General features: G+C 35.2%; 3 protein-coding genes and 1 long non-coding RNA gene across 4 annotated transcripts; 2 read left to right on the top strand and 2 right to left on the bottom strand.

Moving 5' to 3' along the window:
• Nucleotides 1-12,156: 12,156 nt before the first annotated feature.
• On the bottom strand, nucleotides 12,157-13,128 carry LOC121265718. The gene has a single exon (XM_041169405.1). It carries the CDS (start codon nucleotides 13,126-13,128, stop codon nucleotides 12,157-12,159), a length of 972 nt encoding a protein of 323 aa, XP_041025339.1.
• A 10,087-nt stretch (nucleotides 13,129-23,215) lies between these two features.
• On the top strand, nucleotides 23,216-25,123 carry LOC121264981 (berberine bridge enzyme-like 18). The gene has a single exon (XM_041168404.1). The coding sequence runs from the start codon at nucleotides 23,224-23,226 to the stop codon at nucleotides 24,838-24,840; it is 1,617 nt and encodes a 538-aa protein (XP_041024338.1). The 5' UTR covers nucleotides 23,216-23,223; the 3' UTR covers nucleotides 24,841-25,123.
• A 16,962-nt stretch (nucleotides 25,124-42,085) lies between these two features.
• LOC121264172 lies at nucleotides 42,086-63,831 on the bottom strand. Its single transcript, XR_005940466.1, has 5 exons — nucleotides 63,363-63,831; nucleotides 62,568-62,629; nucleotides 50,402-50,406; nucleotides 43,706-43,710; nucleotides 42,086-42,095 (listed from the first exon to the last, which is right to left on the bottom strand). It is a non-coding gene; the product is annotated as an uncharacterized LOC121264172 (long non-coding RNA).
• Nucleotides 63,832-69,912: 6,081 nt separating this feature from the next.
• LOC121266620 (berberine bridge enzyme-like 8) lies at nucleotides 69,913-71,814 on the top strand. Its single transcript, XM_041170501.1, has one exon. It carries the CDS (start codon nucleotides 69,959-69,961, stop codon nucleotides 71,588-71,590), a length of 1,632 nt encoding a protein of 543 aa, XP_041026435.1. The 5' UTR covers nucleotides 69,913-69,958; the 3' UTR covers nucleotides 71,591-71,814.
• The last annotated feature ends 275 nt before the right edge of the window (nucleotides 71,815-72,089 follow it).

The raw sequence follows: 72,089 nt of genomic DNA, 5'->3' as shown, positions 1-72,089 counted from the left end.
TTAGGATTAAGCTATTCTAGAATAAGAACAATTTTAGATACTTGAGTTGGCAAAAAGGCTGTATACTTTGGGTTTAGAAGAACTTTTAGAAAATTCTAGTGCAATATTGATTTTTGAGGAAAAATGAAATTTGTAGAGCTTGATTGGTTAGTAATATTATTTTGGAGAAGTTTTAGTGCTTTATTAATTTTGAAAATAAGAAGCTAAGAGGTCCATAAGGGAATGACACATGGCATATTGGATGGTTGCCACATTAATGGGCTAAGCAATTTGTATAAGTATTTGATGGAATTGGAGAAGACCCAAAGAGTGGTTTACTAAGTGTCCAAGCTTTTTGGATATAAAGGCTTAAGAGAGGCAATAAGACTTTAGGCCCTACTTAATGGTCAAAAGACTTTATGCATCTAATGCACTAATGATGTGATGGGCTAAGGATAAGATGTTAAAAAGTTTTAGGCCCAACTTGGGAGATATAAAGTTTTAAGCCTTACTTGGAGGGCACTAGAAAACAGACCCAATGAAAAGGACATATGGTCATTCGGTCTAACTTAGTAAGAGTGAAGTTATTAGGACCTACTTATTAAGCATGAAGGATTAGAGAAGCAAGACCATAAGTAATTCATCCACGGGACACCTTTCGTAGTGAGGGACCTAAGGCCTTTAGAACCTTAGTACATTTATGGGCCAATCATTAGAAGCCCTAAAATAAGCCTCATAAGAGTGCAAGACTTGGCAGGATAGCCTTGGCAAATATGAGGAAGGCATAAAGCCTTTGCGCCAAGCTTGGTATAGATTTGACCCAAGGCCCAATTATGTCAATGTAAGCCTTTCAAGCCCCATCTTTGTGGATCTTGAGGTCTCTTTTAATCTTTCAAAATCTAGAAACAAGGTTCCCATTCATTTAAACCCAAAAGCCCATGAGCCTTTGACCCACACTCATGGTCCTTTTAAGCCCACAAGGCCCAAAGCCTTGTTTTGTTCCATTTCACTTTTCAATTTCAAAGTCCAATACACCATACCATGGGTTTCCTTAAGCCCTTGTCATACTGTAAGTACCTAAATTAAGTTTTAAAATTTGGTTAAGACCATTAATCCACTTACTCATTGTTAGTGATCTTTAAACCATGTTTTAGAGCTAAATTTTCTTTCTTAATCTTTTTTTACCTTTTGATTTGAAATTTTTCTTATTTTATTACTCAATTACATCACTCTTAGATCATACTAAGACCCTAGATAAACCTCCATACATGTCATTAGAAGAAATGACATATAAAAACTACACCAATTAGCACACATGTGTGCCCTTTGAGTGCATGGACTGTTTGCCCTTAGGTTCAATATTTTTCGGCCTTTTTCTCAAGGGTAATATGGTACTTTTACACCTCATATGATCCCTTATAACCTTGATCAAACCTTGGATGAAATTTGGTTTCAAAAACCAAACCAATAACCAAAACCGATTGCACCTAAATGACTAATTCAGTGGGAACCAAATTGGTTGAGTTTCAACCACCCCACCCCACGACACCACCATCACCACCCAATCCCCAAGAGTCTTTCATGGCCATCATGAGTCTTTGACCAGGTTTTCCACCCAAAGAAGGCACCAAAACTGAATGGCCTTTGTGCACAACTCCATTTCAGCAACCACCCTATATTGCATCATCTTCTTGGAGTTGCACCTTCATGACCACTTGGTAGCCAACCCTCCACCTTCTACCACCTGAAAAAGTCTTTAAGAAGTGACCTTAAACATGCACAAATTAGTCATGATGATGAGTCAAGAAGATGAGTCAAGATAATGAACAAATCTGTCCAAGGAAAACCACTTTGAACCCGTCAGCCCCATGGTTGGTTTTGTTGGTTTTTCTTCTATTTTCTCTACACCAAGACTTGACTACCATCCACAGGAGTAGTATAGCAACTGTGGGAAAGAAATCATGGTGGTTTCAGGCCACTATTCTCCCTGCACAAGGTGACACAAGCTGACGAAGACAATCTGAAAATTTCAGCTTCTTACACCACCTCCCACCTCAACCAATCCCCTTGGACCACGCCTCCACCTTCTTGGCCATCTATAAAAGGCCCATTCATGCCCTCATCTCCTCCAAACTTCATATCCAGCCCCCCTTGAGCATAGAGAGCCATATTCTCCCTTACTTTTTAGAGAAACCGAAAGTGAGTGAGTTTGATTCTTCTTAAAAGTTCTTGAGAGTTCTTGTGCTAGGAGCTTGAGTGGGCTACGAAATTTGTAAGTTTTCTTGACCTTGATCTTAGTTTGCAAGTCAAGCCTTGTTTTCAAGTGTTGGAGCGAATTTTGGTTGAGTTCAGAAAAGGTTACCACTTACCATGCTTAATTCAAAACTAGATTCATTAAGGATGGTTTAAGTGTTTAAATTGTTTTAAGTGGAAATTTAGATATGGCATGTCTTAAATATGTTTCGATATGATTTATTAATGTCTTATAATGATCATTAAAGGTTTAATTTTGAGATTAGAAGCATGCCATGATATGTTTTAATTCTACCTTGTGTTGATCATCAAGCATGCACGATTTTGATTAAATCATGCTTATTTTATAAAGTTTTGATTTATTTCACCTAGGCTTGATCAATGAGCATTTAGAAGATCTTGTGATTGGGATAAGAATGAAAATACATGTTTTGGATGAATTTTGAAAGCATGCGTTGGTTATTTAGGCTAAGAGTATCATGCTTCATTAATGAAGGATTAATGAAGATTAAGGTTTTTAGCCATGATTAAGTGTTGGGATGAACTTGCTCACCTAAGATTTAGCCTTTATCATGTCATTAACGACTATAGTGATTATTTGTGACTAAAGAGAGTTTCATATGCATGCATTCATAGGGATCAATAGTTGAAATCACACTTAGGCATCAACTAGAGTGCATGCCACAGGTTGTGTAAGTTTGAGTTAGTTCCACTTTGAAATTTTACAATTTTAAGGGTATAGATAGTTTTAGAATACGAAAAATATGAGGTCCATAAAGTTTGATTAAGTTTGAGATTTGTTTACAAATAGTAAAATATTACGGCCTTAGTGGAAATTTTTGAGAGTTTAGGGGCATTTTTGTAAATATCTATTTTTGAAATCATTTGATTAACGTCTTTCGTAGTACTACAAATCCTAACTTAGTATGAATTTAATTTCAGATTCTATGAAATTTCCAAACGCGGGAAGTTTGTAAGTTAGCTTCTAACTTACTCTTAGATAATTTATTTATGATTATTGTATAAGCGCCACATTCTTATTATAAATTTCATTTTGAGCATGAAACATCATATGATACATCATTGAACATTTGATTACTTGTTTACATGACATGTGAAATTCTCACCATTTTAGCACATTGCATCTATAAATGTCATTTTTATATGAAATGTTCATATCATGAAATATATTTTTCAAGTATAGCATGAAATTAATTTTTGTCATGACTCCAAAGGCTGGGATGGGGATTTATCCTAGTGGAATTTCTCTATCCACTTTGGAGTGAGTAAAAATGGAATGATAGCCCTTGTTTGACGAAGAGCAGTCAATGGGTTTCGAATAGGTTCTTTTTAAAAGAACGCCGGAGCGAAGTCAAATGTTATGACACCTAATGCTGATAGATGTATATGTTATGATGTTATGATGCTATTATGTTATATTACCAATGCATTGTGAATGATGTTTGCAGACAAAGACGTAGTGTCAACATGAGTTGTGCTACGGTCACCAGTAGGTGCACGCAGTGCATATGGAGATCGTGTTGCTATCATACGTATGTTAATGATAGATTTAATAACGATGGAATGTTATGATTTTTGAAAGCAATGAGGTATGTAATGTTCTCTTTCGAAATGTCATGTTTTTGAAATGAGAAAGTGAAAATGTTCTCTAAAAGAGAAAGTGCATCAAAGTTTTTTTTTTTTTCCTGAAAATGTTGAGGAACTTAGATGGGAGGCAAATACGGATTTTTTTTCCTGCATTTCATTGCATGCATCTCATGTCTATAATTAATTATGCATATCTTATCTCTATGAAATATGGTTGTTTAACTTACTGAGATTTCAACTAAATCTCACAATTGTGGACCCACTATCATTCGCTCCGGAATGATAGAAGTTGTGTCAGGACCAGTAGAGGAAGAACAAGAAGGACCGCTGGATATAGATGTTGAAAAGGAGCTGGACCATGAGTGAAAACTAGATATAATTTTGATCATCATAAACATTGTCTCTTCATACTTCAAAGCATATGAAACAGTTGATCTAATCATAGAACTTGGATTAAGTATTTTGTATCAAGGAAATTCTATCCTTAAGTTTGAACTTATGATGGATATTAATGCTTTCTGACATGAGTTATAACTAATCACCCTTATTCCGCTGCAATTATTGTATACTGCTAGTTGCATACTAGGATGCATTACATATTAATTGTCATGAACGGGGGTATGTAACCTTGTGTTGCATGTCCTGACGCTCCAAGTCTCCGTTACATCCTAAGCGGGGATTTGGGGGCGTCACATATTCTATATATACTTATGGTTTGAGTAGACCATTTAAAGAGTCCAAACCCTAATGAAAAAGTTAATTTTGAAATTTTCGCTTGAGCAAAGTGTTGAGTGAACTTTCTATCTAACTTTTTATTTGTGACATTGTCGAGTTCTTTTGACCCTGTAAACATTGGAATTTGAAGACCCTTGTGAAACATGAATTTGTAGATAATTAAGTTATGTGACGCCCCCAGACCTCGCTTGGAATTTGACAGAGATTGACTCGGTTTGGATTGAGAGAGGCTTTCAACCCATCCTATCTTATCTCATCATTGTAACTTTCATAAATTCTCACATAAAATATAATAAACAATTCAACTTTTTCAAATTTCAAAACAATAATAATATTAAAAAAATAATATTGTCACAATATTTTATTCAACTTTCATTTCAACTCCTCATCCAAACCTAAAGCGTCAGGACATGTAACACATAGTCACACACCCCTCATTTATATAGTTAACATGCAATGCACCTAGTATGTTTCTAGTAGCATGACATAATCACAGTAGAAAACTTTCAAACATCCAAAATACATTGTTCTTGACATATACCCAAAAGACATCTTAATGACCCTTATCCGTCTCCAAGATCTTCTGGAGGTCCTAAAAAATGTTTAATCCTTCGCAAATGAAATTTTCCGCGAACCCTAAACCCGGACTCTAACCACTCCGCTAATGATGGCTCCGCAGAGTGCTCAGGGCTCTTTCGGGCTTCCTTAACTTTTGAGGGACCCTCGTGCTTGCGCTTCCTCATCCATGTTTTGTAGTTCTGTCACAACTTCTACCATTCTAGTAATGCCCATACACCATTAATTCTTGTCAATTAAAAGTCATAATTCACAGTGCATATATAAACTCTAAATTCTCAATGACCATAAAACTCGTTCTTTGAAATCAACCACTCCAATATAATTAATTTATGACTCCACAAAGCCACAAAATAAACGCAAACCTTCCAAAATACCAACTTAATGGAATGAAGTAAATTGACTGAATATCGCTATCCACACTACAACATAATTGCTTTTTCGTGACAATTAAAAATTTGTGACAGTCCCCAAACCGTCATTAAAAAATATTTTTTTGTGACGGTTTTTGGAAACCGTTACTAAAGACAGATGAGATTTTTTTGACGTTCGAACGTCACATATACGTTCAAACATTGTGGCTACTTACGTGCGAACGTGAAATGTTTTGGCGCCAATGTTCGAATCTTAGTAATTAATGTTCGAATTTTAATTGTAAATTTAAATTAAATATGACACTAATTTAGAAATTAAGTGGTTTTTATAGTACATAATTTGTGAATAAGTTTAAAAAATTGTAATATATATTTATATATACACAATTTGTAAAATATAATTATATAATTATATATAAATATATATTTATGTTTATATATATTTGAAGTGCAGTGATTTAGTATTAAAGTTGAAAAATTTAACATTAAAGAAGATTGAGAATTGAAATTAAAAATAATAGATATATTAAATAATATTGTTCCGTACATATATTAAAAGCAAAACACAAAATATGATAGAATTTCCTAAACAACACTCAAACGAACGCGTTGTTCACGAAATTTGTATTTTGCATCTCCTCAGTCAAACTATCAACCTTCTCTTTGAGGATACCTACATGATGGGCTATCTTAGTGACAGACTCCACTACAGCCATGTTCCATCGATCGATATGCACAGTCAGCTGTGAGATCATCGCATCAATCCAAGCAGGTCGAGCATACCCTCTCGTTGCGGTAGAGGAACTAGATCCGCTACAGGGGGTGGCTGACGTCGAGCATACCCCCTCGCCTGTCCAATGCTATGTCAATACGTGCTCATGTCGAGGGGCTCATCTGATCTGTGACCCATTCCTTTGGCTGGAGTGGCACTCTCCAAGCAAGTAATAGCCGGCTTATGATGACACCGTATGGGAGGTTGTCCGTAGAGATGATACTCGCCTAGTAACAGATCCTCCCAAAGATGCGTAGTGGCAAATCGATGGGATCTCCACGCGCCACTCGTATGAAAAACTGTGCCAAAATCTAACTAAATGTGGTCTTATGTGCCATAGGATCCAGGTTTACTGCAACAATAAGCTACAGCATGCGAAAGAAAGGTAGCAGATGTATTTGGTTAAATGCATTCTTCCTCTCGATCTGCGTGCAGTCTCCCTCGGTGAGGATGTAGAAATCCTAATCTTGGCCATCATCTTGAGCCTCACTATCAGTACCTTTGGCCTCTGACCAGTGTACATCTCTGGCATCAGCTACTAGCTCAACTAGGCCAGTAGAAGATGCAGAAGTGTCTGCATCTCCATCTAGTGTGCCGTGTGCAGATATTGATGTGTGAACCACATTTGTGTCTCCAGTCTGAGAGTCAGCTGTAGTCGATTTCTCAACTACTCGAAGAATCCCCAGGAGCTCGGCGATGGCCTGATGAAATCTCAAACGAAACACCTCATACAGTCACGAGGTGAGAGAATGTGTCCTAAGACATGGAGTACATCCCATATAGAACTTCTGAACCATTGAGGGGTATACCTATCCTCTCAATGTGTAGATATTTCTCAATCTCTACTGATGAAAACATCTCTGAGGCTCGTCTATTCCCATCTGAACTCGTCGAACTCATTAATCAGGACCTCTCGCTCCACCATAACAGTACGAGCCCTGATCCGAGCAGTGTCCTCAGTGGCTCATTCCCTCCCCCATTTCCTAGTATGCAAAGGATGAGCCATATCCTGAAAATAGAAAAGGAAAAAAAATTATTAGTTCTATTGATGCAATTTTTGTAGAAATTTTAAATTGCTCTGCATTAACAATCAAACATAATATAACATATGTTCGAATGTTCAGATAAAACGTTCGCACATATGTGTTTAACGTTGAAACATAACAATTAACATTCAAACGTATGATATACATTTTCGAACATCAAGGGCATAACGGCTTAAGAATTTTAAAATATGGTACGTTCGAACGTTATGCCTTCCACGTTAAAAAGATTTATGTTCGAATGTAAAATATTGTCGTTCAAATGCGGAAGGCAAAACAGTGGATAAATTGAAAAGTAGTACGTTCGAACGTTAACATTCAACGTTCGAACGTAAATACTATGAAAAGTAATGTTCAAATGTACAAAATATACGTTCGAATGTGGAAGGCATAATGGCTATGTAATTGAAACGTCATACGTTCGAACGTTCTGTCAAAACGTTTAAACGTTACGATACAGAATAGTTGCTCAACCATTCTAAAAAATCATGTACCATGGTTCTAAGTGACCAAATGCCACCATAGAAATGAAGTATACACTTCAAGAAACTTTTCTACGATGACCATTTGGCCAATGGCAACCAGTGGTAGTCGAAAAATGGAGTTAAAAATCTGGTCACCACTAACTTTCAGTTTACACAAAATCCTACTAAATCTTAAAAAAAAAAAAAAAACATGTAAGAGGACAAAATAGGGTTGTCTACCTTTTGGCGATGGTTGTTGCGGGATTTGACGATCGACGGTTTAGTGGCGGTGTGCAATGGTGGAGAGATAACGGTAAGGGTCTGAAAATGACGTTTCCCGTTTCGGTCTTGGACTTATATACATGAAACGTTCGAACATCATTCCGAGTCACGTTCGAGCGTTTCACGATTGAATTTCCAAAAATATATTAATAATAGATTAAATTATATTATTAATATATGTTATATATTATAATGTATACTATAACATATAGCATACTATATCTAATATTATATTATAATATATATATATTATAGTATAGTATATATATATATAGTATATAGTATATATATAGTGTATTATATATTTATATAATGTATTATATAGTATATTATATATAATATAAAATATTATATTTTATAGTATATATTATCATATATACTATATATATAGAATATAGTGTATTATATATTATATATATAAACTTTTTTTTTTTATAATAAACCTGATCTCATTAATCATCATCAAACACTTACAAGATACTCGATAGTACAAAGTAAAGGAAAAAAGATTAACTCATATCCTTAGTAACCAAGGAAAGAATACAGGTTGGACAAATCTCAATATCATAAGCATCTTCAGTGCAGTCGAGTGTAGCCTTTGCTAACGTGTGAGCTGCCATATTAGCCTCACGATATAAATGTGAAATTGACCAAGCAGCAGCCGAATTTAGAATAGTTTGAGCATTTGTTATGAGACATCCACCCATGCTCCAATTGGAACTATCTTGGTTCAGTTGGTCCACTACCTGTTTTTAGTCCCCCTTCAGGCAGAACTCTCTTAATCCAAGATCCTCGCAAAAAACAGTTGCCATAAGTAGCCCATAGGCTTCCGCATCAAAGGCATTGCCTCTTAAGATTCTGTTAGCACGAAGGGCTTGGTTTTCCAAGCTCAATTTGAAATTATTTGATATGGGTTTCCATGCATTTATTTCTGATTCATCATTGTTCATAAACACTTCAAATTTTGTGTCTACCTATGTGCTTGTTTATGTAGATGATATCATAGTTACTGCTTCTAAGTTATCTCTCATTTCTGATTTCATCACTACTTTATGTTCTACATTTCCTGTAAAAGACCTTGGAATGTTACATTACTTCTTAGGAATCCAAGTGTCGAGAACCTCTGTTGGTTTATTTTTGTCACAATCCTGTTATATTTATGTCTTACTCTCATGGACTAATATGCAAAATTCTAAACCCGTATCTATGCCCATGTACACCTCCACCAAACTTAGTGCTCTTGATGGGTCTACATTTGAGGACCCACAACTCTACCGCAGTGTTGTAGGAAATACAAGTTATCACAAGACCTTGATGGTCTCTGATGAGGACACCTATGCCAACTCTCCCTTCCCTCGATTGCACAGTTGCATCCCAATTGACTTTTAGAATCCCTACTGCAGGTTTTGTCCATCTATGAACCCTTGCCAAAGGCTTTGAATTAAGACTAGTTTCCTGTTTGAAGGCCTCCTTATAAGATAAAAGTTCTGTCCTGACCTGATCTGTGACTTCCTGTGGGTGTTTAAAAGCTTTCCCATGCAAACAGTCATTTCTTCTAGACCATATCACCCTCATTGTGACTGCAACCTCATCTAGCTCCACTGGATCAAGAGTGCCAACCAGGCCTGCCCAAACATTGAAAATCAAATCACTTTGGAGAGATAGTTTCTGCACTTTCTTTGGACCTTGACACCACACGTCTTTAGCACTAATACATCCCCATAAAGCATGGCCAGAAGTCTCAGGTTCTTGGTTGCATATTAGACAGAGGCTGTCCTCTACGACCTTTCTCCTTTCCAGATTAGCCAGAGTGGGGAGAGCCTCACAGCATGCTCTACATAGAAACACCTTGGTGGCAGGAGGTACTTTTAGTTTCCAAATTATCCTCCACACTTGGCAGTCCCTTTTTCTGCCTGATGATTCCCCTTCTTGCTCTCTTTCCATTTCTTTGCTGAGGTGGTATCCACTTTTGACTATGTATATGTTATTAGGAGTAAACTGCCATATTAATTTGTCTTCTCTCCCCCCTAAACTGATGGGAATGGCTTTGATGCTCTCTATTTCTTGATGAGTAAAAATTTCGAAGAGGAGAGATTCCTGCCATAGCTTCAGTTGAGGATCAATGATATCACTAACTTTCTCACACCAGCAGTCTGCTTCTCAAGAAGTGAAGATCTTTTGGGTAGGTAGTGAAGGTATCCATCTGTCTTGCCAAATGTTTATCTTTTTGCCATTTCCAACCCTCCATATGAGACCTTTCTTTAACAGTGTTAATCCAGCATGTATGCCTCTCCATGCAAAGGAAGGCCATGTCCCCAATTTTGCTTCAAGCAAATCACCTTTGCTAAAATACTTTTGCTTTAATATTTGTGCCACTAGGAATGTTGGATTTTGAAGGATCCTCCATCCCTGCTTTGAGAGTAAAGCAGAATTAAAGCATCTTAGATCTCTAAACCCAAGTCCTCCTATTTTCTTGCTTCCACTGAGTTTCTTCCAATTGACCCACTGAATTTTGGATGAGTCTCAACTGAATCCCCACAAAAACTTCCTAAGAATCTAATTCAACTTCCTGGTAATAGATGCTGGTAGCAGAAACATTTCCATTGCATAGGCGGGGATGGCTTGGAAGACTGCCTTGAGCAAAATCTCCTTTCCTGCTGCAGAGAGAAACTTAGTCCTCCAATTAGTAACTCGAGTCCAGGTTTTATCAATTAGGGAATGGAATGAGGCAATCTTTTTTCTACCCACCAAAGCACGTAAGCCCAAATATCTTTCAAAACTAGAAGTGGATTGGACACCTGCTAGCTGCAGGATCTGTTGTTGAGTTACATGGGCAGTGTTCTTACTAAAGAAAATGGCAGATTTGTCCTTGTTTAGTACCTGTCCTGATCCTTTCTCGTATAGCTAAAGGATATTAAGCACACACTTGATTTCCTCATGCTTTGCTTGACAGAATAAGAGGCTGTCATCAACAAAGAAAAGGTGATTCACTGTGATTGGGGCTCTACCAATTGAAACAGGAGTTAAGTTGCCACATGCCTCAGCTTGATTTAGAAGAGAAGTGAGGGCTTCTGCACATAAGATAAATAAATAAGGGGACAAGGGGTCCCCTTGTCTTAGGCCCCTAGAAGGCAAAAATCGTTGTTGAGGTTCTCCATTAACAAGAATAGAGTAAGATACAGAATTGAGGCAAGCCTGGATGATATGGATCCAGTGTACAGGAAAGTCCATCTTGATCATGATGGCTTCAATGAATTTCCACTCTACCCTATCATATGCCTTGCTCATGTCCAATTTAAGGGCCATAAAGCCTTTTTTGCCTTTCCTTCTAGAGTTCATAGAGTGTAGAATCTCATAGGCTACCAGGGTGTTATCATATATGCACCTTCCAGGTACAAATGCACTCTAGTTAGGGGCAATGATCTGGGGCAGTATATTTTTCAGTCTATTTGCAATGGTTTTAGACACAATCTTGTATAATACATTACAGAGACTGATAGGCCTATAATCAGCTACTTTTTTGGGGCTTTGAACTTTGGTGATAAGTGAAATAAATGTATCATTAACATCATTGAGTGAGCCACCATGATTAAGAAAGTTAAGAGCATAACTGCACACTTGTTCACCAATTACCTCCCAGTGTTTTTGATAGAACTGAGCAGGGAACCCATCAGGACCTGGCGACCCTAAAGGGTTCATTTGAAATATAGCTGTTATGATGTCTTCCTTAGTGAAAGGATTTAAAAGCCAAGTCTTCATGTCCATATCTAGTTTAGTGTCCATTGCATGCAAACAGTGCTCAACAGATGAAGGGTGGGAAGTGGTAAATAAAGAGGAGAAAAAACCTGTGAAGACCTCTCCAATTTCTGACTGTCTAGTGACACATTTTTCTTGAGAATCCTCTATGCTTTTGATTGCATTGATCTTCCTTCTCTGGCTCGCCTGTATGTGAAAATATTGAGTGTTCCTGTCCCCATGCTTGAGCCAGTGTTGCTTCGTTCTTTGCTTCCACTTGATATCATTTGTTGTTATGGAGTACACCACTTCCTCTTGAATATGTTTCATAGTTGCTAAGTGCTCACTCGTACCAGTGTTTTGAAGGTGCCCAATACTTTGTTTCTCCTTTTTGTAACCATATCTTCTTGTTGCTTAAGTGTCTGCCTCCAGGTCAAAAGATCCTTTTGGCATAGCTCAAGCTTGGTCCTTAGTAATTTGGCCTTACAGTCTGTTGTACAAGTTTTCTGCCATGCCTCACTCACCACCTGCTGGCATTCTTCCTTCAGTTCCCAGGCCATCTTATATCTAAAGCACCATCTTCGATTCTTCCTTCCATGATTAGTGTTATGTAAACTAATTGACAAGGGAGAATGATCAGACTTAATGGCAGGGAGAACATTGCATACACCATAGATATAGAGATCATTCCATTCCTTGTTTCCAAGAGCTCTATCAATTTTTTCTTTGGTAAATTCCCTGCCATTTCTATTATTCGACCAAGTAAACTCCTGCCCATATGATTGTATGTCATTGAGACCACAACATTCCACAGCTTGTCTAAACTCCTCAATCTGTTTGTATGGTCTACTGGCTCCACATATCTTGTCACTTTGTTGGAGGATCTTATTAAAGTCCCCAGCGCATAACCAAGCTATAGAACTAGTTGGTTTGAGCATCTTTAGCAATTGCCAACTACTGCTTCTCTTTCCTGTGTCAGGATGTCCATAGAAACCTGTGAATTGCCATGTTGGTCCACTTCCTTCCTCCTGGATCAAAGCACTAATGTGCCATCTTGTATAATTGATGACTTTAACACTCCAATCCTCTTTCCAAATGAGAGCAGTACCCCCACTAAACCCCACACAATCCACTGAAAAACACCCATCCATCTGCAAACATCTCCTTACTACCTCCATTCTATTCCTTCTGCATTTAGTTTCCACTAGGAAAACTAAGTTGGGGTACTTTTCCTTAGTTAAGTTCCTAAGGACATTAACTGTCAGAGGGTTCCCAAGCTCTCGGCAGTTCCACACCAAGATGCTCATTGATGATGGCAGGGCTGGGAACTAGCCTCTGCCTTAGCCATGGGAATTCCTTTGGTGTCATAGCATCTCTTTTTCTTCTTTGCGACAGATTCCTGCATAGGTAAACTCCTTTTACAACCCCTCGCATATTTGTTCCTCGCAGTACAGTTTGAGATGTCAGCCAAGACCAAGTTACCCTTGCCTTCTGTGTTAGTTACACACTCACAAGCTTTCCTTTTCCATTTCCTCAATGTACTCATACCATTAACTTTAACCGATGCCATGGTAACATCTTTGCCATGTAAATTATCCAAAACCACCCTATTTTTTTTTTATCATTTTTTTTAAAACCACGTACCTCAACAGTAGGTGCCACCACACTACCTTTAGTGATTTTTCGCATTCCCATTTCAAAAAATATTTCCCTCGTAGGTCCATGAGGGCTATAAGTCCCTGATATTAGGTTTGCTGCAGTATCCATCCCCACGTGAGGACCATGGTTATCTTGGAGGAGAGAGGGTTCTAAACACCTATCACCCTCCTGTACGAAGGTAACATGTGCATGGTCAGAGGGTTGACTTACCTCCTGGCTTCTAAACATGTTCCCGAGGCATGGATCATTAGAAGTTCCTACTCCTGCTTTGCCCTCTGTTGATGGCTGAAGTGGGCTTGCATGAAATCCTCCATCCTTATTTTCCGCTGTCACCTTCTCCTTTTTCTCTACCACCTTTTCCGAATAGGCCTCTGGTACATTGTGCAGTGAAACTTCTTGGACCAAAGTGCCCTCTCCACCTTGCTAGCCCCTCTGTTGGTTGTTTCCGCCCTTAGAACCACCGTATCTACGGGTATCAAAGATGTTTGTATTTCTGGGTTGTCCTCGAAGCCATGGACCAAATTGAGTTGAGGACTGTGTATTTCCTTGTTGAGCAGTACGTGATCTCAAACACCCTTTTCCTTTGTGATTAAGAACACTACAATGAAAACAAAAATTTTGCAGTCTCTCGTATTTAAGAGAAACCCAGTGCTGCTTGTCATCTAGCTTTAACCATTTCCCTCGCAGCAATGGTTTGTCGATGTCCACAGCCACCCTTACTCTAAGACACCTCCCCCATGCACGACCATCTGCCTCTGCATCAACTCTAATGACAGAGCCTATGGACTCTACAAACTGCTCTTCAAAACCTTCTGTCATGACTGATAGTGGAAGGTTGTGAAGTTGTATCCAGAAGGGTTCAAAACGAAACTGCAATGCATCTATGGATTCCTTCTCATCCACCTCCATCATGGTGAGAAGGTGTCTGTCAAAGAACCATGGACGTCCACTCAGGACCCTTTCTTTGTCTTCTATCCTCTGAAACTCGATAAAAAAACATTGTTCACCAAGCTCCTTAAAGGTCACCCACCCTTCCAACCTCCATATTTGAGACATTGTAATCCTAAAACCTTCGCTATTAACTCCCGTCTCGGTCAGAGCCTTCCCCACTATACAGTATTTGCCCCGTTTTTCCTCTCCATTTGTGTTCTCCTGCTTGAAATGGAAACAAGTGCTCTCTTCTTTGGAAAGGTGTAACCTCTCCCATCGTGATGCCAAATCCTCAGCCTCCATTACGTCTCACCACCCAAATACCAATAACAGAAAAGAGAAAACGTTACACAAGCTCATAGAAGGTGAGACTTTAACCTTTGGTAGAACAAAGGCACTGGAACCTCACGCTTTCTCCCAGAGAATGGGAAGGCACTCTCATATATATAAACTATACTATATATATAGTATTATATATATTATATATACACTATATATAATGCTATATACTATATATAGTATGTTATTGTTGCTAGTTTTATTAATTATAGCCAAATGTCTATGTTATATATTAATTTGTTCCTCGTTAATTAAATATATAATGTTTTATTTCTAAATGTGTACATCATATTAGTAATTTTAAATAAAGCAATTTATTAAGAATTTTAAAACTTCTGAAATAGTGTTAATAATGTTGGATAGATTATTAAAGTAAAAAGTAATGGAATTAAATATTGATGAAACTATTTTTTTTTTTTTAACTATTAAGTAACAACATTAACATTTTTAGTAACTTAAAATTTGTTAAAAATGTAAAAAATTAATTCCCATTAATTGATATTAGATTTTAAGAATATATTATATTCTTAATAAGTTGTTGAAAGCAACATTACATCAAACACATCAACTGATTTAGCATAAATATATGATATTATTATTATGTTCATAAAATTATTACCGTTGTTTTTATTAATTATGCCATTTTGGCCATTAACAAACCTTAATTCTCGGCTAGCTGTGTAATATTTATATTAATATTACTACGTAGTATATAATACTAATATTAATATAGTAATTAAAATCTTAAGGGTAGCTCAGCTGGTCCAGTCTTGAATTTGCTCTCCAATGGTCACCATTTTGAGTCCCCTTAGGGTCACTGGATGTTTACCTTGTCATTAACTTCAGGGCTCTGTGGGATTAGTTAAAGTGCGCGCAAGCTGGCCCGGACACTCTCGATTATAAACAAAAAAATTGCGGACCCTACGAACTTCTTATTTTGTTATACTATTATACTTGGAAAGAATTGCGGACCACGCAAGGACTAGGCATGCATACGTGTCAGATGCTTCTACAATGGGCAGGAATTTTTCCATTTATATGAAAATTGAAATTTTCAAACCTCTGACGCGTTGAGTAGAATAAATGACCTTTTCCTAATTCTTCAGAGCTAGCTTAATTTGTAAAGTTAGCTCAAGCGGCTAATTATAATTAAAGAAAAAGTCAAAGAACTTTGAAAAGTCCTTGTGGAGATTAATGATCCGTGCATTATGCAAAATTATGCAAACTTCAAATCCTTGGGCAAAATTCAAATCGTGTATATATATATAATATATATATCTATATCATAAATTCTATATAGAAGCTTTATACCACATGACACATTCACTTAATTAATATGTTATTTGTCATTTTTGCTGATCTTCTATACTAATGCTTAAATATACGTATGTTTAAATATATTTAAATGACAAAAATGGCAAATTACATGTTGATCAATTAGAGTTATATGGTGTAAAACTTCATTGTACCATTTCTCAAATATATATATAATTTGTAAAAATGCTTTGAGATGACTTACTCCTATTTATTTTTTTAAGCATTCTAGAAGCGATAAAACTCATCATGATTTCAGTAACAATAAACACAATCATTTTTATAAGAAAAATCAACTCATCATCCATTTTCTCATCATCTCATAATATTATATTAAATGATAGGTTCACAAATGAAATATAATAGGTAGTCTTCAATTATCTAATGCTAGTACATTATGGGATAAAGAGAGGATGAAGAGTGAATTTCACATCCAAAATGAAATATAATAAATATGTCTTAAACACCTTTTCATCCAAAATTATTGAAATTCAAACCGATTAGGGAGGTGAATTTCGCCCCCTTCCAAAAATATTTCAAAATTTTAGAATCTCTCATCGCATCACATGTCCATATTCTCATTCTCAAAATGGTAGTATTGAACGACGTCATCATCATATTGTAGAAACCAGACTGTCTTTATTATCTCAGTCTTTGGCTCCTATCAAATATTGGGTTGATGCTTTTCAAACTGATATGTTTCTTATCAATCGCATGCCAACTCCCATTTTACAACGTCACTCTCATTTTCAAACTCTTTTTCATAAAGTCCCTGATTATTCATCTTTACGTATTTTTGGCTCCGCTTGCTGGCCTAATTTACGTCCCTTTAATCATCATAAAATGGACATGCGCTCTAAACTTTGTGTTTTTCTTGGCTACACAGCTGATTAGAAAGGGTATAACTGTCTTCATCCACCCACTGGTCGCATTTACATTTCACGGGATGTTTGCTTTGATGAAAATACATTTCCCTTTGCTACTAGCGCAGATCTCCCATCATTTACTTCTTCTGCTCCACCATTGCCTAATTCTGGCCCTTTACGTAATCTCCATGTTCCCATAATCTCTGAGCTTTCCTCAAACCCATGGCCCGTGGGCCCAACTTTAGTCTCTTCCTCTCCATTAAACACTTCTCCCCTTCATATCTCTCAGACCTAACTTATTCTCTCAGCATGCTCTCGAAACTTCTCTCCTACATCCTGAGTTAGTATCTCCTTCCTCAAACCCTAATGTTTCTTCTTTGTTACCAGTGTCGCCGCCATCATCCACTGACCTTACCTCACATTCTCATCCACGTCAAAACCCAACTCACAGAAACCTCATATCCCAACCTAATACTTCTTCCCACAGCCCGATTCCACAATCTCCCTCTGCATCGTCAACTGGCAATACCCATCCCATGATCACTCGAGCAAAAACAAACACTCGCTGCCCCTTGTTGCACTCCAATGGTACTATACCGTGACTCTTTCCAAAACCCTCCTCTCATCTTACGGAATCTACATCAATTCCTGAACAACCCCACACTTACACCGAAGCCTCTAAATTTGCTGACTGGCATGCTGCCATGGCCAGTGAATTTGAGGCTCTCCTACACAACCACACATGGACTCTTGTTCAACCTCACCCCACTCAGAATATTCTTAGCTCGAAATGGGTTCTCAAGACTAAGCGACATGCTGATGGCAACCTACAGCGACGTAAAGCTCGTCTTGTTGCTAAAGGGTTTCATCAGCAGGCTGGTCTTGATTACTCTGAGACCTTTAGCCCCGTTGTCAAACCCGTCACGATTCGGTTGCTGCTCTCCATTGTTGTTTCATGTCACTAGCCTTTGCATCAACTGGATGTTCAGGACACTTTTCTTCACGGTGATCTAGAGGAGGACGTCTTTATGCAGCAGCCAGTAGGGTTTGTAAATCTTGACTTTCTTCAGCATGTTTGTAAACTAAAAAAATCCAATTATAGGCTTAAACTAGCCCCAAGGGCTTGGTTTTCCAAGCTCAATTTGAAATTATTTGATATGGGTTTCCATGCATTTATTTCTGATTCATCATTGTTCATAAACACTTCAAATTTTGTGTCTACCTATGTGCTTGTTTACGTAGATGATATCATAGTTACTGCTTCTAAGTTATCTCTCATTTCTGATTTCATCACTACTTTATGTTCTACATTTCCTGTAAAAGACCTTGGAATGTTACATTACTTCTTAGGAATCCAAGTGTCGAGAACCTCTGTTGGTTTATTTTTGTCACAATCCTGTTATATTTAGGTCTTACTCTCATGGACTAATATGCAAAATTCTAAACCCGTATCTATGCCCATGTACACCTCCACCAAACTTAGTGCTCTTGATGGGTCTACATTTGAGGACCCACAACTCTACCGTAGTGTTGTAGGAAATACAAGTTATGAAATGAATTCAATTCAATCCAAATTCCTCTCTATGGCATTTTATCAAATAGATATAATGCAACTATGTTTTCATATTTCTATCACAATGGAATTAATTATGCCAATTTATAACTTTTGAAAAGAAAGACCCGAAACTTATTGACTTAGGTTTTTTTTTTTTTTTTTTCCTTTCTTCTGAATTTCCTTATACTTGGAAAGAATTGCGGACCATGAAAGGATTAGGCATGCATAAGTCAGATGCTTCTACATTGGGCAGGACTTTTTCCATTTATATGAAAATGAAAATTTCAGAACCTCTGACCTTTGAAAAGTCCTTATAGAGATTAATGATCAGTGCATTATGCAAACTTCAAATCCTTATGCAAACTTCAAATCGATATATATATAGAAATTCTATATAGAAGCTTTATACTACATAACACATTCACTTAATCAATATGTGATTTGTCATTTTTGCTCTTCTATCCTGATGCTTAAATATGTATATGTTTAAATATATTAGAATGACAAATTACATGTCGGTTAATTAGAGGTGTGTAGTGTAAGACTTCATTGTAGCATTTGTATCTTATATATATCTCTTTATATATATAAAGAGCCTATCAAACGAATTTTTCTTGTTTTAATGGAATTTTCGTGTTTCCATTAACTTTCCATTAAGCCTCCGTTTGTATCCATTTCTGTTATTTGTGTCCATTTGTATTCCATTATAATAACTTTAAATCAACAATGAAAATAGTGCACAGGAATACAATTGTATTTTCCTATACATTCCGTTTGTGGCTATTTTTGTTGTTTCTATCGGTTTGTATTCCATTATTAATGTCTAAATCTGCTAATAAAACAGATTTATTATAATAATAAATCATGGATGCAATTGTATTTCTTATTCATTATAATAGAAAAACATTATAATAATTTACAATTTGAAAAAATACAGCAACTGAATTTAAATAGCGATTTTCCATTATTGTCCGTGTCCAAGCAACTGAATTTGTGAATATATGCATTGGAATGGTAGCTACAAACAAAGAGAAAATATTTTAGAAATTAGATAACATATTAAATTTCATGCAGTATTAAATCTGTGGAGGCAGATTTTAATCACATGTAAGTTATAATATGCAGTATAACTTATCATTTTTAATAATTTACTTTTTATGTTTGTTTGTCTAGGCAGTGATAAATTTGAAATTTATAATCACATGAGGCAGCTAAATGGCTAGGTAGTGCAGTAGTCAGGTTCAATGTTTGAACACCAAGAGACATATTTCGTAGCAACACTAGAGGTATTGAACTGTGTTTAAGAAAACCCTTCTATTACTTTCAATGCATTGGTGCTAAGGTTTGAAAAGTTACTTGATACCTTCTATTACCTTCTTTCTCAAATAACCCTTCTATTACAAGCAGTGCAGTGGTGCTACGGTTTCAAGGAAGATTGAAAGTGAGTATAACTATCTTCTGTGTTTATAGTATAAACTTATCTATGCATTATATATGTTTGTTCATATTTTTAAGAAATGAAAGAAACTGATACTATAAAACCTAAAAATTCATAAAACTTATTAAAATACCTATAAGAAAACTCAACTCAATTTAGAAAACTTATTCGTGCAACTGCATATTCAGTTTATCTTTTATTTCTTTCAGTTTCTTCTACGCTCTGTTTCTCTCAAATCAGATGTGTGGAAGCAGTGCAATGGTCCGAAGGTTTGAAGAAACATTGAAAATGTCAGTCTATCTACCTTTTGCGTTTTATAGTATATATATATATATATATAGGTTATCTATGTTTTGTGTGTTTATAGTGTATATATATATAGTCTACCTATGCATACCACATGTTTGTTCATATTTGTAAGAAAAATTTAGCAGAAATAATTAGAAAATCAAGTATAAAAACTGAGGAAAAAAAAAGTCTGAAACTTGGAGAAGAGGGCCATTCTATAGTGATAGACTGCACCCAAACACACCATAGAAGGAAAAACAATAAAATGAAACAGCAGAAAGCGAAAGCAAAAAAGAAATTTGTAGATCAATGAAAAAAGTAAAATATAAATAAAAAATAAAACCACTCAAATCTGGACATCATGTCTTCAAATATATGAAGACTTGTTCATATCTATAGAGAAAAAGAAACCAGAAATAAACCAACTTTAAAAAACAAAATACAACGACTCGGATGTGTACGAAGAAAAACAATTAAGAGAGAAAAAAATGAACATTAACTCACTTCTAAAGATCTACAGATCTGTAGGAAAATGAAAAAAAAAAAAAATAGTCAGATCTAAACATGACCTCTTTGAATATATGAAGATCTGAATGTTAACAAACCTAATAGGAATAATAATAAAAAAAAAAGGCAACAGAAAAATAGACAACAAACAAAATAAATAAAAGACAATGAATATTGGAGTGAAAGTAAAAAAAAAAAAATTTAGACAAAATCACAAAAAAAAAATCCACCTATTTCTTCATGATTATCCAAACACACCATAGAAGGAAAAAAAAAATGAAACAACAAAAAACAAAATCAAAAAAGAAATTTGCAGATCAACCAAAAAGTAAAAAAAAAATAAAAAATAAAACCACTCAGATCTGGACACCATGTTCGTTTTAAGGACAAGTCTCTCAAAAAGAAACAATATTAACATCTCACACGTGAAGTACTTGATTTACATCTCAGAAAAAAAATGGAGAAAATGGAAAAAAAATTGTAACTCTGAGAAAGAAACAATATTAACATCTTACACAATAACATCACAGATTCACATTACCAAAAAAAATTAAAACCACTCAGATCTTTAGAGAAGCACTATTCACACGGAGAGGGAGAGAGCAGAATAAGAGCAGGGAGGGAGAGAGAAAGAACATAGTTAGAGGTAATAGAGGTGTGAGTGGGACTTTGTTGGTGACAGGCTGTCACCAGCTGTGTATCTCAGATGAGCATAATGACGATCTGCAATCTAGATTTTAGAAGATCACTAGAAGCTGGCCGGCTTATCAAGTCATAAATTTGTATAAGCTAGATATGTGCTCCTGACATTCACGTTTCAATGATTATAAAATATATTATAATATTATTATAAGTAATGGGTAATTATAACAAAGCTCATATGTGTGTATATATATATATATATATAATATATATAGTTCGATCCATTGAGCATGCAATTAATTTCTTTGATCTGATAGTTTCAAAACTAATGCAATTAACAAACCTAATAGGATTTAAACATAATTTGTAAACAGATTTTTTTTTTCTTTACATCTAAACGGAAAGGAAAAATGGTCAAGAAGCTACTCTTAATGCAATTGAGGGGTAAAAAGGTAAAATCACGAATAGAAAAAAAACAAAAAAAGAGGGCTGAAACTGTAAAAGCACAAGCATAATATAAAAAAAAAACAGGGATAAAACAAAAAAATACCAAAAAAAGAAGGGCAACATTGGAAAAATGTGAGACGAAAAATACTGTTGCTTTTTGCATTGCCACTTTTATATATAAGAAGATATATATTTTTGATAAGTAAAAATTTAAAAATATGTCTTCCTAAGGTCACATGCAAGAAATTAAGTGTGGAAGTAAACTCACACATTGATCTTTCTACAAATAATTTCTGTTCTAATTATTTGTCCATTAGAAACACTATTTCAATTTTGTTTAGAGAAAGTATCAAAATGTTTTCCCTCCCTAGTTTAATTTCAAAATAAAGCACATTTTGTCTTATCTGTTGCAACACATTTTTTCCTGTTTTTTCCTGCACATTCCAGAAATGCTGTAGGGATAGATATTTAGGTATGCAATGATCTATTTTGCTTGTGATGTTTATTTATAGGACCTTGTTAAAGCTTCTATTAATGCTCTTCTTTTATAATATATCACAACATGTAATTATTTATAAATTACATAAATATTGCATTGTTATTTAATGAACCAAAACATTACATCCTTATTAATAAAAAATTAGTTCTTAACAAAAAAAAAAAATTATAAACTAAGCCAACGTGCATTGCATGTTGCTTTCACCTAGTGTGTGTGTATATATATATATATATATATATATATATATATATATATATATAATTTGTAAAAATGCTTTGAGATGACTTTCTCCTATTAATTTTGTAAGCATTCTAGAAGCCATATAAAACTCATCATGATTTCAGTAACAATAACCACAATCATTTTCATAAGGAAAACTCTACTCATTTTTATTTTCTTATCATCCTATTATATTGTATTAAATTATATATTTACAAATAAAATATAATAAATAGTCCAATCATCTAATGCCAATATATCATGAAATGAAGAGAACATGAATGATAAGTAATATTACTCTTTTCATAATTACCATTTAAAACAAAGGTATTCTTGCAAGACCATAATATTTTTATAATTATTTTATAAAAATTTCATTTATTTAAAATAAACGTTGGTCAAAGTTCTATGTTGTCAAATCGCCATGCAATTTGGACTGCACGAAATTTCTCTTTTTCTATGTATTTCTTGTGGGAATTCGTGACCTTTCCCTGGCCAAATCAGCTGGATGCCTGATCGAATGGTTTCCTGCAAAGTTAAAAAATATGTACGTTATATGCAACAGCTGTTACAACCACCATTGTACGTACAGTTTTCACATTAATTTCCTAAGTATTCAACAAATTACGTATATATCTCCTCATAACACTATAAATAAGGAAGCTCGCATCCTGTTTTTAGCACAAAAACACAAACAAAATGAAGCCCGTTAGCTCTTCAGTGCTTATTCCATTTGTTATTACACTTCTTTTCTCATTTTTATGGGCAACTTCGGCTCACACTCTTGACGACTTCCTTCAATGCCTGACCCTTCATGCTGAAAACTCCACCTCCTCAATTTCTCAAGTCATTTACACCCCCGCCAATTCCTCATATTCATCTATATTGGAATTCTCCATACAAAATCCTAGATTCTCAACACCTCCCACCCCAAAACCTCTAGTCATTATTACGCCATTGCATGTCTTCCAAATTCAGGCAACCATTAAGTGTTCCCAAAAACATGGCATGCAAATAAGAGTTAGAAGCGGTGGTCATGATTTTGAGGGCCTTTCTTATGTTTCTTATGTTCCATTTGTCATAATCGATCTGATAAATCTTCGTTCAATCAATGTTGATGTAGAAAATGGCACTGCATGGGTTGAAGCTGGTGCCACTATCGGTGAAGTATACTATAGGATTGCTGAGAAAAGTAGAAACTTTGGCTTTCCAGCAGGAGTTTGCCCGACTGTGGGTGTTGGTGGACATTTCAGTGGGGGAGGGTACGGCACCATGTTGCGCAAATATGGCCTTGCTGCAGATAATATTGTTGACGCCCAAATGATTGATGTTAAGGGCAGAATCCTTGACAGAGAATCCATGGGAGAAGATCTATTTTGGGCCATTCGAGGAGGTGGAGGGGCCAGCTTTGGAGTCATTGTTGCGTGGAAAATCAAGTTGGTTCATGTTCCATCAATTGTGACTGTATTCGCAGTTAATAGGAACTTGGAACAAAATGCAACCAAGCTTGTTCATCGGTGGCAATATGTTGCAGACAAGCTTGATGAAGACCTATTCATTCTCGTCAACTCAAGTGCTGCCAATTCTAGCCAAGAAGGGAGGAGAACAATACAAGCCTCATTTGTGTCCTTGTATCTCGGAGGGATAGATAATCTCCTTTCATTGATGCAAGAAAGCTTTCCTGAACTAGGTTTGGTAAGAGAAGATTGCACTGAAATGAGCTGGATTGAATCTACCCTCTACTTCGCCGGGTATCCAAGTGGGGAATCCTTGGATGTATTGCTAAGCAGGACTCCTCGAACAAGACCAACTTCTTTCAAAGCAAAATCTGACTACGTGATGGAACCTATTCCAGAAGTTGGCTTGGAAGGGATTTGGGAGAGATTTTACCAAAAAGAGGCCGAGAAAGCAATTTTCGTGATGATTCCGTATGGGGGAAGAATGAGTGAAATCCCGGAATCTGCACTTCCTTTCCCACATAGAGTTGGTAACATCTACAAAATCCTAGACGGGGTGTATTGGGAAGAAGATGGAATTGCGGCATCCGAGAGGCATATAAGTTGGATCAGAAGGCTTTACAGTTACACGGCTGCCTATGTTTCAAAATCTCCAAGAGCTGCATACATCAACTATAGGGACCTTGACATAGGAACAAATAGTAAGGAAGGCAACACAAGCTATAGACGGGCAAGTACATGGGGTACTAAATATTTCAAGAGCAACTTTAACAGGTTGGTTCATGTGAAGACCATGGTCGATCCCACTAATTTCTTCAGGAATGAACAAAGCATCCCAGCTCTTTCTGCATCCTGGTGAGAGGTGATGTTAAAGATGCTTAATTACAGAAGATATTGTACTCAACAATAAATCCTCTCTCTATGGTGTTTTACCTATTATTCCATGTAATAAGCACATATCACAAAGGCCATATATATCGATATTTTATGTGCATTGTAAAATAAAAGGGTTTCCACAAATTGAGGCATATATTCATGTCTGTTGATGCATATATATATATATATATATATATATATATATATATATATATATTGTATTTTGTGACATGTTTATGTTCCATTAATAATATAGCTTTCATTTATGTCAATTATATATTTTGATCGGTTGGTTTGGTCATTGGTGGTTATGAATTAATGATACTCAATTACATCACCAACCAGCTCTTAGCCTCGATTATATATAAAATTCAGAACTATAAAGAAAGTCTCAGACAATTGCCGGTCACAGGAAGCGCGCCGCTATTAAATGCTTTCCATTTCAACAAAAATTTGACATATGGGCTGCAGAAGGTGGAAAAAGTCCACGATCATTGTCTAATATATTTCTATGGATAAATTAATTGCGATTAAAATAAATGATTAGGTGGCTTATCTGATGTATACAAAAATAATTTTAGATAAAAATCCGAGCTCTATATATCTATAATTGAGGGTATTTTACCATCTAGAATTCTAAGAGCATTGTCAATTAAAATATATTAATTAAGCAGCTTCTACTTTGGCCTCGTTCGTTTTCACAACTCCTATCAACTCATCTCTTCTAATAATTACAACTTTCTCAAATTTCTACACAATAAAATATACAATTCAACTTTTTCAAATCTTAAAAAAAATAATATTATTAAAAAAATATATTCTAACAATATTTTATTCAATTTTTAACTTTAATCTCAAGTTATCTCATCTGCAAAAACAAATGAGGCCTTAAAGAAAAGGCCGTACAAGAACTACTTTATAATTAATAAAGTCCTTAAGTAGAATCAAAACTTGCATTTGTACCAGATTATTTGCAACGAGAATAACTATTTGATATGAAAACAAACTCATTTTAGTAGGAAATATTTACTTTCATAAGAAATAGCTGACCATAAATAAACAATTTTCCTGTAATGAATATTATTGATATTATATCTACACGAATATATATGCGTGTTTGTGTGCCTATCCATATCATGTATATATGTATGCATATATATCTCCTTATACTTAAAAGCGTCTATCACCCAATAAACTGTATGAACAGTACTCTTATTTTACCACTACAAGAAAAAGGCCATTTAACTGTGGTCAAAAGAGTATTTGTGACCAAAACAGACTCATTTTAGCTGTAAATAGTCATTTCGCTGGAATTAACTGGCCACAAATAAACAGTTTTCTTGTAGTGTACGCTTTTCTTCCTTATCCCTCTTTACATCCTCACAGTAATATTCTTCTCAAAATACTACAAAATCACCCCATTAACGGATCACAATTACCACAACAGATCACAAAATCACCACATAAAATCATCACAAAATCGCAGTAAGCACAGACCAAACTCACCGTAGATCATCTCAAAATCACCGTAAATGTTTCTGATTAATTTTCATAGAGATTTATATATTAATGAGACATGCATGTTCATGGAGACCATACAAAAAACAATATTTATTTTCTGACATGATCATGATTATCATGTTCAAATCTTTCTCATTATTTATATCAATTATATTTTGGATCCGTAGGTTTCATATAATTTGGTTATGAATACTTGATCGAGACTCAATCGCCAATTAATTAATTATGAGATTTTAAGAAGGAAGTCTTTGAAAAATATTTCCGGTCATAAGCTAGCGCTATTAATAATGCTTTCGTTTTCAGCAGTTTTGACATTGCATGCAGGAAAAACAATTAGAAAGGAGGAGAATAAGAAGATGATCAGCACCGATTTAATTAAAGTTTAGGTGGGTTAATATTTTATATAAAAAATCTGATTTTTAAAATCCTCTATAATTCTTAGGGTATTTTATTATCTAGAATTTTTTAAACTTAAACCAGCTAGCAAATTCAAATTAAATTATTAGAAGAAGTGCTGCTCCATTTGCTGTTGAATACCATGTGCCAATAGTGATAAATATTTGGACATGGTTGAGTATCATCTAGGAGAACGGTTACTATGATTAGTACTTATGTTGAGCGAGGCTTAGACTTCGTTTGCTTATGCTATATAGTAAAAAGGTATCCCATGTAACGCCCCGTACCTAGAAAAGTCATTATTGATGGTCCAAGACCATACATATTAATAGATATAACTGTTATTTATTTGCTGAATAGGCAGATTGGCTGAAAATAACATAACTATACTTAACAATAAAACACTAGGAAAAGCCCTCATGCAGCGAAGATTTTTTGTTGCCTTTGGAAAAAGGAGAAGTCCCACCCCTATTAGCATAGGAATTATAACTAGAATGAAAGGTATGATCCATGAATGGTATGTATATTCCACAAAAATAAATAAAAATATTTTATTCTTAGTTAATTGTTTCTCATTCATCAGCTCTTATTTTTATTAAAGGAGTCAATTAAAAAAAAACTAAAATAAATATTTTATATTCTTAATTATTCTAAATCTTTTTTCCAAATACTTCAAACAAAAAAATATTTCAAATCAAGAAGTTAGAATTGGTCAAATGAGATGAACAGATAGTATGCAATATGTGTATAATAGTATGCAATAATTGCAGCAAAAAATTTCTTCAATTATGGATTGTTCTAGAATAAACTAAAATCCAAAATTACTTTTCATAACATTAACATCTATGCTAGTTCAATATCCTTCGAAAAACATAACCTTAAACCAAAAGAAGTATTGTACCAAGTGAGGATTTGAAGGGGACTCAAGTACTACCATTGAAGCAATATCCAACTCATCCATAGCACAGTACTGGACCATGAGCCCTATCATCAGCGATATCAAACACCATCTAGTCTTTTTCAAAGAATGGAAGGCCAGAAAAATTCATCATTCAAAAAATCGATGCGCGCAATGGGCAACGGCGACGCAAGCCTTTGGAAATATTCCTCAAATCCTATTACGACCTTCTTTGTTGAGGGAAAGACCCACCTTCTCTATCTGTATAGTTAAATCACTATTTTTTATTTACTTTTGGTGTACTTTGGTTTTTAATATATAATAGCAGTCAACTTGTTCAAAAAAAAAAAAAAAAGAAAAAGTTGAGGACTTGAATCTAAATTTCTACCTTTGGCCTCGGAATTTCTAAATTTCTAACCAGAAAAGCATACGTAACCTTGAAATTTATAACTGGAACACTTGACTAAGTGAGGATTTGAACCTAAATTATGCTTGAATGCCTATCCCCGAAACTTCTCATGATTAGCACTCTAAAACATGTTCAGTTGCTAATCTCACTTTAAAATATCCAAATTTGAATAGGACCATAATTAGAACAATCTTTATAAAAAATCATCAAAACCATGACTCATTCTTTGTTTCCCTTTGTTCATTACAGCCTAGCACTACATGGCAAGCAAAGTTTTTGGTATACTCATGACCAAAATTAATCCAACAAGTGTTAAAATCAAGCATTTAGCTAGAGCTAAAATATACATGGAAAGGGAAACCATTTAATAAAAAAAAAAAAAATCTAACCTTTGCCAAAAATTGAGTATTGTAAAACTTTGCAAACTATCTTCTATATATTTTCATGATCCTCTGATACAAATTTATAATCATGCAATATACTCTTGTTACAAGCATTGGAGTTGTTAACATCATTCAAGACATAAAAGTCTACTTTAGTAAAACTTGAACTCATGAACATCATTCCAAGATCCATGTGTAGTATGCTTTGTTTGTAATGTTCACTAGGTTCTAAAATCTTCAAGGTGATCCAAGATTGTAACATGTTGTCAAACAACATTTCTTGAAAGTTAAAAGATACTAATCTTCATACAATCCAAAATTACACATGTGACAACGTCATATACATAGGCCAAAGTTCAACCGAGATAGGCATAAATGAATATGCTATTTAATAGCTTCCAACACCCAAAATCTCTCATATTTGAACAAAACCCTCAATTCACAAGCCCAAAACTGAAACTACGTTCACCATACAAATGACAAAACTCATCATTAGAACTAAGAATTCAAGTCAACAATATTTGTAGCAAAGTGGCTAACCGAGATGCTTTTGGTATCCATTTCGTTTCATGTAACTTCTAATATGGAAAGCTTAGGTAAGGATCATAAATCTTAATACCAAAAGCAAGTTCTAAGCTTATCAAAACTGAATTTACCAAGCAAGTCCTAGGGCTACGTGGCACTTCAAATGTGCAAATCAACAAAAGACTCATGCTAACCGAATTGAGCCTATACCAACTTCACCAAAATCAACCATTTCACTTAAAGAAAATCCTTTCAACACACATACTAACATGTTCTTCCCTTGAGTATCAAAAATAGAAGAGAAAAATGAGGACAGAGGGCTTACTGAAATTAGCACTAAGAGAAAAAGATTGCTCCTTTCTATCCTCTCTCTCACACTTGGTTTCTCTTTTGTGCAAAGTCTGAAGTGCGTAGCTTGTGTAAGTGAGGATGACTGAGAGTGGATGTGGGAATAAAAGAAACTTGAGATGAGAGAGGGGGGGGAGGGGTGGCTTGAGTGAAAGGGGATTTTGTTGGCTGGAAAAGCTGGCCACTTGGGGTAGGGTTGGGCTATCTAGGTAGGCCAAGCATGGCTAGTTTGGGTTGCTTGTGAGGAGTGCAATAGTGTGTGATTGGGCATGCATCCGATTGAGTGTGTTGGGTAGTTTTGGAGGATTGAATTCAAAATAGATGGAGGGTTGTGCAGAATTGGTGCAAGGCTACAGAGGGGCAAGGTATGGTGCTTGAAAAAAAATTGTAAGACTTTGTATGCTTGAAAAAATATTGTAAGACTTTGTATGAAAGCATTGTTTTACCTTATTTTATACTCAACCTTCTTACACATATGTACTAAGCTTGACCTGTGTAAGTGAAACCCAAATAGATTAAACAAATGGACGGTATGCACAGATGGAGGGCATCTTTACCTTAAATAAAGATTTTGTCCTGAAAATCGATGGGTATGCACAAAACAAATGGATTAAACAATTATGTAATATACTCACCATGAGCTAACATCATTCATTCCCCGTAGAGTCGTTAGGCGATGTAGGTGGCGGCTTCCTTATCCGTCTGAGGTGGAATCTTGAGGAAGGTAGTACAACTCGTCGTCCTTGTAGTCATAATATGTATTGACGATTAACGCAGGGTCAATCTCGAGTCTAAGTTCATCATCTTCACTAGAAGACAGTCCATCCTCAAGATGGCGATATCGACGACTGGAAGACATCGACACCTTTGAAGTCTCAAGCATTGGGATAGTGGCACATGCTTTCGCAATATGGCTCGACTCCACTTCCCCGTGAGGTCTCAATGCCCATAGTCGGGTCCTATCCTTCCAAGTAGAACTCCATATTTCGTGTACATTGGTTGGTCTCTACCAATTCATCACTGCTTCTACCTTACTAGGGTCAAAAGTTACTCCTTCACTGGATATCACATGTCTCAATAATTTTACCTATCTAAGCCAAAACTCACATTACTAAGTTTGGTGTAGAATTCCTATTCCTTAAGTCTGGCTAGAGCTAGACTAACCAAACCATCTCATTTCATCTCATCTCATATAACTATTATAACTTTCTCAAACTCTCACACAAAATATAATAAACGATTCAATTTTTTTAAATCTCAAAATAAAAATAATATTAAAAATCATATTCTAACAATATTTTATTTAACTTTCAACTTTTATCTCATCTGAATAACCAAACGAGAAGTCCAAATCGTTGATCTATCTCCCTATTTGGTGGTAATCATGGCAAATCTTCTAAACGAACTTCAGAAAAGTCCTTTACCATAGGTATTCCCTGAACCCCTATGTTCTAGATAGACTCCTTAACTACCAACGCTAGATATGTCGATGCACCCTCAACAATGCATCTCCTAACTTGTAAAGTTGAAATTATATGTTTGGTGGCTCTGACTCTCCCGCATAACCTACTTTATTAACCTTGGGCGGCTCAAACACGACTTCCCTTTTTCGATAGTCTATCTTAGCATAGTGTCTGAACAACTAGTTCATCCTCAAAATCAAATCAATTCCCATTAGACAGAACACCATCGTATCAACCTTCAATATTTTTCCTTCTACTTCTATAGGGCACTCTGTAACTACTCAAGTACAAGTAATAATGCTCCCATCGGGAATCGTTACCACTATTACTTTTGGAGAAACATTTCAGTTTGCAAACTACATATTTGTACAAACGTTGTAGACATAAAAGACCGTGGTGTGCCCTAATCAAATAGTGCACAAGCTGTAGACATTAATAGCTTGACATTATCTCACATTGACAATACTGAAACACTACAATTAACCATAGTTAAACTAATCTTAACTAAGCTCAAAGCTCAAAGATATAAACATCTAGAGAAATACCAGTGATAACTCCAACTTCTTCTGTCTCTAAAGTGTAGGTTTCTACATCTCTCGGAGTGACCGCATACAATCAAGCTAGTACTTAGGGTCTTGGATTTGGTTTGCTATCAATGTTGGGGTAGTTCCACTTCCTTGAACATTATTGGGCTAGTCTCTAATCATTTGGCTTGGCTGACCATACTTGAAACAGACCCTTATAGCGAGTATGCATTCGCCCCATGTTTTCGACCACACTTCCCATATACGAGTAGTATAGTTGGCATTTGTTCCCCAATCACGATGCCCTTTTCTTTTATTAGCTCCGGTTATCATCCCTTTTTTTTAAACTTACACTTGCAACATATGGGAAAGCTCTATTTCTCTTCGAATTAATTTGGGTAGTTACGCCCATCTGCTCGCTTCAGCAATTGCTATCAAATTAACTAGCTCTTTGTAATTTTCAATTTGGAAACAGGCCACCTGGTTGCGGATCCTCGGCTGCAAGCCCCCTTGAAATTTTTGTTCCTGCATATTCTTTGTGCCAATCAAATGAGGTGCGAATCTTTCAAGCTCCATAAATTTGGCAATATACTACTCGATTGACATGTTCCCTTGTATTAATGACATGAATTATTGCGCCTTCTATTGTTTAAGAATATTACGAATTGTTAAATAACTTGAATGAATAACAATGTTAGAACAATTGAATTACATTTAAAAAAATAAAAGTAAAAACAGAAGAGATCATTTGAGAACTCCCTCCAACTCCAAGTGGCATCATAAAACTTGAAAACAAAAGGTAAAAAAATGAGGATACGAATGATATAATATCTCAAAAAGAAAAGAATGTCAATTAAGAAAAGAAAATAACATGAGTACAAGCTATAAATAATTAATTAAAAGACTAATGGTTTATAAAAGTCAAACTACCAATACTGCGGCCATTGTAGATTGAGATGCAGTCTCTTTTCCTGAAGTTTTCCATACAACATTGAAACCACAATCTAGTTTAGGGTTTCAATTGTGAAACCTCCAAATAGATTATGTTAGAGGTTTCAAATTGAACCCCTAACCTAATTTATGGTTTCAATCCGAAACTCTAAATTAGGTTAGGGGTTCGGATTGAATCACTAGATTATTTAGGATCTTGAATTTGACACTCTAAGAGCCGGTTTGGATTCGAAAAGCATCTCATCATTTCTCATCTCATTATTATAACTTTTCCAAATTTTCATATAACATATAATAAATAATTCAACTTTTTCAAATACCAAAACAATAATAATATTAAAAATAATATTCTAACAATATTTTATTCTACTATTCATGAACCACCTCAACTCATCTCTGAATCCATCAACTCATCTCTGAATCCAAAAAGGACCTAAAATAGTGTAGGGATTAAATCCGAACCCCTAAACTAATTTAGGTTTTCGGATTGAAACTCTAAAATTTTTCCTAAAAATAAAACACCAAAAGTCTAACCTAATCACACAATCCAACTTCACAGTATCCAAAACATAATCCCATCATCCATCGAAAATATAAAACAATTCATATTTCAGAATCTCAAACATAGGGCCTCGAGATACTTACAAGGTGAGATTGAGAGAAAATGAAATCTATGACAACGACGATATGAGCTACATTGACGCCGTGACTGAGTGAAAGAGTTAAGAGAGAGTTTGAGAGAGAGAGTCTAAGGGGTTGTTTGGAAATAATTTACATCTCATCTCATCTCATCTTCTTTTCAAACATCACTCAAAGACAAACTTTCAAACTAATCATTATAACTTTTTCAAATTAATCATTTCACATTTTCCAAACTTCCAAACAAAACACAAAAAATAATTCAACATTTTCAAATCTAAAAACAAAAATAATATTAAAAAATAATATTCTTACAATATTTAACTTTATAATATTTTTCATTAAACTTTTTCTATCTCATTTTTCAACACCTAGTAAATACTTAATTCAAATTATCTCACTATTATTCACAAACATCTTAATATTATTCACAAAATTCTCATCTCATCTCACTTCTCATGCGTTCCTTAAGAGAGGCATGAAAAAGAGACATATAGATGCAGAGCAGGGGATGATTAAACCTAAAATGAAATGACGCCGTATAAACTCTTCAAAACGACATTGTTTCGTTACAAAACTTCTTTCTTTTTAATATATATATATATATATATAATATTTATATATATGGGCCAGGCGATCAAGTGAAATCTGAGCAAGGCAGAAGCCTAGCCTAGCACTCGTCCCAGCCTTTCACAATGGGCGGTTGCCTGCTTGTTCACCCGCCCATCTACTTGCATGATGTGGGAGGAAAACCTTGCCCACCCCAGGCAGGGGTCAAGTGGGTGGGAAAAGCAGTACTCGGCCCCCATGCCTAAGCTGTACCACTACCACGAATATATCCCCACCATCGTATTCTTTGCTCGCTAATCCACCAACTACCATCCACTGCTTATTTCCGGCCAATGTGCAGGTGAGGTTCATGTGCCAGCTTTATTCATTAACAATTTGGTTCTTTTCGTCCCATTTTTGAGGAGCAAAACACGTACGCCACTATCTTCAATTAACGTGGGATTATCTATGCTTTTCTTTTATCTAGAGTTGGTATCTGCTCATGCTTTCCTATCTTTCGATGTAGCAATATATGGGAAGTGATAATCTCTATTTGTCAACTGATCACTACAATCAATCTCAACGATTTTATTAATATAAAAATAAGCATAACCTGAGTGCAAAAGTTGTCTGTATGAGAATGCATTTAGGGCTCGGTTGGATACAGAAACTCTTTCATCTCATCTTATCTCATTATTATAATTTTTTGAAATTTTCACATAAAATATAATAAAAAATTTAATTCTTTCAAATATCAAAATAATAATAATATTAAAAAATAATATTCTAACAATATCTCATCTCATCTCAACTTACTATCCAAATGAGCCCTTAGTTACGAACTAAAGATAAATATAATGAATTCATAAAAATCAAGATCATAGAAATATATGGCCGGCATGTAATATAAATACGGCACGTAAAGTAGTCCGTATGAGAATGCATTTTATTCCACGAAGATTTTGCAATGTAATAAAGCAAATAGTGACTCAGCATCAAAGGAATCTTCTTCAACAAACTCTCAACAAACTCGTACAGAGGACATGCTGGAATAAGTCTAGAAAATTCTATTGTACAGAAATCGTTTTCTTTCCATCTGAAATATGGACTAAATGAAGTCTGTAAATACAGCACTGTGTTGGTCATATTGTATCAAGGAAATACAAGTTATGAAATGAATTCCATTTGGTCCAAATTCCTCTTTGTGGCATTTTATCAAATAGATATAATGCAACTCTGTTTTTATATTTCTATCATGGTATCAGTCAGCCATTAGGACGTCCGTCCTCTCTGTCTCGTTTCCTCATGGCTCTTCAAGCTCTTCCCAAACCTAACCCCAAGATCACCTCTTCCGCTGCCCATACCATCGCAGTCAAACTTACCTCTACCAACTATCTTCTTTGGCAAGCCCAGGTCATTCTGTTTCTCAAAGGCAATCAGCTCTATACCTTTGTGGTTGGATCGTACCGCAAACCTCCTCCCACTATTGATGATGCTCCTAACCCCAACTATGAAAAATGGGTTCTTCAGGATCAATTATTAATTTATGCTCTTACTTCAACTCTCACCGATAGTGTTCTTGCACATGTCTTAAGTCGGTCCACTTCTCATGAGGTATGGATGACTCTCCATGGCCTCTATTCTGCTCAAACCCATGCTCATCTCATGCAAACCCATCTCCAGTCACTACAACAAATTTGTCCATTTCCCACTAGATTTTTTTTCCAAGACATAAGTTGGTGGAAAATACTAGTCTAATGCTACAGACACCTTCCGTGGGGGAAAAAAATAACATTTTACCACGAAATCACATTTACGACAGTAAATTCATGGGAAAAAGTCACTTTTTGCAGCCATTTGGTGTCGCCGCAAAAATTCCGCCGTATCAAAGACCAGAATTGGAAATAAACTAGTTTTTACGGCGACTACATGTCGCCGCATATATATAAAATATATACTATACTATATATTATGCATATAGACTAAATTTTCGTCCCAAAGGCCAAACGACGTCGTTTAATGGGGCTATATATATATATATATATATATTTTGGTTACAATCCCCCCCTCCCCACAACACGCTCGACCATCTCTGCTCTACTTCCCGAGTCCCCGCAACCGTCGCTTAGCCCCTCTCTCACGCTATCAACAGCCCCTCGCCGTCGACACTGTTGGTCTGTTCTATTCTCCTCCACTTCCAGTTGTTCCCGAGGCTACAGAATCACAGATATTGTTTGCCCCCCTCTCGGCGAGCTCATCGATATGTAAACCTATATATGCTTTTTAATTTTCAAAATCTTACATTTACTTCATGAATCATTACAATGTTTCAATTCATTGCTAATTTATTCATTTCATTTAGGGTTTTTATCGAATTTACAGATTTGAGATTTAGGATTTTTTACAGATTTCAAAATTTGATTAGGGTTTATATTTTATAGTTTTTTTTGTATAGCTCCCCATCAAGCTGAATCTGTATTTTATAATTGTGGAAGGTATAATTTTATATTTTATATTTTAGGATTTAGGGTTTATATATGTTGTATAACTCCCCATCGAGGATGAACATGTATAGTTCCCCATCCAGCTGAAAATAGCTTGATTTCTTTCATTTTTGTTTTTGTTAGTAATTTTATTTGTTTGTTCATGTATATCTGTTAGTAGATTTGAACCTGATAAATTTTTTTGGGTTGCATGGATGTCAATCAGTGATTCTACTGGTTTGGTTTTCTTGTATGTTCTTGAATCATTACAATGTTTTCTTGCATTGTGTGTATTCTCTATTTTAATTTCTTTATGTGTGTATTCTGATTGTATTCTTTTTGTGTGTATTCTTTATGATCTTTCTTGCATTGTGTGTATTTTCTATTTGAATTTTCTGTTATTGCATTGATGATTTTTCTTTCTCTATTAATCTTTATTCTGTGTGTATTGATATAAAGAACCCAAAAGCTTTTTCTCTTATGCTATGTAACTAGAGGCAAGGTACTTTGCCCTTTTGGCTTGTCGTTGCAATTCATGTACTTGAGATTCCTTTATATCAATTTATTTGGTGTCCATTGAACACTTATAAAAAAAAGTCAGTTTTGGTTGGTCCTTTTTTTTTTTGTGTATTTTTGTGAACTGGTATCAATATGTGCATAACTGCATATTGTAAAAACTTTAATGAGCTCCTGATTTAGGGTATAGATTTTTTGTTAGAGTTTTTTTTTATTTTTATTTTTTTTTAATATCAGATTTTATATTTTTATAGCAGATTTTTCTATAGCAGTTTTTTTGGGCTTATTCGGGATTGAGAGCCTCAAGCTTGAAGGGCCATTGTATGGTTGTATAGTGGCTGCACAGATTTTGTACATTGAATGTATTGTGTGAACTCTTGCTTGAATAATGAATGTGTTTGAGTGGATAAGTAGAGGAATATAATGGATTGAACTTATGCAATCATGAGTATGCTTGTCAAGGGGATTGAACTTATGAGTATGTATGGCCTCTTTCTATTCTTTTTTGTTTTTACCTTTAAAAAGACTATACTTTGTTTTCTTGTCTACTTGAAGGTCTTATCCATCTGACTTGAACTGGCTGGCTTGAACTGGGTCTTGTGGATTAAAGGAAGATCTCCAGTTATTTAGCAAACTAGTCTTGTGATATATGAATTTGGTTTATTATTATATAGTTATGTTATTTATTGTGTCGAACTCAAGTGTTAGATGGATAAAATATCCACATTTGTGTTGGATTGGATTACATGGATAGCAAGATTGTTGATATGCCTTACAATTTGACTCTTTGAGTTATATATATGGGATTGTGAAGTGGAATGATGGGAATTGGTACTAAATATTAAAGTGATATGTTGATTAGGATTGTTGTTGGTGTGTATGAAGCTTGAAAGAATATTTGTAGATTGATATTAACAGTTGGACAGACTATTACATTTCATTTCATGGTTGTGTATAACTTTTTAGTATATAACTTTTTTGCTTATTGCATTTCATGGTTGTGTTGGTTAGTATATAACTTTTTTGCTTATATTAGACATTTTTTTACTATCATTTTTGGCTCATTTTTTTTTTTTTTTTGCCGCGACGACTACTCGCGGCAAATAATCTTTTTTTGCCAAAACAAGTTTTTTCCACCAAAACCTCTCGCAGTAATTGCTCCTATTCTCACGAGCATAAACGGAAATGGACGTGCTTTTGCGATGAGCTTCATTAGCTCTTGCCGCGAGATGTGTCGTGGAAAAACATAGGTATTGGCCACGAATTAAACCTTTCGTGGGTTATAATACATTTTGTGGCGAATTATACGCCACGAGCTTCCCACAACAACATTTTGTGGGAATTGAGTTTTTTCCACAAAAAAGCCACTTTTGGCCATGAAATTCCTCCCTGGGAAAACACAATATTTCTTGTAGTGAGTTGGCCACTCTCAAAAAGGGACATGAATCTATTACCGAGTACTTCAATAAAGCTACAACATTCTCTTCTTCCCTCACTGCCGCTGGTTTTCCTATCTCTTATACTAAGTTTAATGTCTATCTTCTGGCTGGCCTTAGATTTGACTATGAATCATTGGTCATGACTATCTCCACTAGACCTGACCCACTCACCTCCTCTCAAATCTTCAGCTACCTTCTCAGTCATGAATCGCGCATTACTCATCAAACAAACTCTCTTCTCTCTAGCAGTCCACTAGCTGCGAACTCCACATCTGTTTGGCCTCCCTTTTCTCCATTCCACCAAACCGAAGCTGTGGTCGTGGCTTTCGGCGTGGACAGGGTGGAGGACGTGCATCTTCCTCTCCTAATTTCTTCCATTCACCATCTTCAAATTGCATTATGTGTCAGGTTTGCCATAATATGGGTCGCACGGCCTTAGATTGTCACCATCAATTTAATCATTCCTGTCAATCTTCTCTTTCATAGTCCCTCTCGACAAACAACACCACTTATTCTCCCTTGTCCAGTAACCCGAACAATTGGTTCCCTGATACTGTGGCCACCAATCATTTTACAGTTGATTTTCCTAACTTAAGTTTAGATTCTTCTCCGTATCAAGGCACTGACCAAGTATGCATTGGAGATGGTCCTTCACTTCCCATATAGCACTATGGCAATGACATCCTCCCCACCCCACATGGCAACTTTCTTATTTGTCATTTACATCACATTCCTTCCATTTCACACAATTTATTATCCGTTTGTCAATTTTGTTTAGATAACAATGTATTCTTTGAATTTAATTCTTCTGGTTTTCTTGTGAAGGATTTGTGCACTCAGGTGGTCCTCCTCCATGGTCCCGTTAAAGAAGGCTTATATGTGCTTCCCGATGATGCTCAGCTTGTGTCTAACCCATCCAAACACGCCCTCATTGGTGAACGCACTTCCTCTCAAATTTGGCAGGTGGAGTTTTTATGAGGCCTAGGCCATGGAGTACATGCTTGGGCGAAGAGGCCCAAGCCGAAAGTTCGCTCAACGCTTGCGCGATAGGTCACTCAAGCAAAACTCATCCAGAGAGTTCGCTCGACACTCACTTGAGCGAACATTAGGAGAGAGTTTGGTCGAGGCTCGCTCTACACTCCGCTCAAGCGAATAACACAATGATTGAAAAATTACGACTTTCGAGTAATGTTAGATACAGTTGTGGAGTGCATAAATGCCGCACAATCCTTTTGAAAAAGAGTGAGGACAATTTTTAAAAAATGAGTTTTTTTTTTTCAATGTAAGTCCTGTATTTACTTAATTTTTTCAAAGAGATTGCACGATTTTTGCACACTCTATGACTATAAATATCATTTCTCGTTTGCCCCACAATGTACTTTGACATTTCTCAAGAAAATAAAATCATATGCAGCTCTGTGAACATAAGTACGCCGGCGAACTATATAAATTTTTATGTTGTGTGTTTGATTTATTATTTTACTTTATTCTCTTGCATCTTTTTCAGAACACTCACAATCAAAGTAACCATAAAAAACGACTAACTATGCATTCCTAGATAATAACAATAATATTGACAGCAAATATTAAATGAAGCCTCTTCCCAATAAATGGGCAAATTAAGATCAATTATATTATATAAAATAAAAGTCCTATAAAAAAGCCGCGCGCATGTGATCCTTGATCTCTATAAGATCATTTGGGGGAAAATTACATAGTTAGAACACTTACATGCATGTGCCATCATGTGAATATTCTATATAAGTGCATGTGCGGCCATGGTGTGAATGTGCGCATCCAATCGATCTGCATTCAACCTAGCTTGGTTTTAATGTGTTTAAACTCTCAAGATTAAAAATGGCTATACTATAAGTACTCACTACAAGGGAAGTAACTTTTCTCAGCGATTATTTTTGTCGGGAAAAGTCTTATAAATCGCTGCCAATGACTTTTCCTAGCGATTTCAAAATCGCTATATATTCACCGGTATTATCCCTCCGCTTTTGATCTATGCCAGTGGAAGCAAAAAATCGCTGGTAAAAAGGTTATCTTTCCGGGTGATTTTTTTCTCCGCAAATCCTAAATAAAACGTTGCAAATACCTGTTTTGTTTGTCTATTAAATTGCTGGAAAAACCTTTTGGAGCGAATTATAGTCATCCCTAAAAGTTAATTAATCTCTGCTAATAATGAGCTCTATTCCAACGACCAACTTAAATCGTTGAAAAAACTATTTGCGGCGACTATTATTCGTGGCAAATACAAAAAAAAGCGTCATTAAAAGTATATCTGGTGATATCATTTTGCCAGAAATAAGTTTAATTAAAAAAGTTATTGCCGGCGAATTTTACTCGCCGGAAAAGATATTTCACAAAATAAAATAAAAAATCTACAAAAGTAACCTTGATGAACTATACCCAAGCTATAGTTCATATTAGAGGCCCTTATATATAATATATATGTATGTTATAATAAGCCATATGATGAGAATATTCTTCTTCTACTCAATAAAATTACAAAAGACTTGGAAAATCCAAGAAATGCCAAAAAGAGCATGACAGCCACAACAATGGTAAGAGCCAGTCTTCTGCATAACAGAATAGCAATAGCAGAGACAGATAATGGAGAAGGCCGTTAAACCAAAAAGCACAAACCAAACAGAAGGGTTCCTCAGTCATTTGTTAAAATAAATAAAAAATTATACAACTATGAGCAGCAACCCAAAACTGGTTATGAGCATTCAACAATTCTAAGCATGTTGCTGACATTTTCACATCACCTCTCTAATTTGAAGAAAATAAATAAAGCTTACCTAAGCCGATGTTATGACATTAGAACTCATATGATCAGCTAAATGCCTACTTTCCTCACGAAGATCTAAAATAGATACAAACAATAGCTTAGTGTTACTCACATCTCAGTAAAAACTTAAGTATGATCTAAAATAGCAACAAGAAAAGTAAAGGGTAAAAGAGCAAAAAAAAAAAGTAATACAGGATAAAGTGAGAAAGGGATACCATTAAAGTCAGTACCTTTATAAGAACATTCTAAGCATGCCAAATATATGCTGTAATAATTATTACAACACTTATAAGTGCAGAAAATTCGTGGATTAGAAACTTACATGCTTCTATTACTAGTACTGCTTACTTTCGTTGCAAGCATATATTTTGCCTACCCAAGCATACTAAGGTGGGAGGGAGTTTGATAAAATTTGTAGTACTTGCAAACATTTTGTTTAGTGCATTTGACATCAAACCAAAACATGCCACCAACCAATCTCAACTGTCAGAAGCAAGTTGATAAATAAGAACATAGAAGTTTGATTAAAAACTAGAAAAGCAGAATAAGCAACCAACCAAGAAACTCACTAAGACAGACAAATGTGAGCCTATTGAAACAAGGTTCAATAAAATGATACTCTGCGGTGTTTGTGATCCGGCATAAGCCTTCCAGCAAGTTAAAAAGAAGTTAAAATCTGATTGTAGTTTATCATAACAATAATAAAACTTGAACATGGAAACTAGTTACATCTTAGGCACATGTTGAGCATTGACAACACTAATGATCAATAATAACAATAAAAAAACGTTTAACAGCAGTTCAATAAGATTGCATATTTGTGAAGTTTGATTCCTTTAGAAACTATGGAATGGTTCTCCTTTGGAGCTCTCCAAAAGAAGCACCTGGAATATCCACTTGCTTTCATGGTAATTTCCTCCATGCATTGCACTCATGTCACAACTTCTCAAGCTAATCAAAATTGGGGGATTTTGCACTAATGTGCTCAGCGATGCTGCTACTTCCTCAGCAACACTGCCAGGAATCTAATAGTCAGATGTTTACAAAAACAAATAAATGATATACAAAAGACAAAAATTATAAATATGAATTGATTAGGAAAACATAACCAAAAGTTCCCTAGAAAGTATAACAAAACAATCATGATTAACTAGAAAGACCAAATCAAAGCCTAAATTGAGAAAGTCATTGTTGTCTTTCCTAATTGTTTATTTTCTTCATTTGGAATAAGATTACCTTACTCGTCCAAAAATAACAGAAAGGTTCAAAGAATATTTTCTTCATTGATTACAAATTAGAATACAAAGGGAAAGGAAATGGAATATTGTCAAAGCAAATGATTCAAAGAAAAGTACCTAATCATCTCTCTGAAAAGCACGACATCCAGAATTATCCTTGAGCAGCTGCCTAGCAAATACAGAGAGTATTTTTTATCCAAGTATCACATAAGCTAATAATTATATACAAGATTATGAAGATATTGAAATTTCATACCACGTAGCTGATGATTATATACAAGATTATGAATATATTGAAATTCCAGAATAATCAAATCATATTAGTGAAATAACTCAACATTATTTTTGGAAAAATAATGGGAATTATTTTGTACAGTTTTTGTATCCATTAGTATTAAAAATCACATTTTACAACAAGCCAACCAATCAAAATTAAAACCTATAGTGATTAAATGGAGGAGGGGATGAATCCATGTGTTGCATAAAAAGAATCGATAAAAACCAATGCAATTGCTTACCAATCCCACCCACCCCATCCCTATGGTTCGTAGGATTTCTTGAATATATCTTTACCTGATTAAAAAGATGCATATGATGCGATAACTCAATAGTATTTCTAGCATACATAATGACAATCACTTGTTATGCAAGCATGTTGACCCATGTCAAACCCAAGAAGAATAATATATTTCCATTGAGTGATATGATGACTTAATATATTTTACTTTTTATTAAACTAAATCATCCCAGTACAAGCTTCTCTTTGTTTATAAGTGCACTTTTTCAAGTGTTTTTAGCAAAAAAATGATCCAGCCAAACAGCTTCAGCTATACTTTCAAAATAGATACCACTTAAAATTATCAAATGCAACAACAAAATGCAAGGCATCGCAAACCATCTTCCTTGATTTTTGCAGCAAAGCCAGTTTCTTGGGTATTGTCACTATATGGAACCAAGGCAGTAATTAAATTCAAAAAATGACTCTTCAAATGGTGAGTCTTTGAAGGATAGTTGGAGCACTCTTTGTAATAAAATCCAACATGAGGAACTAGAGGAAACAGCTATAGCAGCAAGGTTAATATAGTTAAGAAGAAACTCTTTGTGCATGGAAAACATCTCAGATATCCTAAAAAGTAAGGAAATAATAGCTCCAAATGGAAAAAAAAATTACAAATTCCAAAGAAATAATAATATAGCTTAAACTATATGCACGTATGATCACCACCATTGTTGCTTGCATGCCACGGACAGTAAAAACACTCACATACACACATGTATATATATATATATGTATATAGAAGGATAAAATATCCTATATTACTATTTTGGTTCTTACAATTAACCTCTCTAAATTTGTAACGTTTCTAGTCACATCCCCAAGCAGTTTTATTAACACAGTTGGCACAAGAAATGAAAATTTCCTTAGCACTTCAATTCTCCAAACTTCTTACCCTATATGTTTACCTAACTAGGTCGAGTGCACGCAAAATAATGTGTTTATCCTTAACGATCCTAGTACTTGTTCTATTCTTTCCTTGCATGTTTTCCTCTAAACAAAACAAAAAAAGATCTAGTAAAGCAATGAAGGAAATAATGTGAGAAGCTATATCTTTTAAGTTACACTATATGGCCATAGTTACATTATACATGCACAAACACATGCAAGGCAATTTATAAAAAAAAAATTGAAAGAGAAAACCAAGCTTGTTTCCACAACAATATCAGTCATCACTTGCTATCACCAACTTGAGTAAAATGGGAGATACAAACTCTGTAAACAATTAAGAATTTCTCCAAACCAATTAAGAATTTCCTTTAATTGGAGATAAAAGCTACTTTCCTATATGCTGGTAAACAAAAACAGTGCTCTGTTCTGGGTTGGCTTACGGCGTTGAAAGGGAGGTAGTGGAGCATTGGGGTGGCCATGCGACCATGTGGAGGGTTGACTTGCGGCGTTCCTGCGTTGTGGAGGAAGGCGGCGTAGGACTTGTTCGAGGAGCTTGAGCGAGATCCGCGAGAAGGAGAGTAGATCGTCGGTGAGAGAGAGGGAAAGCTTCGGTGGAGGGGTTGGGAACTATTGGGGGGGTAGCTACGACGGTATATGGAAGTGATGTGGCGGCTGAGGACGCGGCGGCACTGGGAACCCGAGGGAGAAAGGACTTCGATCGTGAAGAGCAAAGGAGAACTGCAGGAGAGAGAAACCGCGAGGGAGGGGCTTCGCTGGGTTGGCCGGCGATGGTGGAGGTGGACGGTGAGGGTGGGTCGACGGCGGCGTGTACTGGCTGCTGTGCAGAGGCATGAAGAGTGGGGATCAGGGGAAAAGATGATTGGGAAGAGACGGGAGGGGGGGAGGAGCGGCTGGAGGGAATTAGAGGAATGAGGGGAAAACGTGTGGGATTTAATTTTATTAGTTTTTCCGGCATTACTGATTCGCCGCTAATAAGAAAATGACTTTTACAATGGCACTATTCGCTAGGAAAAGTATCTATTGCGGCGAATTTAAAATCGCCGCAAATAAAAAGCAGCTACAGTTACAATATTTTATTGCGACGACATAAATCGCTGGAAAAAGTACAAAAAGTCGTCGCAGAAAGTCCTTTTTTGCCGCGATCCTAAAATCGCTGGAAAAAGCTTATTTTCTTGTAGTGACTATTCAATATTAATATTTAATCTTCGTATAAACCATTCTACATTGTTGTTTGGATGTCTTCTTGCACTATTCCAAATTACCGTTCGATGATCATGTCGATCTCGTGCATGTTATTGTTTGAACCGTACACTAATTAAATTTAAATTGGCTTTATATATATATAATGTCTACGGCGGCCAGTCATATAGCTATTTAGGATGATGAGATTTGGCTATTTTAGATTTGGAAAATGTGATATAGTACTGCATGACTCTACTACAATATTCTCAATGTCTCATGATCGATCCTACTTTATCTTATTATGTTCATGTAATATTATTTATAATCTCTTAATGAATTTATTTTCTTATAAGAAAAATATTCAAGGATTAATAATAGATCACGCATTCAAGGGATAAACTCGAGACAGTAATAAAGAGAGTGTACGTGGATCATACTTTTAAGTAGTAAATATTCTTTTCCTTAGAATTCAAATCTCTTAATTAGAATGAAAAGTCTAGTAGCTAGATCATATATTTCATAACGTCTTCCTTAATATTTCTTAATATTAATACTCCGGCTATTCATTGGGAAATGAGTGAAATTGGCACAAGATTACTCAAAATTAAAGAGCTACAACTATATATATATATATATATATATTATATATATATATATATTATATATATATACTGTATGTGTGTATGTATATATGTATGTATGTATGTATGTATTGTTAAGATAAATTAGCCTTCAACATCAGTTATCTCTTCCAACATACTAGAGGATGAGTCCACGAGTTAGGTGCTTATCAAGATAGAGTTGTAGTTGGCTTAATTCTATGTATATGTATGGTTATCCTTATCTCCTATATTTTAGGAGGCTGTACATTTCAGTTTGTTCTGTAAATCTATACCTATAAATACAATACACAAAGGCAGGATAATTTATCCTTGCTTGCCTCTATTTCAATATGTCTTTCTTGTATATGTCTTCATGATGAAGTTGTCGGCGACGACAATATTAATGATCTCTCAATACATTAAAGTCAAATTCATAGTTGGATGACCAAATTATTATTATTTTTTATAAGGGAGGTGGGGGTTTTCAAATCTGGTTCCCTCATTTAGAGACCAGACCTTATGACATATGATCCAAAGAATCTTATAAGCATGACCAAACCATCTTTAAATGACTGGCTAGTATATGTAAAAGTGGCTAGATCTACCCAAATTAATATGCATGCACACAATTATTTTCAAATTATATAATAGCAATATACTATATACCGTTCTAATTTTCTTTTATTGTATTAAAATTAGTACTAATATTATTCCGTGTTGTATCGGGTACAAAAACATCTAAGCGTATATAGAATTAATTACTGGAAAATATTTTGTCTATAAAGAAATTTTATAAAAATAAACTTATAAACTCTCATAGTTTAATTTAATGCTAAATTATAAGATTTTTTTATTGTAAAGTAAATTTTCATCCGAACATTTCACTTTATAATTTATGTTTAAGAAATCTCTTTAAACATTATGTAACATTTCTCCCCATTTATTATAAGGATGAGATTAAAATATTTCAGTATTATCAGTACTACATATCCATCTACACTGTCACATGTTAATTATTATATATTATTATTATTATTATTATTATTATTATTATTATTATATGTATCAATAATTGAAGATATTCGGATAAAGTGTACTCTCTAAGTAATATCATTAAATGGTTACAACATAATAGACAATAACTTGACAATGGCAAGAGAAATGACAATAATAGAGATCAATATTAATGATAACAAATAAAATAAAAAGGACAATGCTACACTGACCAACAAATCCATTGGGAATGGGTAACGAACATCTTTTTTTTTTTTTTTTTTTTGGGTTTTTTTTAAAATACTTTTTAAATACCCTTAAATATTTAAAAAAAATAAAATCATAAACTCATTAAAAAATATTTTCTTAACCATTAAGTTAAAAAAAAAAAAACAAAAGAAAAAAAAAAGATGCCACTTTCGATGCGTTTTCTGGGTAGGGCTAGTACTATTATCCAAATAAAAATTACTAAACATATATCAATGCAATATTTATGATTCTACCAACTTAAAATTAGTTTTACCAATTAGTTGTCTTGGATAAATATTACATATACATATACATATATATATTACATATACATATATTTAAGAACACACACATATATATATATATATAAGAATGCGAGGCCTGGAAAAATCGTCGAAATCGAGCTATTTGAACTCTGATCCAAGAAAAATATTGTCGATTTGTAACAGTACTTTTCTGCATCTTGAAGCTACCGTATTCATCCTTCGTACATTAATAATTCAGCACGCAAAAGAAATTGTTGCCTTCCTAATTAATTGGTTCTACTTTCTTTCTTCTTTTTCTTCGGGTTTATATATTATCATTTCTGGAGGCGAGTAGTGATAGGCCGCTGATCCAAAGATATTATATATATATATATATATATATATATATGTATGTATGTATGTTGTATCACTACAGCATAATTTGTCCTTTGTGACAGGAAATCGTCACCAAAAATTGCCAAAACGTCACTAAAGATATTTAGTGACTATTTGAAACCGTCACCACGACCGTCACCTAATGTGCGTCACTAAAAATAATTAGTGACGGTTTACTGTTGAACCATCACTAAAAATATTTTTAGTGACGGTTGGAGATGTTCCGTTTAGTTAAACGTTCAAACGTTCCCTTTTTTGTGAAGGTTGAGAACTGTCACATAAAGTAACGTTCGAATGTCCAATTGAACATTCGAACGGAAACCCGACCGATTGGCGTTCGAATTAGAGAAGTTGACGTTCGTTGATTATAGTTCGAATGTATCATATTCACGTTCGAACGTTTATGCATCCAAACGTTAATTATAACTTGCGTTCGAATATCCATTCGAACATTCACGGACCAATGTTCAAACGTAACGGGTTTAACGTCCGGACGTTATTTCGAATGTAAACGAAATAACGTTAGATTGCAAGTGGTAAGTTCGGAGCTCTGTTTGAACGTTAATCATTTAATCATTTGAAAATTTTGTTCGTTTGAGGGTCAGTACGTTCGAACATAGATGCCTACTTTTGAATGTTACTATACAATTTTATGTATTCATGTTCGAAAGTTTTTACTTTACATTCAAACGTACAGATCAGAAATACTAATTTCATAAAATTTAAAAGCATATCAATTGTATCATATTACATAACATCAATTAACAAATAACATTGTCTTATAAAATTTTAAAATTAGATATTAAAACTAGCCACCACTACTGATAAAATATATTTCTTCTTTTTTCCTCACCCACTGCGATTCTATTGCAACGACATAACATGCTTCATTTGCACCATCATCTCCCGTTGCACTTGCTCTTGGACTTCACTGCGTATTATTTCCTCCTGGTCTCTCTGTTGGTCCTGCAAATGCGTCTCTAAATCAGACTGTCGTTCTAAGAGAGACTCTAACTCTTGTTGTCTCGACCTCATATACTTATTCTCACGCCGTGCAGCTTCTAAATCTTTGGTAAGATTATTAATTTGTGAAGTCAATAAGGTTGAGGAGGATGAACATCTATGCTTGACAGATCGTCCCAAACCTCTTGCCATACTAGACTGTAGCCCGAGCACTTGCGTGAATATGTTTATGTCACTAGGAGAGGATTCCCCAGAAGCCGATTGCATCTCCATCATTTTTTCCTGCAATTTGAAAGCTAATGATCGTTAATAAGTAACGTATTAAAAGAAATAGAAATAAAAAATAAATTATTCATATGTTACATAATTTATTTAACAAAATTAACATTGCTTACATAATTAGTTGCAACGACAAGATCCATCCACTCACTATGCTCATTAGTGTGAGCAGCAGCATAGACATGACTGAGAGAAAAGTTTTCAGGATCATCACGTTTCTAACAAAGTGACATTAGCAATTTTAGAAAGATAATGTTAGTACTTAAATAAAAGAATATCAGAAAAATAAATAAATACTATAATTTTTTAATTACCATTTTTTCAGCAAGATGGTAGAATGACTTTGAACCGGTACGATGGTGGATAATCAGAGCGAATCTACTCTGTGTATTTGTAGAACTCAAGTGCTAGAAAATATATTAAGAATGTTAATTGTAATATGTATACATATAATATATAGAACGAATATGAATGTAAATAATTAAATGATATAAATGTAAAATATCTGATAATCTGGAGATGCGAAAAGATCACAATATTTTCTCTAATCATCTAATTTCATCTGCTGGAAAGGAGACAGCACAGTCTCTTCCAACGTCTCAAACATCTTGAAGTGGTCATGACATCGTCCCTTGTGACGTCGGAATAGTGTAGTCATCAACTTATTCACGGTTCTCAAATCCTCGCTACTGCCAAAGTCGAGGTCGAATTCATCCTAACAAGTGAATCAGGTCAAAAATATGATATATTAATCTAGGTAAAAAAATGTACTCTCAATGTAAACTCACCAACACATGACTTCGAATGTGCTCATTAATCTCATTCGGAACATCTCACCATGAACGCACATAAAATGAAGCATAAACTCGAACTATTGTACCAATATAGGAGGAAAGCGCAGCTGCACTATCATCCACTCCTACAGTGGAATTATCAGGAATGGTGATCTTGATTTTTCCGTGCTTTCCATTTTTCTCAAGAAAGATGCCACGTGTATAGCCATGACCGCGACGTGCAGATGCATCAACTACATGATAATAGATAGTATAATTATAGTTTTATAGTTTTTGGGTCAAAAGTATTAACTATATAATTAATTATCAACGACAATATTTCCTTACTAGTAGGTGTGGACTGTAACACCCCGTATTTTAGTGTATTTTTTACTGAAGGATTATTTTTGATTGTTCAAAAATTTATCCTCTTATTTTAAAATTGGTTGGATTTTTAGTAAGTTTATTTCTATGATTTTAATTTGGTGAAAATTATTTTTATGTGCTTTCCAAATATTTATTTATTGTTATGCATTTAAATTGCTTTTAATATTTAAATTAATTACTGTGGGATTTAATTATTTCAATTTGACTTTACCATTGCATTTGAATTATTTTATTGAACTTATGGTTTTAAAATCATCTCCGTTGGATCATTTTTTGTGACCCAAGTTATGAGGATTGGACCTCATTTCTTTTCCCTCCATTTTTCTTTCCTCTCATTTTCTTTTCTTTCTTTTCTTTTTTCTTTTTCCTCCTTATTTCCCCTCCCCCCGCGCGGACCCAGCTCTCTCTCTCTCTCCCTCTCTCTCCCCGTGCGTCCGTCACCTTCACCCAGACCGCCGCCGTCGCGCCGTCGTGCGCGACACCGCCCGGCCGACCAGCTCCCCCTCCCTCCGGCGACCTCACCCCCCAAATCCCAGCCCCTACCTCGCCGCCGGTAGCCCGCACGCACCCCACGAAGCCGCGGGCCACTTTCACGCCAGTGCCGCCGTGAGCCAGCGGTGGCATTCACCGCCCACCCCATTGTGTTCCCCTGCCGCCGGCGACCTCACCCCACCAACCTCACCTCCATTCGCGCCGCCGTTAACCACCAGTAGCCCTTCAAGCCGCGGCATCACTTTCGTTCCAGCGCCGCCGTCGCGCCACCTCCGGCCACCATCTTCACACCACTTCATCATCGACCTCTTGACAACCCATTGGACCCAACTCCAGCTCCGATCCGCCACCGGTGAAGCTCCACCATCTACATTTCCGATTTGGGTATTTTGGTCTTCTACCGCCCATGCCGCCACCCACGGCCAACCTTCACCACCACTAGCTTCACCTACCTCCCTAGGCCCTACCCTATCAATCTTGGGTCTTCGTTTGCCTCTGTTTGAAAGTTGGTATTTGCGACCCACGGCCACAGTGTATTTTACACTGTGGTGTTGCTCAAACGTCGCATTTTTCAACTTCGTGATCCTTCGGAAATTGTTATATTGCACTGTAAGTATTTCTCCAAAGAACTTTCGTAATTTAAATGTATTTTTGCACTAACCCATTTCACTGTATTTTTGGCATGCCGGACTGAGTCCGAGGAGTTCGGGGGTTGGATGGATTTGTGATTGGAGTTGTTTGGTTGGTTTGGTTTATTTGGTTTGGTTGTTGATGAGTTGTTTTGATTGGATTTGTTGGGACTGGTTATTGATGGACGTTGGATTGGTGTTGGTACATGTGCATTTCATTATTTCATGCATGATCATGTTTGTAAAGAAAATTGAGTTTTCGTGTATTGCATTCATGTTCATGTGTTTATGAAAACTGGGATTTCATGTGAGAATGGATTTTGGGTGCGTGTGTATCACGACCCCAAGCCGAGATGGGGTATTAACTCGGTGGAGCTCCTCTGGTTACTCGGGAGCGGAATATACTGAGTAACGTCCCCTGGATTGTCGCCGGGCGACAATGGGATCGGACGAGATGGTCTCGTGCCGACTCCGTGGTCCTTCTGCTGGCGGGGACTAGAGGATGTCTGGTCACGTACGCGCTGGGCCGGAACTGGGCATCGCTCGTTGCGTAGTGTGGGTGCTTGGCCATGTACGCGCTGGGCGCGGAACTGAGCACCGCTACGAAGCCAGGACGTGCGGATGGTCCATAGGGGAGGCCATGGTGCATATGGAAATAATGCATGGTGCATTTGGAATTAATGCACTATTTTCTGGAAAAATAGTGTGAGTTGGTTTTTGGGTAAATCATTTTCTGGGGAAATGTTTTACGGATATTTTGGGCCAAAATGGGATTTTGGCGTGTGTTGGAAAATTAGCATTTTCGGGAAAAATGATATTTTGTGGAAAAATGCATATTTTTCATGTGCATGCATGTTAGTTGCATTTAATGCATATTATATTACGTTGTTATTTTGGGTTATACTTACCTGCGATACCATTTTGTGGTAACGCAGATTTTGATACAGATGAGGAGGAGGAGGGCGAGCCTGAGGAGTGATCTGGGATCACTCGTTTGTTTATCTGGAACTATTGTAAATTATTTTATGGATGACTGTATAACTGCTATTTAAATCTTTACTGATGTTTGATTGTAAATAAATTCTGGTACTTAGTTGACTATCCGCTGCGTTATTTTATTTATACACTGTTGCATGTACACACACTGGCACTTCATTGGGATGTGTGACCGTGTTGTCACCATCCTGGTGTCTCAATCCCTGTATATTTATATAAGGGGGATTGGGGGCGCCACATGGAATGGTTGTTGTTCTCTTGCGTGTTAACTTGATCTTCAGGAACGGATTCCTCGAGTGGGGAGTCCTCAATGGGTTCGGGACTTGGACTTGGCGGAGGCACATTTCTTTATTGTCGTTTTGGAGGCATTCTTGAAAATAATTAATTATATCAAAGAAAATTAATTAGAAGAAATTATGAAAATTCAAGATATTTTATAGTCACTTATATGAATAAAATATTTAGTACTTTATTCTTCACCTTTAGATTTATTTTCCATGCTTGTTTCAGAATCTCCCTCAATAACATCTTCATCATCATCATGCACCTCTTCTTCCTCCTCCTTATCCACCTCCTGGCAGGATTCTGGTTCGTTTTCATCTTCCGACTCTTCTTCTTCTTCCTCTTCACTTACTTGAATTGAATGATCATTTAATATGGACGGATCGAGATGGACGGTTGGGTCATCATCTCTACACAAGGGGAGCAACTCGAGTACACCGAGGTCAACAAACAAGTTAATACCCTCTCCATCTTCCTGGTATGCCTCTACAATCGAAGTGTCATCTTCATCTCCACTATTTTCGTAATCTGTACTTGTTCCTGCTTCATATATATTTCAAGGGAAAAATTTTTGTACAACTCGCCAAGTTATCTCTCCACTATATTCATCGACATTTTTCATTGTATCAATCAAGTAATAGACTTGGGTAGCTTGACAAGCTAATACGAATGGATCATCTTCGTACCATTTAGATGCAGTATTGGCACTCGTAAAGTAATTAACCCTATGTATCGAAACCCGACCACCGCCTAGATCCCACCAATCACATTTAAAGACATATGTTACAAACTTACCCAGATATTTCAATCTAATAATATCACGTATGACACCATAATAGTCAATATCATCTGTTCCATGACTCCTCTCGATCAACACACCAGAGTTTTGAGTCTTTCTATTACGCTCACGGTCCAGAGTATGGAATCTATAATCTCGAATCGTGCATGCAGTGTATCGAAGTGCTCTATTTGAGGGACCACGGGTCAATACATACAATTCAGAGGAAATTGATTCGGAATCATGAGCACGTTGTTCCAAAATCTAACAATTGAAATAATATATATTTATTATTTGATTATCCAAAGTTAAAAGTTTCAAAAGTATGAACTCCTTCTGAGGTGCACGTGTTTGAAATTGTATAATTGGTTGCTGAGTCATGGAAATTATTTCCTAATATTGATAATTGGTTGTGACCCTTTGAACATTATACTCGAAAAACAGTAAAAGAAGATACCGAAACTTCACATTAAACGTGGAAAGTAAGTGTAACAAACATATGCAATACAGATAATATAATCTCAAACTGTCCACACTGGACAATTCAGGAATTAGTAGACATATAAATGTACACTAATTTCTAAACGAGTCTAAGGTTATTTATGCAACGTCACAACATATCTATCAAAAAACACTACAAACAATATCTTCATGTCATTTGAATTAACAATGTCACATCCTATCACAGTTATATTGTTAAACTAGAGACAGATAGAAGATAATGTGAACAAGTTTCCTATCAGTACACAAGAGAGATAATGATTTTGAAGAAATGTCTAAACTTTAGTCTAATTACTTAACCGTCACAAACTGTCCGACCTTGACAACTCTCAAGGCAGGAGAGACTTTGAGAGTCAAGCAATTTTACAGACATTTCTTCAAGATCATTATTTTCCGGGGTGTACAATACACGAAACTTGCTTACATATTCTTTCATCTCTCTCTAGTTTAACAATATAACACAATACCAATGTGACATTGTTAATTTATAAAAAAAAATAAAAAATAATAGTTATGGAATCGAAACTTCAGATTTTTCAACAGGCAGCAAAGTTTTTTGGCATGATTTTGAATTGGCTGGGGCTATCGTATACGAAATACTATAATGATTGATCTCGGATTATTATTCGTAAATTATAATTTTAATTGTTATTATATATCTTAGGACATTATTAATTGATACTTATGTAATTATAATTCTTATTATATAACTGTTATTATAATTGTTATATATAATTTCAAAACTTATTATATAATTTTAATTATTATCATTCCCAAAGTATAATTTTAATTGTTATACTTAATTGAGTGAGTTATTTGTTTATATAGACAATAAGTATATAATTTCTATATAAGCATTTATTTGATCCTAATTTATTTACTCTCTAGTTTATTATAAATAAGTATATTTATTTATTCCAACTCTCTACTTATTTGTTAGGTTCAACACTTTTTCCTTGAAGAGTATTTTACTTTCTTTATTTATATATATATATAATAATAATATAATGGTTTGGAACCTCACAATAGTAAGAATATTTAACCAGTAATTATTAATTATAGTTATTGTATGTATATATTATACTTTATATATAGTTATGTTATATACTTCTTTTCTCTTGTTTTTAAAATTAAATTTTATACTATAGTTATAATTTTTTTTTTATAAAAGGGATCACATTTCATTCATAAAGAACATACAACTTTGACTTAAAAAAGTCAGTTACAAACGTTAATATCTCTCCAGCACACTTCTGTGGCTGATATGGTTTAGTCCAGACGACAGATCTCTAAAGACCAAGTCTAAAGGATCCGTCGTGCACAAACTCTATCCCCGACAGAGAAATAGTAACCAAACAACAAAACCCATACCCCGACTATGCGGAGTAGGGTGCACCAACCCCATACACCGCCTAAGCGGAGAGTGGACATCATACCGTTCGGACCAAGGTCCGAAGGGACAACATTTTTGGATTTTTTATTTTTCAAAAAAAGAAAAACAGGACACGAAAATGAAATACAATGGAAAAACTACTGTAGCAAACAAAAAAGAACAATGCTCCATGCGGCTATGGTGGCGCGTGCACACTGGGAGAAAACTGCCGACCGATCTTGGAAGATCCTAACTCACAAACCCCAGTGGCGCCGCGCTTGACAATAGCAGAGGGCCTCCTGGCGTCGCGAGAGAGCCACTCGCCGAACGTCTCCAAGATCTTTTGGCTGCGCGTGCGAGCAACTTGCTGCTCTGATTTGTGCCGCCTTTGGAAGTCTTGAAGATCGGCGGCTGGGCAGCGCCATCGAGAGGCGCGTGATGATCTATAGTCGCCAGACATCCAAGATCCGCGATTCTCCCTTATTTAGCCTGCAAACACAACAAACACAAAAAAAATGGAGCACTACACAATGGGGACGGTGGAGGATGGGGGAAGGGGGAAGGAGCCGAAACTCCCACCCCCTCGAGACAGGTCTGTAATGAGGGTTCGAAAGGGACGGGGGTTTAGAGGGTTCGAGGGGTTTCAGCCAGTCCCTTCTTCAACACAACGAATTATTAGGTAGTCTTCACTATAGTTATAACTTGAATAATAATCATATTCTAACTAAATTAGTATGAATATATTATATATACATATTAAATGTTAAATATTAAGTCTCATATTAAATGTATATTAAACGTTTTTAATCTTTACTTAAATTAAGAGTCTAAACTTATAATTTTCTTGTTAAAGAACAAATTCAAAAAACACAAAAAAATTCACATAAATACTAAAAACTAAACACAATATATTTCTAATCATGTAAACATAACAATAATCAAAATATTTCAAATCCATATCACAACAACAACAATATTCTCACAACAATATTTTTACACATATTAATTCATCAGTGAACACCATAAACTCACAAACTATTCACAAAAGTCACAAACGATAATCACAATTATTTCAAGAGTAAGCATAAAATCACATGTACATATATTAACATATTCCTAAACTTGAGAAATATAACTAGTACTCACAAATTCTTCAAAACCAAAAAATATTATATCAAAATTTTCACATAAATCCAAAACCTAAAGACAATATATTTATAACCATGTAAACATATTCAAACAAAATTCACAAACAATAATCACAATATTTCAAATCCATATCACAATATATTCACAATATTCCCACAACAATATTTATACACATATTAATTTATCAATGAATACCATAAACTCACAAACTATTCAAAAACTAAACAAACAATAATTACAATATTTCAAGAGTAAGCATAAAATGTATAAACACATTGTTAAAGTTTAGAAATATACCTAGCACTCACAATATCCTTTTACAAATTAAAAGCTTCCAACTTGCCAAAACAACCAATCCTTCAAAAAAATACAATGTTAACTTATTAGAAATATATATAACAAAAACACAAAATAAATATTATAAAATTTAGGAAAATACAAAAGAAAAATAATTTTTTCTTACCAAAACTCAACTTAACTCTCACTCTAACTCTCTCTCTCTCTCTCTCTAATCCACGTCCCTCTCTCACTTAACTCTCTTTCTAAGCCACGAAGACTCTCTCTCACGTCTCTCTATTGCGTGCATGGGAGATGCAGCAGAAATGAATTTGCTGCCTCCCGTGCGTGTATTAATTCAATCATAAAATTTTTAAATAAAACATTCAAACATTTTTAAGTTGTACTTTCAAACATTATATTATCCCGTCGAATTTTTAGTGAACGTTTGAACGTTTAGATCATCACAGAGATACCTAAATCGAGCGGGAAATTTCCCGTACTTTTATTTTCGTGTTCAAACATTAGAAAATGTACGTTCGAACGTTTACCAATTTTCGAATGATTTTCATCGACTAACGTTCGAACGTAAAATTTCAACATCCGAACGTTCAGATCATCACAGAGATACCTAAATCGAGCGAGAAATTTCCCGCACTTTTATTTTCATGTTCGAACATTAAAAAATGTACGTTTGAACGTTTACATTGAAAATGTACATCTGGTGAAAATGTACGTCCGAACGTTTCAGATCATCACAGGGATGCCTAAATCGAACGGAAAATTTCCCGCATTTTTCACGTTCTAACTTTTTGTCACTATTTTCTTCTTTCAGATAACCTACTTGTTTGAGATATTCTTTGTTACTTATTAAATTCTTCTTCACTCAAGGTGTGTATTTGGGCATCATTTCCAATCACTTGTGAATATGTTGAAAAAAAAATGTTCATTTTTAGGAATATGAGAGGTGGATGCCAATGTGAGTAATCTGGACTATATATAGTATATGATATAGTATATTTTATACTATATTATAGTATAGTATATATACTATATTATATATATATATAGCATGATAGTATAATGCTTTAAATGAAAACATAATAATATAGTATATATACTATACTATATATATGAATCAATAATATATAATTAATAAAACTAACAACAAAACTTGTATATGTATAATACACTACATAGTATATATATAGTGCATTATATTTATATAATGCACTACATATATACTATATAGTAATGATTTTTTGGAATCACATCATCTGAGGGTCATAATTTATATGACTTTCAACTTCATCCAACCCAGATCCATACCGCTCATAAATAGATGACTTTCAACTTCATTCAACCCTATTGCATAGAAATTTTTACATTATCGACATAGACACTTAATGTAACCACGACTATCAGCAGAGGCCCGTACGGCTGGGACTCACTTAATGGACACCTATATTGATATCTGAAGATACGTACAGCCCACTTCATAGCCACAAATACAACAAATGAAGATATGCAACTACAGCGTGATCACCAAGCTAGCTAACTAATCAGTTCTCTATATATTTATTACCTAGTAACACAATCATGTAGGATGTTTGAACATTACTTTGAAAGCAAAAGGGATCAATCCTCCTACCAAAACTGCATTGCTGTTTACTGATCCAATGGCTAGCCCCATCTTTAATCTCTACTTAAATTAAGATCCCAAACTTAATTTTCTTGTTAAACATATTCAATAAAAATTCAAAAACAATAATTACAATATTTCAAATCCAAATCATAATAACAACAATATTCTCACAAAAATATTTCTACACATATTAATTCATCAATGAATACCATAAACTTACAAAATTCACAAACAATAATCACAATTAATTCAAGAGTAAGCATAAAATCACAATATGTATAAACATATTGCTAAACTTTAGAAATATAACTAGCACTCATAAATTCACTAATTGTGATTCATTAGGGAGAATAATTTGATTCCAATTAATCTATTTAAGAATTTGTACACTAGAATTTTGAGTACTAGATTGTAATAATAAAGTATATCGTTTTGGGCTAGTAATAAGAGCTTGTGGTTCTAATGTTGTTTTCATTAGTTTATAATAGATCATATATATATAATATAATATATTATTTATAATATATAATATAATATTAGATATATAATGTACTCTACATATAATAATGTATTATATATAATATACTATATACTATATAATATACTATATATATTATAATATAATATAATATAATATAATATATATTATGCTATATGTTATAGACTATAGTATACATTATAATATATAACATATATTAATAATATAATATATTATAGTCAATATTTTGAAAAATAAATTGAAAAACGTTCAAACGTACTAAGAATTACATTCGAACGTTTCGTGTATATAAGGCCAAAACAGAATGGCGAAACATCATTTTTACCGTTATCTAACTTAGTTCCTGTTTGCACGCTGCCACTCCTCCGTCCCTGCCGCCGTCAAACTCCCCCACAACCGTAACTAAAAGGTAGACATTCATCTTTTAATCAAATAACATGTATTTTATTTGAGATTTGGATTCGGTTTTGTTTAAAATGGGTCAAGTGGTGGCCGAATTTTAAACTCCATTTTCCGGCCACCACGACTTGTCATAAGCCAAATAGTCACCGTAGAAAATTTTCTTGAAGTGTATACTTCATTTCTATGGTGGCATTTCGACATTTAGAACCTTGTATATTGATTTTTGAAATTTCAATAATGGCTGAGTCGATTTAGCCATTCTGTGTCACAACGTTCGAATGTTTTACCACGACGTTCGAACATACGACATTTCAATTATATAGTCTTTAAGGCTTCTACGTTCGAACGTGTATTGTTTTACATTCGTACGTTTATTTTTCATAAAATTTACGTCCGAATGTACTGCTTTTTAAATTTATTTATGCTTCAACGTTGGACGTGTACACTTTACGTTCGCACGAAAAACACATACATGCAAACGTACAACATAAACGTCCGAACGTACGTCATTTAAATTTATTTACTTCTTTCGTTCGAACATGTATGTTATACGTTCGCACGTATGTGTTTTACGTGCGAACGTAAAGTATACACATTCGAATGTTTTATCTTAACGTTCAAACGTTAAGTTTACTATGTTTGAACGTTAATGCAGAGCAACTTAAAATTAACACAAAAAATGCATCATTGTAAATAATTTTTTTTCCTTTTCTATTTTCAGGATATGGCTCATCCTATGCATACTAGGAAATGAGCGAGGGAATGAGCCACTTAGGACACTGTTCGTATCGGGGCTCTTACTGTTATGGTAGAGCGAGAGATCCTCATATGGGAGCAGACGAACCTGAGAGATGTTTTCGTCAGTAGAGGTTGGAGAAACATCTGCACATTGAGGGGGAAGGTATACCCCTCAATGGTTCAGGAGTTCTTTATGGGGATGTGTGGCATGCCTCAAGACATATCCTCTCACACCATGACTGTACGCAGTATTTCTATTGAGATTTCACCAGATGTCATCGCCGAGCACCTCGGGATTCATCGAGGAGTTGAGATATCTGCACATGCTACCCTCCGTGAGGATGTAGGCACTTCCACATCATCTATTGGCCGCCCATTTCAGCCAGCATCAGCTAGAGATGCAGACCGGTCAGAGGCCGAGGATACTGGCCTCGAGGCTCGGGATGATGACCGAGATGAGGATTTCTACATCCTCACCAGAAGGGATCGCATGCAGATCGAGAGGAAGAATACCTTCAACCAGAACCATCTGCTACCTTTCTTCCACATGTTGCACCTTATCATTGCAACAAACGTGGATCCTGTGGCACATAAAACTACATTTAGTCAGTTTCGGGCATAGTTTTTTATACGAGTGGCACGTGGAGATCCCATAGATTTGCCACTGCACATCTTTGAGAGGATCCATTACGAGGTGAGCATCGTCTCCACGAATAATCTCCCATATGGTGTCCTGATCAGCCGGCTATTACTTGCATAGGGAGTGCCGACCCATCTAGAGGAGCGGGTCAAAGATCAGATGGGCGCGTCTCGACATGACCACACATCGACGTAGCATTGGACAGGCGAGGGGACTTCAGCCTCCCTGTAGAGGATATTGTTCCTGCGACGCAGCCTGAGCTAGGTCATGTGGGGAGTAGTAGATAGCAGCTGCCAAGTACATTTGTAGGAGATGCGTGGCCTGCTTGGGTTGATGCGGTGATCTCACAGCTAACTGCGCATATCGATCGCTCACGGCTATGGAGGCGTCTGTCTCTGAGATCACCCATCGTGTAGGTATCCTCAACGACAAGGTTGATACCTTGACTGAAGAGGTACGGAGTTCAAATTTTGTGAACAACGCTATCATCTAAGTGTTGTTTAAGAAATTCGATCATATTTTGTATTTTATTTTTATTATATGTGCTTTTCATCAACTTGCTTGTTGCATGGTGTTCTCTGCATGTTGTGGTGTACTTGTGCAGTTTCTTCATGCTTCTTTTCCTTGCATTCAGTCTCTATTTCATGAGACTCCCCCTCAAGATGGGCATAGATATTGAGTATTCCCATCTTGGATAATAAGAACTGAAAAACAGAAACGGTCAAGGCCTTAGTGAAGATGTCTGCTAGTTAGAATTTTAAGGCAATGTGGATAGGTGTGATGATTCCAGCCAAAACCTTTTCTCTAACAAAATGGCAATCCAGTTCTATATGTTTAGTTCTCTCATGGAAGATAGGATTATTTGTGATATGGATGGTTGCTTGGTTATCACAGAGCAAGAGAGCAAGTTGTGTATGGTCCATACTGAGTTCTTTTAGTAGACCAAGGAGCCAAACAATTTCACAGCTTGTAGAGGCTAGTACTCTATATTCTGCTTCTACTGAGGACCTAGAAACAGTCACTTGTTTCTTTGATTTCCAACTTACCAATGAGTCCCCAATAAAACTACAAAAGCTTGTGACTAATCTCCTAGTTTCGGGACAAGTAGCCCAATCAGAATCACTGTAGGCTTTCAAGTGTAGAGATGACTTTGATGACAGAAAGATTCCCTGGCCTATAGAACCTTTTAGATACCTGAGGACTCTATAAGCTGAATGTAGATGAGTTTGTGATGGTCTATCCATAAACTGGCTTAGCACATTTACTGCATATGTAATGTCTGGCCTGGTAATGGTCAAGTAAATGAGCCTTCCAATGAGTCTTCTATAGGTTGTAGGGTCATGTAGGATCTCATTTGTGGTATGACTCAATTTGTGATTTAACTCAATAGGTGTGGAGGCAGGTTTGGTGCCAAGTAGCCCTGAGTCTTTCAAGATTTCAAGGGTGTACTTCCTTTAACAAACATTTATTCCAAAATTTCAAGACCTCATATATCAGAGTCTATAGAACTTCAAACCTGGCTTTTAATCAAGCTTATTTACACCTATAAAATCTAAACCTTAAATCTTATTAAAATCATTTTCTACATTCCATCAAAAAGCCTATTGGATCTAAAACCTTAAACGTCATGAAGATCGATTCTTAAAATTTACAAACTTTAATACCTCAAATTTCCTAGAACATATTCTCAAAAGCCTGTCAGATTCTAAAACCTTACATACAAATTTCAGCATCTCTTACTCCTAAAATTTCTACACCTCAAATCTGAAGTTACATCCTAAACTCACAATATCTAAAACCTCATATGTTATAGTCTGCAGAATCTCAAACATGGCTTTCGGTCAAACTTATATCAATTTCTAAATCTAAAACTTAAATCATATCCAAGTTGTATCCTACAGCCTACAGTATAAGCCAATCAAATCTAAAACCTCAAATTCCATCCAACTCCTTATTATAGTATGCAGAATCTCAAACTTGGCTCTGATACCAACTGTAACGCCCTGGTCCTGTAGGGATCGAAGAGTTACTCCCTGTAACTTAAAACTCAATTCCTCAATACATTTACAGACTCCAAAAAAATATAAAATCATCAGAATACTATAAAATTCTCTTAATAAAATCCACCGATTCTCAGAATCTTTTATGAGTAATCCATTATATCCCGTGGTAGGGCCAGAGGTCACTATTATATCCTGTGACAGGGCCAGAGGTCACTATTATATCCAGTGACTGGGCCAGAGGTCACTGTTGTATCCCGTGATAGGGCCACATATCAGAGCAAAACAGAATCAGAAATTAAAGTCAGAGTCAGAACAGAATCAGAAAGTCATGCCAAAGGTTGTTCATATGCCACATTATATCAAAGACAGAGTATTGAAATTCAGATCATTCTCACATAGTGAAAACAAAAGTCGGAGCAGCTTTCTAAATCAATGCACAATTTTTCGTATTCTCAATATCGTTCTTTTTTCAGATTTCAGAGAAAGCATGACAAAATTTAGCTCATGTCTACACAATGCATGTTAGAAAATATTTTTCATTTTTCGTACAGATTTCATGAGTATGCAAATAAACGACCGAGGTTGGTTTTTCTCAAGTTATCATTTTATCACAAAATATGCAAAGTTTTCAGAAAGTCAATCTCAATCTCAATAATTTATATAAAGCCTAGTATAGGAACCCCGCTTACCCGGGCTTCTTAGCTTATTCAAAAATTCTCCACAACAGTGCTGAACAATAGTCAATCGTCACCTATAAAAATTCATGTAACTAAAATAAATCTCCAGTGAACAGATAAATCTCATATTACACTTGAAGTACCTATTTTAGTTCCTAAAAAATTTAAGATTTCTCTTAATTCTAAAATACTATCACTTCCTAAATTCCTCAATATCCTCATAACTATAAACTCAAAATATTTTCTAAAATTGCATAATAATATTAGTAATAGATACAATTATGTCGTAAAATACATATCTGGTTTAAAGGCTCATTAAAACAAAACTGATTAAGGTAGGAGGGCAAATATTTCATTTAATAAAAATAGACTAATTAGTATCTCTTTAAAGAGTTCAAAATAGAAATCCTACACTACTATGTACTTCTAAAAATATTTATACTTATAATATCTTTCAAATATTTATTCAATTTGTATTTAAAGCAAAACTCATACAATGTGAATTTAACATATAAAAACTACAACATGATCAACTTGTAAATATTTTGTTTAAAGCACCAGTACATTGGCTTAGTTTATAAGCCCATACATCTATGCCCAAAATAGACTATAACCCACGTACAACAAAGCTCAAGCTTTCAGATTCCATAAGCATAATATTAACTCTTGTTTCAAAGAAGGCAAAATCGTAAAAACACCTAATATTATTAGAGTAACCGAGATACCCAAACATATGTATATTTCCTTCTCAAGGAAACTACCATAAAACAAAAGAAAAACAGGAGATGAGCAGCGGTAGAAACTTACCCAAAGGAAACCAAGAGGCAACAAGCGATGGCTGGAAGATGCACTCACGGCAAGCACCAAAATCACCAAGATATGAGTGGAGCTCACGGCTTTTATGGCAAAAATAGGACACGGCAAAAAGGCAAAATGGAGTAGTGAAGGACCAAACAAAAAGGGAATGCAATGGGAATAAATCAGAAGCATGAGCCATGAAAATAGTAAGGAAAAATTTAAGAGAGAGTATAACAATGAAGGCTCACGGACAGACCTGCAAATGGAGAGAAAAAGGTGAAAAATATCTGCTAAAGAGGAAGAGATTTGCACGGTTTTACAGCACAAAGGAAAACCAAAAATTAAAGAGATGGAAAAAGAAACATTACCAACCGAAGATGGAGGAATGAACGGTGGCGTTGGCTAACTTGCAGAGGGGAAAATCCGAATATAAGATGAAGGAAGAAGAAACACTGTAGACGATAACCCAAACGAAAAACAGAGGAAAGAATAAAATGAAGGAGAAGAGGAGAAATAGCAGCCGCATGGCTTGAAGAAAAGGAAATGAAACTCAAATGGAAAGGAGGTGGAGAAGCATAGCGCACAGGAGAAGAAAAGAGAAAAGAAGAAGCCCTGAGGCTGGACCAAACGACGTCGTTTGGGGGGGGGGGGTGGAATTATTGGGCTGGGTTGTCATTGATTGGGCTGGGGACCAAAAGGGCTAGGCCCAAAAGAAAAAAATAAATAAATAAAACACACAAAAAAGCCCAGTCCGAAAATATAAGAGTCCAACAAAAGGAAAAAAAAAAAAGGCACAATAAATAAAATAAATAAAGTCCAACAATAAAATTATTCATTAAAGCAAAGAACAAATTTAAATGTAAACACTAATTAATATCAAGAAGGCACATCAAAGTAAAATTTCACAACTTAAGAATTATAAAATAAATCCAACGAGAAATCCGATAAATTTAAAACAAAAGAATCAATATATAAGTTAATTAAAAAAATAATCTTTCACTAAAAATAAATACACTAAAATACGGGGCATCACAGAGAATATGAAGGTGGTGAGGAAAAGAGTACTTCATAGGGAGATTTATTCGAAAGAAGAGGTGTGGGTATTCTGTTGATTATGTATGCAACTGTTAGGACTGCATCTCCCTAGAATTGAGTGGGTAATGCAGCTTGGAAGAGAAGAGCTCGGGCCACATTTAAGAGATGTTGGTGTTTCCTTTCAAGAACACCATTCTGTTGAGGGGTATACACACAAGACTTTTGGTGGACAATGCCATGATCTTTATAAAAGTTTTCCATATCAAATTCAAGACCATTGTTAGTCCTGATTTTCTTTACTTTCTTATTAAATTGAATGTCTATGAGTTGGAAGAGTGATTGTAAAATGGATCTTGTATCTGATTTTAGTTTCATCAGGAAAATCCAAGTCACTCTAGAAAAATCATTCACAATAGTTAGAAAGTAATGAAAACCTTGAAGTGAGGCTTGAGAATATGATCCCCAAATATCACAGTGTATTAAGTCAAAAGAGAGTGAACTAGATGATACACTTGAAGGAAAAGAAATATGTCTTTGCTTGGCCAAATGACAAATTTTACAATGAGAATGATCCTTGGACTTTTCATTAGGAATATGAGAATGAATTAAACTCATCCTTTGTGAAGATAAATGTCCTAATCTAAAGTGTCATAGATCAAAATCTTGTTGTGTGGTAGCTTGATTGACTCGAGTTTGATTTGAGAGAGTTGAAGGAGGGTTTATGTTACTGTCATGAGGACAATGCAGCAGGTGATATAGGCCAACATGGACTTTAGCAAATCCAATCATCATCCATGAAGATAGGGCCTGAATGAAGCACAAATCATTTGAGAAAAATAGGCATATATTTGGTCTTTGAGTGAGCTTACTAACTGAGATCAAATTGAAAGTAAATGAGGGTACACATAAAAGACCAGTCAAGATTAATGATTCTGAAAGTTTGATTGTTCCTATGTGTGTAACTTGAGCCTTTGTACCATTAGGAAGCTGCACAAAAGCTTGTATGCAAGAAGAGGGCTTGTCAAAAAATGAGGTGGAGCACACCATGTGATCAGTGGCTCCTGTATCCATGATCCATGATGTGCTATAAACATCAGATTGTTCCTTTTGAAAAGTTAAGTTGTGTTTGCAGTGGTTTATAGAACTGAGATGGAATTGTTCAATAGGCAATGAGAGAGTGGTAAGGCAGTGATAATTACCTGGTAAACTTGAGTAGGGTGTGTTTGAAGAGCTGGTTTCAATAATGTCTGGTTTGGCAGAAGCAGGAGTAGGTAGAATTGGTTTAGTTTGTCCCAAGTTTAGTTGAGGAAATTGAGCATTGACAAGAGCCATGAGATGTTATGCTTGTGCCTGAGAGAGATTCAACTGAGAAGCAGTTGGAGCAGGTACTTCCTGAGGTGATGAGACAACCTATGCAGCAACTTGATTTGTAGAATATGATGCAGTAGGATTACTTCCAAATTTAGTTTTTGTAAATTTAAAATTTGGTGGGAATCCTACTAATTTACAACACTTATCCTTCGTGTGTCCAACCTTACCACAGTGGTAACAAATTAGGTCTGATTTTTCTCTTTTCTTTGGAAGATTTTGGTAGGCTAAAAGGGCAGAAGACTCTGAGATGGGTAATGTTGTATTTCTAACCTGCCTTTTGTCTTTCTTCTTGCAAAATCAGTGAAAATGTCTTATCTAATGAAGGTAAGGGACTTAATAAAATGATTTGCCCCCTCACAGAATCATAGCTATCATTTAAGCCCATTAAAAACTTAAAAACATAATCTCTTTGTTGGACTTCACCAACAGTTTTTAAGGCATCACAAGTGCACTTTCCACAAGAGCAACAAGGTAGTGGTCTGTAACTATGTAGTTCCTCCCAAATAGCATTAAGTTGTGTAAAGTAATCACTTACAGAAAGGTGCCCTTGAACAATGCTACTGAGCTTGTGCTGGAGGTGATAGATACGAGCTTCATCAGGTTGAGCAAATCTTTCTTTGAGTTTGTCCCAAACTTGCTTAGTTGAGGTCATGAAAAATACATTAGAAGCAATATCCTTTGAAACAAAATTTAGGATCCAAGCCAATAAAATGTTGTTGCATCTCAGCCATGACACATATGAGGGATCTGACAACTCAGGAGTATTAATGGTGCCATCCAGGATGCCTAGTTTGTTTGTTATTGAAATGGAGAGCAGAAATGACCAGCTCTAAGATATATAATTCAAACCAGTTAATGGGGGTGACACAATGACAATATTGGCATTGTCATTGTGATGTAGGAAGAACGGACTGTTGGGGTCTTCAGTAATGGAACAAGAGAAGAGGAAGAGGAGGATGTCATGGCTTAAGAAATGAAATTTGTTTGTAGATTTAAGCAAACACAACAGGACAAATAGCCTGCTCTGATACCATGTTTGAAATGAAACAAGAACTTGAAATGAAGTTTCAATATAGAGAAAAACTGATTCTCATTTTATTGAGTTCAAATGATACAAGGTTATGCTATATATATACACACACACACACACACACACACACACACACACATATATATATACATTGCAGAAAGAAAACGAAATGATCAAAAGGAAGAGTCCTAAAGTTAACTTTTTATTTTCTACTATTTTACAAGAAATCTACTGCAGTCTGTTCCTTTGATATTGCTTTTCATCACTTTATTGCTTTTGTGCGCAATCAATACAGCCTTTAAGGTTGACTTGTCGTGCCATGCTTTCCTTTTATTGTTTTGCTTTTTTGTTCCAGTGCTTTATACTTTTCATCTGCTGCATTGTGCTTTTCATCAACTTGCTTGTTGCATAGTGTTCTCTGCATGCTGTGGTGTACTTGTGCAGTTTCTTTATACTTCTTTTCCTTGCATTCATTCTCTGTCTCGTGAGAGATCCGTCGACGTTACCCATAAAATCTTCCAACTATCTTCCCCACGTAACACCCAATTAACATACGTATAGATGACCTGGAAAACCTCCCAAATTAGTACTATAGTAGTTATATCAACACATGCAGGGGGCCGGAATCTCAATCGAGATCTGCTTCAACTAGGGAAGAGATATCTAATTCGTTCATTACGGTAGTCAAACAATACGTGTCATTACAAGTACGACGACTCATCAAGAGTTGATCTCCAAATATAGCTTATAATATTAATATATATAGATTGATCAGAATGTGTAATATTTGATTTCAACGATTCGACTTTTGATTTAATATAGATTAATAATACATGCACCAGGCTGGCTATATCCGTATGTGTGTGTGTATGTATATATATATATGTATATATATAAATGTATATATATATAGTGTATATTCAAAGTTAAGTACTAATTATATATCTTTAACGGTTTTCTTTTTGATATTGGGTAATATATAATATTATTCTTAATTTGTTACGTGACCTAATACCCGCCAAGTGTCCCCAAATTATTATATATAAAAGCATATAGTCATGTGCGTACGTGGGTCAATGGTTAGAATATTATTTTCTTTCACTGATCTCTTGTCTGTACATCGCTCTCTGTCTCTGATTTATCATCATCGTTATTAGAGTCATGTTAGCGTCCCAGTCAGCTTTGATTGCTGGCATGCGAGCTAGCACAAAAATAATTTTTTAATATATTTAAATATTTTTTAAAAAATAAAAAATATATCAATATATTAAAAAATATTTATTTAATCATTATATAAAAATAAAATATTTTAAAAAACACATGAAGAGTTAAAGTGAAGGGGCAAATTCAAGCCACATAATAATAATATTATTATTATTATACGTGCATGAATTTAATAATTTTGTTAATTAGCAGCCCTAGTTAGTCCCCATTGACTTGGTCACCCTACAATTATTAAAGGTCGTTCAATATATATCTGATATTCTATTATATATATATATATATTATATTTTGATCTATACGTACGCACACACTTGTATATATATAATTAACTAGATGTATATCTCTGTGTGTGTATAAGGGATTTGTGAGGAATTAAAACATTGATTTATTGACTTATTCAGGCTTCGAATTCAGCCACGTTAATAAACATACACAAGTTATCAAGTTTTCCATGACAACTAAGCCAGTTGAACCTGCCCCACCTGGTTCAATACTAGGCGCATGCATTTCATGGGGTTGATCAATTCTATAGCTAGCCCTCATGATTGATTTTTTTTTTCCTTACGTCTACCCAGTGGAATTGTTATAACTGGAATTATTTGTAAGAGTTTTATTTAAACTCTATATCCTACACATTCATATTTTAATGAGTTTAGAATAATTTAATACTTATCACTTAATTGATGAGTCACAATAGAATTTGATTAACTCTAATGAAAAAAGATTAACTCTATATAATCACAGTGGAACATAAAGTTTCTAGATTTTTTATGGCAAGAAATTTATAAATATTACTTACGGGTTAAGGGATCTCACCTACAACATTATTATGCCTCTAGCCATCGGGAGATACTTGGAGGCTAAGTTATTAGAGTAATCATTCAATCATAGTCATGTCAGATTCTTTATCAAACTAATGTAGAGGAAGATATATTTTCTAGCTATTATTATTTATTATCGGGGATTATAAAAAATCGAAAATCCAATTATAAACTTTCATGTTAAAATATTTAACCTTCTTTTCATATTCTACTCTAAATATAAAGATCAAAGAACCCGCTTCAAATGAAAATTAATGCTCAGCCTCGACTAAATATAAATTTGTTAACGAATATTACGAACTAGTGTACTTGACCGATTGATGTATAACCACATGCATGGTACGTATATTTATATGTTCATGGATAAACGACTCAATATTACACACACGCACATATATAGATATACCATAGAATTATGTCACGTGAATAGTATATATTGTCAAGACTTTTAAATGGAATAATTTTTCTAATAATGAAGGAGACTATAACATTTGTTATTGTTCTTATAAATTTTCTATATAATATCGAATGTTTAATAAATGTTGTATAGCTCATTTCACATATTTATTTCTATGACGTTAGTTAATTAAGAGTTTTAAATTCCAACAAAACTTATGAGAATATACTTTTGTCTAAACGGCTGGCGTTGCTGCAAATTGTAAGTGGATTTTGGTAAACAATATAAAATAAAAAGTAATAAACACGCGTATCTGTTTACAATTTTAATTTTTTGGTCCAAATGGAAGGGAGATAAATTACGTGCACCATTCTCAATTCACACATGACGTGCAAGACATTACATGAGTTCTGGATATATATTATATTTGTAATTATCTAGAAATTCAATATTAGGCAGAAGAAACGCACGCATGTTTCAATGGCAATATACGTATATACAATAATGATTTGGAATGTCAACGTACGTCTATATAACAAGCTGACGTGTCGGCGCCACTTCTTTATCTTTGAATATTCTAGGTCAATTACGATGTGCCAGCCTTGCATGATCTTCTTATCTATTTTTTTTTTTTTTTTTGGACGAGTTTCTTTGCCGCACATGATCATCCTACAAATATTGCCAATCCAAGGACTCGACGGACAAACCCAACCCTTCTTAATTACTAATGCAGAATCAAAGATTACCAAAAATGAGAACTTTAGTACTACTGCCTGCAGCAATGCTTTCATGGCTCCCACTTCTCCTACTCTCCATCTCATGGATTTCTTCCGTTTCAGCCACCTCTGGCTCATTTATTCACTGCCTTTTGAGCCATTCTCAGCCCTCTCATCCAATCTCTGCAGCTATCTATACTCCCAGCAATGGCTCCTACTCTTCTGTTCTGCAATCTTACATCCGGAACCTCCGATTCAACATGTCCACAACCCGAAAACCTTATCTTATTCTCACTGCTTTGCATGAGTCCCATATTCAAGCAGCTGTGGTTTGTGCTCACAGGCACAATCTGCAAATGAAGATTAGAAGTGGAGGCCATGACTATGAGGGTGTTTCTTATGTTGCCGAGGTCCCGTTCTTTATCCTCGACATGTTTAATCTCCGTTCCATTCACATTGATATGGAAAGTGAGACCGCTTGGGTCCAGACTGGGGCAACTCTCGGCGAGGTTTACTATAGAATCTACGAGAAAAGTAAAACCCATGGCTTTCCTGCTGGTGTTTGTCCCACAGTCGGTGTCGGTGGGCATTTTAGCGGAGGAGGTTATGGTAATATGATGAGAAAGTACGGCCTGTCAGTGGATAACATTATTGACGCTCAGATTGTCGACGTTAAGGGCAAACTTCTTGACAGAAAATCTATGGGAGAAGATCTGTTTTGGGCCATTACAGGTGGTGGAGGAGCTAGCTTTGGAGTGGTTGTTTCTTACAAAATCAAAATTGTTCGCGTTCCGAAAACAGTGACTGTTTTCCGAGTTGAGAAGACCTTGGACCAAAATGCAACACACATCGTTTACCGGTGGCAACATGTTGCAGATAAGCTGGATAACAACCTTTTCATCAGGCTTATCCTGGACGTGGTAAATGGAACTGATGGCCAGAAGACTGGAAGAGCTACATTCCTTGCCTTGTTCCTTGGAGACTCTGACAAACTTCTCCTAGTCATGAAAAAGAGCTTCCCTGAATTGGGATTGAAAAAATCAGATTGCAACGAAACCAGCTGGGTTCAATCTGTGCTTTTCTGGACCAACTTCCCTCTCGGGACAGCAAACGATGTTTTGCTCAGCCGAACACCTCAATCTCTAACCTACTTGAAGAGGAAATCAGACTATGTGAAGAAGCCAATTTCCAAGGATGGGTTAGAGCTGATTTGGAAGAGATTGATTGAACTGCAGTACGTAATACTAACATTCAATCCTTATGGTGGAAGAATGGCTGAGATTCCAGCGGAGGAATCTCCATTCCCACATCGAGCTGGGAATCTAGCAAAGATTCAGTATGCAGTAAACTGGAATCAGGCAGGGCAAGAGTTGACAAATTACTATATAAATCTAACAAGAAAGCTTTACAGTTACATGACTCCATATGTGTCCAAGAATCCAAGAGAGGCCTTTTACAACTACAAAGATCTTGACCTAGGTATCAACCACAACGGAAAGGACAGTTACTCGGAAGGAAAAGTTTATGGAATCAAGTATTTCAAGGGTAATTTCAAGAGGTTGGTGAAAATCAAGAGTCAGGTTGATCCTGGTAACTTCTTTAGGAATGAACAAAGTATCCCTACTCGGCCGCACGGACGGTAGTGTATGTGTATGCACACACATTATTGGTGCCTCGCTGGCTAGGATTTCAGCGCTTAAAGTATTTCTTCTTGTGTGTACTATAGCTATTTGATTGCCAGAAATATTTCCTAAAAAATAGAAAATATTATTGTTCCTTGTTAAGAACAAAAGCAAAGCTGATGATCCGTTGTGGAAATAGAAATTGAAACAGCTCCAAATATATGTACGTATGGAATAGCTAGCTAGTAGTTGCTGTTGACGAGTAATTTAAAGAAGAGCCTTGTTAGTAACAAAACTTAAATAGTGAAATTTCGTACATATATTTTGTTAAAAAGTAAATTTCATTAATAAAAAATAGTTTATTTTAAATAATAGCTACTTTATTTATAAAATTTTGTGCGAGATTTATTTATTTATAATTTATAAAAACTATTTCTAATAGTAAAAGTTTCAATTTGATCAGTACTGAAAATTTAAGGCTCGGTTTGGTTACACGGTATAGATGAAAACTTTTCATCTC

The sequence above is a fragment of the Juglans microcarpa x Juglans regia genome, chromosome 5D (genome assembly GCF_004785595.1).
Source record: "Juglans microcarpa x Juglans regia isolate MS1-56 chromosome 5D, Jm3101_v1.0, whole genome shotgun sequence".
Classification (NCBI taxonomy): domain Eukaryota; kingdom Viridiplantae; phylum Streptophyta; class Magnoliopsida; order Fagales; family Juglandaceae; genus Juglans; species Juglans microcarpa x Juglans regia.
The sequence above is the reverse complement of the archived record's forward strand: the minus strand, read 5'-3'. Positions and strand labels throughout refer to the sequence as shown.

Bases quoted from the DNA above. Each gene is read 5' to 3' on its own strand.
- LOC121265718 (XM_041169405.1), bottom strand. From the start codon at position 13,128: ATGAGCATCTTGGTGTGGAACTGCCGAGAGCTTGGGAACCCTCTGACA.
- LOC121266620 (XM_041170501.1), top strand. From the start codon at position 69,959: ATGCAGAATCAAAGATTACCAAAAATGAGAACTTTAGTACTACTGCCT.
- LOC121264981 (XM_041168404.1), top strand. From the start codon at position 23,224: ATGAAGCCCGTTAGCTCTTCAGTGCTTATTCCATTTGTTATTACACTT.